This window comes from Amphiprion ocellaris, chromosome 13 (genome assembly GCF_022539595.1).
Source record: "Amphiprion ocellaris isolate individual 3 ecotype Okinawa chromosome 13, ASM2253959v1, whole genome shotgun sequence".
Taxonomy (NCBI): Eukaryota; Metazoa; Chordata; class Actinopteri; family Pomacentridae; genus Amphiprion; species Amphiprion ocellaris.
In genome coordinates this window covers 34762601-34834689 of record NC_072778.1, presented here as the reverse complement: position 1 = coordinate 34834689, position 72089 = coordinate 34762601, and the positions used below count along the sequence as shown (strand labels likewise).

General features: G+C 40.6%; 2 protein-coding genes across 2 annotated transcripts; both read left to right on the top strand.

The window, feature by feature from the left end:
• Positions 1-22167: 22167 nt before the first annotated feature.
• Positions 22168-38281, top strand: LOC111577692 (mucin-2). The gene is made up of 4 exons (XM_023284081.3): positions 22168-22324; positions 25695-26923; positions 31206-33256; positions 35159-38281. Exons 2-4 carry the CDS (start codon positions 26761-26763, stop codon positions 36479-36481), a joined length of 3537 nt encoding a protein of 1178 aa, XP_023139849.2. The 5' UTR covers positions 22168-22324; positions 25695-26760; the 3' UTR covers positions 36482-38281.
• A 3138-nt stretch (positions 38282-41419) lies between these two features.
• tspan17 (tetraspanin 17) lies at positions 41420-60157 on the top strand. The gene is made up of 8 exons (XM_023284090.3): positions 41420-42001; positions 52300-52350; positions 54152-54298; positions 55094-55264; positions 55746-55871; positions 56244-56291; positions 57892-58008; positions 58251-60157. The coding sequence occupies exons 1-8, from the start codon at positions 41915-41917 to the stop codon at positions 58314-58316; spliced, it is 813 nt and encodes a 270-aa protein (XP_023139858.1). The 5' UTR covers positions 41420-41914; the 3' UTR covers positions 58317-60157.
• The last annotated feature ends 11932 nt before the right edge of the window (positions 60158-72089 follow it).

Below are 72089 nucleotides of genomic sequence, written 5' to 3'. Positions count from 1 at the left end.
AATGCAGGAGATAATCACATGATAATTAGAAAAATATGCCTACATTGGAAAATTGTCTCGACAGATGAAATCATTGCCTCTAAATGTAGGTACAAGTGAGAGTTTTTATTTGCTATCATTTGTTTGGACCAGCCATCTAACCCACATGCTGATATGACACTTAAAAATTTACCAAAAATGAATGTTTTAAAGGTTTCTCCTGTGAATGATCAGAAAACACAGGGTACTAATGCTTATTTCTATGATTTGATGTGACAGACATTTAACTGGTGCAGGTTTGCTAATGAAACTATGATGCATCCTATGATATTGGTGCTATGATGATAGAAAAAAATCATGCTAAACAAAAGGACTTTGGCTTTGGATTGTGAATGTGATTTGGTTGCAGTTTTTATAGAATAGAATACAATAGAAATACTTTGTTGATCCCCAGTCAGAAATTCTGTTGTTATAATAGCAAGCAGAAGAGTAAAGTACTAAAGTGAAATATGCACCATAATGTGTCAAAGGTACAAACATACTATAGTAAAAATATACAGTGAAATGAGGAAATCAAAATGTCCTTTAAACAACAGCGCAAGTAGTGCAATGAGTGTACTATTTATGTACTTCAAGGGCCTGTAACTCTGAACAGATTCATCGCATGAATGTAAGATTTTGCACAGCTTTATTAAATATACTAAAGATATTGCAAATAAAAAAAAGTCCTCTAATGCCAAGGAGGTCAGATGGGAACTTTTTTCAGATTTGCTTTGTTTTATATGGAACGAACCCACATAATTGAAATATCATTCAGTTTTTACAACTACCTCCACCAACTTAATACCAACCTAATTCTATCTAACACGTCTGATATATCTGACATCTAACACATCTTTGACATTGCATGGCGCAGATATTGCAGTGAAAGTGTCTCAGTCTGGATGAAAAAGGTCAAAGACAAACAGGAGAAATAATGAAGATTGAGAACAGGGGGTGGGGGGGTAGAGGGAAGAAAATATGTCTTCAAAGGAGGTTGAATGTTTGGTCTGGGACCACTCTGAAGCATCTGTCACTCCTTTCCTGTGCGACATCCTCTGATAATCATTAAGACTTAGCAACGGGAACTCTTCAAAGGAATTTCACTTCTTTAAAATTTCCTTCCATATGGGTCTGTAAACTGTCATCTATGTTCAACCCAAAGTCAGATGGGATTCAATGGGCAACATCTGATCTACAATAATATCAGCATTAGCAGGGCACCAGAGTGGAAAGTCATGACTGGCTGCTATCTGCACGCAGCAGCTCACCCACAGCTGCAGAGATGAGAGTACACTGTGGGCTTTGCTGTAGTAATACATGCCTGACATCTTTCCATTTGCTCGGAGGATGGATGAGCTTGACCCCTGAGTGCTTGACCTTGTTGCCCCTGAAGCAAGAGCAACACATTCCCCCATCCTGGATCAACACCGCTGCTCGGTGTCGGAAAACTTTCTTTTGGCCGACTGTTGAAAACGGGACCACCTTGGAGGTGTAGTTTCATATAGATTAGAGTCACATGGAAAATTTTGTGTAGCTGTTGACATAGTCCTCTAAAAGTATGAGTGAAATAACATGTGGGTGTAGCCTCAGCACTGCAGTGACTTCATGTTTCTGGTGTAGCTTGCACAACATTGTTCGCTGAGACTTGTGCCAGCACAGTCCAACATGATCTGTTATTAAGTTCCTTCTTCCCTTTACTTCACTGAGTTCATAAATATTTTCATGCTGAGGGTTATCATAACACGACCTCAAGAAAAGCTGAGCAAAACATTCCTTCTCCTTCTGCAGAAAATAAAAATCACCCACCTCTCTGCCTCTCAGTCCTCCCTCCCTCCCTCCCTCCCTCCCTCCTATTAACATCTTCCTCATGCTTCCTTTTTCTGTATCTCTTTGACTGTATTTCCATTTGTATAACCCTCTTTCTTTCTCTCAACCCAGCCCCTAATTAGAGGGGAGTAAAAATAAGCTCATGAGTTTCGCAGAGCGGGAGTTGAACAAACCAGGTTTGCCATCAGATGAGAAGCCTTTTTGGCACATTTGCCAGCACGTAGCCCTTAAATGGGTCATGGAGCTGGAACTCATTGCAACTCTTTAGTGCTTAAAACAGCCCTCTGGAGGCAGAGAGCTCCGGGCCCAGAGCAAGACTCCAACACGAAGGTCAAACATGGCCTTATAATCAGGACCCTCAAATCCCAGACACCTCAGGGAATGTGGTGCTGAATTTATTAGTGAGCTTTCACACTGGTTTGATCACCTTTTTGGCTGGAACAGAAGAAGGTGGTTTTCTTCAGAGTCAGCCCAGACAGGAACTTGGTACTGCTAGCTATTTATTTTCTCATTTTCTTATTCAGCACTGTAACTGGATAGGGCCAGATGGTTGCTGCTGGCTAGATTGACAGGCAAGTATTTCAGGCTGTTTATATTTGGCCGTGTCTCCAGGGATACTTTTCGTAACTTTCATGGCTCTTATATCAACGCCTGATGAGTTTACACATACCAGTGTGATGCCAAAGGTGCTTCATAAGGTCAATTTTTACATTCATTTTAAGAATTGGTTTATTTTTTTCAGAAATACTTTGATAGACTAGACCACTGGTGGGAAACTTTTCCAGATTTCAAGCATTTTTTGCAATCCCTGGGATTCCAACAATATCCCTTTAATTTTGCTTGCAAATAACCTGAGATGAACCCATTTCTTTTTGGAATGTGTCCTTCAATCTCCACAACCTATGGGTGTGCAGTTTCTCCAAAAAGAGGCATTTGTCCCATACTTTTTTCTCTACTTGTTTTAATGGCTTCTGTGGTGTTGCCTTTCATTACTGAGGCTTTATGAGGGGAAATATGGGAGAGCCCAAACTGTCAGTTAACCCTGCCTGCAGCCAGTAATTAGACTTGCCATTGGAAAGCACACACTGACTCAGATTTAGGAAGCAGAATGTTGGTCTGGATTAAATCCCAAAAAAATAAAAAAAAACTGGCCCAACTCTTTCTTTGATTCTACAGATAATAATCGCATTGTTTGTGTTGCAGCCACACCACACCGGAAATACACTTTGTTTTCAAATGTGCTTTTATTGCTAAGAGATAATATAAATACCACTCTCACCTGTACGATAAATACCAAGCTACAGTTCAGCTTTGCAGAAAAATTTATGGCTTAAAATAAATCCTGTATTAACAATAACCACATGTTAAAAGGTGAATTTCTCGTTACTTGAGTCACACTGGCAGTGCTAACATTTGGTTACAAACTCGTGGTATTTATTTCTGATGTTCATGGATTTCGATAGGTCTGTCATGCTACTTTGCAAATTTAAAAATTACATTAAAAGGTACCTAGTATGTTCAAATACAATGCCAAAGCAGCAGCCTTCAGGGCTGAGTAATGACGCCAAAGCAGAAAGGCCAAAAACTGCAGTTCCTCCAATGGTCACTAGAGGTTGCTCCAAAAATGAGTCAACCCCCATAGACCCCCTGTGTTAAAATGTCCAACTTTACAGCAGAAATGAACACATTTGCAATCTGGTACAAAAATGGTTTTGGTCTCTACAGCTAATTTTACTGTTCATGACAACTGTACAGGGAGCGAACTTTAATACAACACACCCATTTAAATCATGTTATGCCTTAAAACTATGCATAATTAAGGGTGTGGTTGCTTTGAGTGACAGGCGGGTCTGCATGGCATGCTTCTGCTCCATTCATACTTCACCTCTTTGTACATTTTTGGATCAGCCGGTAGTTAGGAGTTAGGCACTGCCAATATAACAACAGTTGGAGTCACCACAATGGGCTTCAAAATTGCTGTTCAGGAAATCTGTGTGTGACATCAGGGTGGTTTTGTCTACTGACGAACTGGAAGTGAGACTGGTTCGGTAATCACACTTCCAAATATGTCCAACTATTCCTCTAAAGTGCCTAACTGGGGATTTTTGCTTTTCTTTGGCTCTTCTTTGCCTGATAAACCTCCACTTCTTTTTTAGTGACTTGGTCGACATTTCAGCTATTTATGGTTTGAACGGAGTATATCAGGGTTATGAGACACCATGGACTCGGCCAAAAGTCTGAAAATACAGCCCACACATCCTCCAAACCTTGCTCCATTTTTATGGAAATGCTTGGCCGCCTGACTAGTGTGGGTTACTGTTTTTCTCAAATGGAGTCTGTGCGAGATGGAAGGGAGGAGGAGGGAGGAAAGGGAGCTGTGGGAGATGCTAACATGGAGAAGCACAGTACCTTCCTATTCATGCTGGCTGGCAAACAGGTGGTCAGGAAATGACACAGGGAGAGTGCTGCCCTCACATTTAGCACACACCCTTTTTATTCAACCGGCTATCACATCCTCATGTTCCTCTACACACCCAGGCCTGTCATCCTGGTTTTGACCTACATGCTTTCCTGTCAAAGTCAAATTAGTGTGTTCATATCTCACCTCAATTCACCCCTGACAACCCTTTTCTTGGCTCCCGGGTGCAGCTTTTCCTTCGAAGAATTATTTGCTCCTCCAGCTCGTGTATCTGGTGTGATTATACAGTAGTACAGTAGAGGATGCTGTTTTCATTTCTTCATCTTTTAATAGAGTCATGATGTGTCTTGTCTTTCTGAGTTTCCATTTGGCCTTGATCAGTGCAAAAGAAAATTGATTCAAAGAGTATTTGGGGGGCGGGGATGTGTGATTCACCATGACAGAACCGTAACTTATTTTCTTGACTGGAAAAGGAAACAAAGGGGCATTCACATGGCGACGCATACTGCTGACATCTGTTTCAGCATCATGTTGAATAAATCTTTTTGTATTCATCTGCCATAACATAATCTAGATGTACAGCCCTTCATCAAAGACAACTTAGCCTGTCTGCTTTGATGTGCTCCGTATCATTTTCGCCTTAATGGCTGCGATGACTTGTCTGATCGGAGAGATGTTACATTTTTCCAGATTTTCCAGTGGTTTGTTTGATGGCGAAAGCGTGACAATCGCTCACAAGTGGAACTCTGATTCAAAATAAATTACATTCTTCATCAGACCCTCGTCTCGTGGAGCACACTGGGACAGAAACCAAGAAAGACAACATCAGGCCTGATAAGACGCTTGGCTGCCTGCCCTGAACACAACAACAGCAAAAAAAAGAGAAAAGCATCAGGCTCGGATATCCTCACATGCAAATTTTGCCATATCGGTTTTGGAAAAATACCCACCAGGCTCTGGCTGTCTGATTTCATTGTGTTTGTTGGTGTGAGCTTGCTCTGCAGAGAGATGGGAAGCAGACGTGAAAGATTCATCAGGCTCTTGTTGAAAGGCAGATTTAGCACCCTGCGTCCAGTTAGTCAGCCATCCCAGCCCGAGCCAACTCCATGCCCACTTTCTCCACACATCTGTAAAAGCTTTAGACTCAGTGGGCTGGATCACAGAGACAGAGCTGGGCTTTGTCAGACCTCAGATTCTCTGCCAGGACTCAACCTAAATGGATTAGAGACTCTGTTAGAGAGCACCAGAGGAGGACCGAGGTCACTGCCCCCAACCAGCACTTCCAGTCCGTTTTGTTCATCAGAGCACAGAACCAGCAACCGAGGATGCCTCTCCATCCCACATGTTTTTATTTTTTTAAGAGCATTGAAGAGTAGAATCAGTGCAGTCATGGGTGTGAGAAAACTACAAAAGACTAAACAAAAGTGGAGAGGGTGGTCAAAATAGACTACACAAAAACCTCTCTCCATTTGTTGTCATTGTCTTTATGCCTCCTCCTCCTGCCTTTCTCTCTTTGCCACCTTCCCTCTCCTTTCTCCTTGTTTGTCGTCTACAGGCCCAGAGCCATATAATGGCATGTGTTTTGATTGGTGCAGTGGTGGGAAGCGGGGTATTGTCTGGACAGGATCTGGGCCGAGATCAGCAGATAGATTGGATGGTGGTTTAGGGCAGAACTCGGGCAACCAACGTCATCTTTGTTTTAGTTGGACCTTGCAAACACTTAGCTAATCACAGAAACGAGTCAGACATGCAGGAAATAAGGACTTATGAAAACAAGCAGCCAGTCCACCATTATTATTATTAAGTTCAACTCATTCATTAGAAATATGTTACTATTGATTATGTGTTCAGATGTTATCAGATGTCACTTTGAGTACACTGACATGAAATGTAATCAACAGAGCAGATTGATAACTGGGGGAAATAGTATCAAATGTTTTCCTGCTGCTTTCCATCTGTTCCTGTTTTGTTTTGCTTGATCTAGATGGAGAGAGGGTTTTGAACTTCACCTTTACCTCTCTAGTATCTATAATCTGAGCATCCTGAGCGACCGATTTCACGGTTGGTTATGGCCCACCCCAGTGTTATAATTGCCAGGAGTGCACAAGCCAGGCGGCCTCTCGCTGTGCATAAAGGGGCCTGACACTGAGAGGATGCAGTCTACTGATTTATGGTTCCTGGCAAAAAAAAGTAGACAATTAATTCCTGGCCACACGCTCAAATTACAACATGCTTGGGGTGTTGTGGCAGGGGTGCATGACCCGAAATAGCTGGTCTGTCAGTACCATGAATCTGCTATAATATAAAGGGGTTGGTAGCCAATATGAAACAGGGCATGAATGGTAATACGTCCCATATGGAGTTCCAGCCTTTGATCAGACTTCTGGACAGAAGTCAGAATGTTTCAAGACTTCTGTTCAGATTTATTCAATAAATTGTTTCAATTAAGAACAAACACAGATTTATCTCAACACATGCAGAGCTGTAGACATAGTAATTTTAGAAATACTAAAGTTGTCAGTTCAAATCATCTACCATTAGGGAGCTCTGGCACACCATAAAAATATTTTTCATATACTTTTTATATTTTAGTTGCTCAGCTGTAATATGTTTTCTGTAAATTCTATTTCCTTCCATGGCATTTCAGAGCCTTCTTGCAGTGCCAGGAATCAAATTTCAAATTCTTTCTATTCTTCATTCTATTTTTTTGTTGACTGTTTGTTGGCCCCAATTGAAGATATATTGAATCTAACAAGATGATATGGACTCAAAGCCTGGGAAAGTCATAGACTGTTATTCACTGTGAATAGGACCTGACATGACGGGTCATTGCTGGCTACTGAGCTACAGAATCAAAAGGCACCCAGCAGCGTTTCAGGGGAGAGTCGACAAAAGTGCTGTAGATGTCTGATGCAATGTGAGCGACAACAAGGCAAAAGAAGCACTTTTGTTGCAAGCAAGGTTGTTGACTATTCTGCTCCATGAGTGGGGATTGATTCCAGCACAGATACATGACCAGTGTGGTAGGTGGACAGCTTGGGCAGCACCAATATTGTATCAGAACTGCTGAGTGCCTGTGTAGGCTCTCAGTCATACAGGTCAGGGTAATGCTAAGTGCTTCAGTAGAAAGCAATTGGACTTTTCTTTTTGGTTCTCGAAGATGTTTCACTTCTTATTCGAGAGGCTTCTTTAGTTCTGAATGGAAGAAACCTCTAGGATGAGAGGTGACACATCTTCAACAACCAGAAAAAGAAGCCCTGTAGCCTTCTCCAGTGTACACGGCGTTGGAAAGACTGCAAAAAGCGTTTCTGTACCCAAGACAACAAAACGTACTACAAGAAGTGAGCTGCTAAAGTGGTGATAGTCATCCCTAGAGCCTCTGATAGAAGCAAAGGCACTTGTACTGTTGCAGCTCAAGGAGCTGTGCCGGCTGAGTGAACATGCTGTGTCGTCTTCATCTCTTCCAGTCCGTCAGAATTCATCTCATCTTGTATTACACACTGTGCTGCTGTCACAGCTATCTCGCCAGAGGGACAATTACACGGGCATCAGAATATGTGCCCGCTTTGTGAAACAACTTCCTCTCCTTCAGGGGTGGACTCCACATCGCCCGATGTTCTGTGGGATTCAAGGCCTCCGAGGCCGTCCACAGTGTGTCATTTCCTCCTTGGAATCTGTGGATTAGTCATATCACTTCCTATTGTCCTTGCCAGGCTGTGGTCCACATGGCTGCAGCTCATCTTTGTCTACTTTTATGACCAGTTGTGCCACAGTCTGCACATGTCCACACACTGTCAGGAACATTATTTCCTTTGCTTTTCTTTTTCCTTCCCCCATTTAACTGTCGGAAAACTAAATTGTGAAATATGAGTGTATTGGAACTGTCATTCATTTAACATAAGTCCTTTGAAAGGCATTTGGTGGAAGAGTTTATTGTGTGGCCCAGGGCAGACAGCTCTTGTCCAACAATCTTTCACAACCATATATGGTGTTGGTTGAACCATTAAAGCAGCATTATACTTTCTGATTTGATCGGCACGTTCAACTTTGAGTGATAAAAGCCTGGCGTGTGTCACTAAAACTGGAATGTGTTAATGAGAAAACAGTTTCTCCGACACTTTCTTCCAGCAACCCCTAAATCAGACCTTCGCTGTGAGGCAGATACTGCTTTCTTTACCAAATGCTCGAGTTGGCCTTGGGTTGGATGAAAAAAAAGAAAGGGGGGAAGAAGAAAAAAAAACTTCTCCATCCAGCTCCAAAGCAGCCGCTGGATCTGGATGTGGAAGTTTTAATGGGAGTCAGATGTGATCTTAATCAAAGGAATATGGCGGGAAATGTTAGTGAGCCTAAGCAAGGAGACGTGGGACTAAAGGAACTGTGATAAGACTCAAACGATAATAATACACGGCACTTCTTGACTTCAGAGCCAAATTCACTGTAGAATTAGAGCTGATTTAACCTCCTCTGTGAACGTGGTCATACGGTGGTGTTAAATGCCATTTATGAGGTGCTGTACATCATGGGAGTTAAGACAAAGTAGCTTGTAAACCAAGAACAGGCTGTAGATCTTTTTGTAGTGGCTGCATTTGTGTTTGTGCATATTGGCAATAGACATTTATATTCCTGATGTGACAAGGTAATTAAAGCAGCTGTTATAATAATAAAAATCTATAAAATGTATAATGAGCATTTATATCCTTTCAATGTATCAAGTATTTCAAGTTTTTGAGGTGTAGCGCACCTCTGATACTATAGGAGTGCAGCTCAGACTAACATATGCCAATGCTGATTGGAAGTTAAATATGTTTCATATTCCTGGCAACAATTGAAGCTTTAGGCAACATACAGTGGTATTAAAAATGTATTGGGTGTTGTTTCCACAGTTTTTGTGTCATGGTAAAATGTGGTCCTTGAGACACCTACTGTAGCAGAAGCTACCACAAAGGCAGTTTTGAATACTTTTGCAGGCATTTGCATGTCTCTCTGTCTGTAGACAGATTTTGTCAACACAACAGCATCACAACTGTGCAAGTTACAGTCATGAAACTTTACACGTGTACTTGAGATGAAAATGAAGGCCGAGTTTGAAAATAGGTGTGGTTTGCCCCATGAGATAGAATACTGTAGTAATGACTTAGACTGAGTGCTCATGGGTGGAGACATCAACTTACTGGCTGGCATTGCATCTCTAGTCTCTTGTTTTTACAGTAAATAAACAATAATTAATCTACTAGACAGTAGCAGAAATGAGAAATAAACTAGCATTATTAAACACCATGGGTGAACCAATTACAGTCTGAAAAACACAGATTCACACTTTCAGGTTTTCATGTCACAAACCTAAGCAGCCAATCTTATCGATTTGCAGCATGCAACTTCCTGCATTGTTATTCTCTTTAGATTTAGCTTCTGATTTGAACATGCATGGCTGAATTAGCCTGATATTGCAACTTACCATTGTGTGGCACAGAGTGGTGTCACAGTGGTTAAGCAGAGTTATATCTGTAGGAAGTTTAATCAAGCGAGGGACCAAACCGTATTAGGAAATCTTTTCAAAGTCCACCGGCTGCAGGAATCAAGAGTAATATCCACAGGCTAACAAGCTGCCAGGCGAACAAACACCAAGTCTATTTTTGGGCTTGCGAACAAATCTGGTGTGTTGTAAAGTGCCAGCTGCCCTGTTCTGTATTCTTTGGCAAACGGGCTGCAGTTCAGCAGGTAGCATACGAGAAGTGCTGAGGGCAGCGAGTATATACAGTACAAGAAGTCATATAGCAAACTCTGAGGGAAAAATACCTCAGTTACATCTAAGGCATATTTTTTCGCAGTCTTTGAGTGAGTTTTTAACACTGAAGCTGCAATAATTTCGTGTATATGCTGGGAAATTAGTTTGGTAGTTTATGTATGAAAACTGAGTAGAACTTGACAGTGGGAGTATATGTCTGCTTTTTTGGTGGCAGCACATACCAGTGCAAACACGATATGTATCAAACCCACAAAAATGTGTTAATTTTTGACCAGTACTGTTGCTCACTTTAATGTTCTAGTACACTCTCATGGTTCTCGTGACAGTGCTTTAAGCGGCGGCAGACAACAGTCTCAGTTTTCACATTTAATTTGTAGTGCTCAGGCCTTTATGAAGCAATAAAACAAGAGTAAAATAGTATTGAAAATGAAGTGAATGAATGTTTACATTCACAGAATCTGTTTACTATTACCGTGTGTGAGTTATATCTTCAGTCTGGTAATATTCTCCTCACAAAAGCGACCGTCACTGCTGCTCAGCATAATTTTGCGCTGATGTTGCACATGTTGTTAACACTCCGGTATTACCACAGCCGCTTGTGACAATGGCATACCGCCTATCTAATCAGCCACTGCGCCCGACCTTGCTCTGTCTTTTTCACTCTCCCCTCTGTTTTCCAATTGCGCATCCTACTTAATATACTGCATGTATGAGTGCTTGAATGTGCCCCGGAGCACACTGACCACCAGGCAGCCGGCGGCATAGAAATGGAAGTGGTGATGTCATATGCTGATACACGCTCAGCTCACAGGAGAGGAACAAACTCAGCCATTCGTCTTTGTCAAACCACAAGCTCCTTTCCTGTGCTTGTAGACTAAACATGCTCACTCACAGAAAGGCACGATTTGTGAGGGCACACAGTCAAATACCACAACACACAGATATAAAAGTGCACTTTACGCACACGTACAGCTGCCAAACATCCCCTTGAATGTACCGTATATCTGATTTTCTCTCCTCAGCCAGCCGTTGGGGTCCCTCCTCTGTGACTTTTACCGTTTCTGAAGCTTGAACTCTCACAGATAACTCTCACAGACAGACAAACCACAGAGCTCTGGCAGCTGTGACTTCAACTCACATTAACATAAAATAACCCTGGGTCGTGCACAAAGAGCTCATGGGAAAGCAGCACTGAGTCTTCGGCTCCTTTCTAAACTGCTCAAACTTCGGCTCAATTATAAAAGGACATTTCGACCGTGCTCCACTTTCTGAACCAAACTGGCTCGGTCTGCAGATAATATCGGTGGTCTCGAGGGTACTAATAAAGTGGGACTAGGAAAAACCCAAGAAAAGAAGTCAAAATGAAAAAGGGAGAGGCAAAAGAAAGAAGTAGTTTTTAAAATAGGAGACCATGCAGGAAGCCTGTTGAAGCATGTTTTGTCTATTTACAACACACTCACTGCTGCTGTCTGGAATGCCTGCATGCGACTGGAAGAGCAGTAATCAAGAGAGCTGCAGGCTGTGGCATCCACACAAGAGAGCTTATGGGTGTTCAGCAGTTTGCATGAACTATATTTCTCCCTCTGTCGTGCAAGGGGGGCAAAAGCTTGAAAACAAGCTTGTGTGGGATGGTTTACATAAAGAGCCTCTGGTGTCTGCTTTTATTTAGCTGATGCTGCATTTCTCCGTGGTGGTATCATCCAGGTGGGTGGCTGCTAACAGTAGTGGATGAGAGAGTTATCTCGGGGGGTCGATGGGTTTTCCATTACAAATTGTATCAGGTGAAAAAGCATGTTTTCATAATTGGTCATTGTAAAGAGCCTTTTCCTCTAAAACCTCCATATGCGGAGCAGATGGGATTAAACCCAAGCGGTGTTCACAAGCAGTTCTAAACAACGTGATGGCCTGAGGAGCAGCCTCCGCTTTACAATAACAAATGAGTTTACTTTAAATTGGAAAGGACACTTCCTCTGCACGCTGTGAGAATAATTTGGGTATTGATTCCACATTGCCCTGCCTTGCTAAGTGCCTGTCAGGGGTCAGGTGCAGGAGCAGACATAATGGAGGATTTGGTATTTATGGGATGAGACGATTGTCAGTATCTCCTCCAGACATCCGCTTAAGGCCACGTCAGCTGTCAGGAAGAGGGGCAGCAGGCTGGAGACACCTGAGGACAATTTAACAGTTCTGGTAATGTCATGTGTGCATGTACAAGCAAGTACACGTGTATTTAAACACCTACAGGGTGCAGAGTGAGGCTCCAGCCATCTGAATCACCTGACCACAAAGTGAACCAGCTCATATGGGTGTAGTGAAGAGCTGTTTCACCAGTTTCAAAGAGTCAACATTCATTTAGCGTGCTTTCACAAACTGAATCACCCACCTGTGGTATTAAAGAATGTTTTCAGTCCTGTCTGGTATTTGCTTTCGCATGAGAGCAGTTTTAAGAGTTATGCATCATTAACAGCCACAGTTGATGGAGAAGGATGAAGAAAGAGCTTCAGTGGCGTCTTTGCTGTTGCTGTATTTGAAAAAAAGAACATGAAAAAAGTAAAACAAGACTTAAAATCTGTCACCTTGCAAGCGGCCCTCTGAGAACAACGTGATTCTCATTACACACAAGAACAGTTGGAAAGATGCGGTTCTTACATTGTTCCCACTAGTGGAGCATGAAGTGGACATGTGACCTGGTACAGTGGAAGAGTTTCACCTGCAGGTTAAGTTCAATGAGAGTGAGAGACAGGCATTCAGTTCACAAGAAATGTATTTAAAAGAACAAATACCACCAAAAAAAACCTGTAATTTTACATATATTTCAGTGTATTTGTAATATATTTGGAATTTACATTTCTGATGTAAAATAAAGTTAAAAACCTGTGTAATAGCTGAGAATGACTACATTAAAACAGTGTTGAAAGACATTAAGAAGTTAGTGCAGTTTCACATATATTTCCTCTTTATTAGTAGTAAAGGAAGTTTATTACTGTAACTATATTTCTTAAATTAGATATAATTCATGGCAATTAACAGAAAAAGAGGAATATTTTACTACTAGTACTATTATTATTGTTATTCACTATTTTCATTTAAATATCATTTGATAAAGATTAAAAGACAAAAGCATACGTGATTTCATGTTAATTTAGGGCTAGACAATGTATTTTAAGTACGGTAAATTAAAGTAAGATGCTTAAATTAAATTTTTCACAGTATTTTTGGTTCCCAGTTTCTGGAATATCACAATTTTGTTGTTGTTGTTGTTGGGTTTACTTCCACAATAGAAGTGTGTGTATATATATATATATATATATATATATATATATATATATATATATATATATATATATATATATGTGCATTTATATATGTTATAGGATTTATTATATTGTAAACTTTATTATATTAACTGTTTATTTATTTATTTATTGTAAATAATGATAAATAATACAAATATATATTATAGATTATTTACTGCTTTCCTGTATATGTGTGTGTGTGTGTGTGTGTGTGTGTGTGTGTGTGTGCGTGTGCGTGTGCGTGTGCGTGTGCGTGTGCGTGTGCGTGTGCGTGTGCGTGTGCGTGTGCGTGTGTGTGTGTATTTGGCATCCAGACTAAATCAGAGAAATGCATAACTCATTCAGTGGCTTGCTGTGTAGAGATACTATACATAATCTCATAGAGGATTCACCACACATGCTAAAAACACAGAACCACTTTAAAGTTCAATGCACACTTCAAATTCGCAGCAATGCTGGTGACTGTGGCCACAAGTCTTCCCACCCAGTGTGCAGTGAGGACGTCTGGCCTGCACAGGAGCAAAACAGAAAAGAAAAGAACTCATAGCTGCTTGCAATAAGACAGCAGATGTTCAAACAGCTCATTGACACATTCTTTCAAATAAAAAACATCTGAGCTATCAGTTAGAATAAAGACTACACTTTAAATGCTCTTTTAAGAATCAACCAGGCTAATAAAGATAAGAGAAGTCTGAATGCCTCAATGATGAAACAGAAGCAGATCACAAAGCAGCAATAAAGCAGAGCAGCCATCTGGGACGAGATAGGAAGGACGATACAGGTGAGCGCATACAAGTTAAATGAAAACCCATTTGCCTCAGAGGGGACAATTATCTATTTGCAGCTCCACCTGTATTTGACCTACAGTAGGCCAAGGGGCAGAGTCAGTTCTTATTTTCAATGGTAATTTTAAAAACGGATAAAGCAAAATGAATCCATAAATTATAGGGCTTACACTTCACAGCCCTCAGTTTAACATAAACGTGATCTAAGTAGTGAATTCACAAATACGTTTTAGACTGCATATGAATATAGTCACCCTCTCAACAGAAGGATTTAGGAAATTTATCTCAGTGAGGTCTCAAGCGGCTGCCAAACCAAGCCTTCCCAGGCTCAAACAAAGGGAGGCGTGGTTAGCAGCACCTGTCTTTTAAAAAGGAAGTTCTATCTTAGTAATTGGAGAGACATTCAGTGTGTCAGGTTTTTAGACAAAAGACCTGATTATTTATTAAATTAAAGAACATTTAATGCAATACATTGTGGCAGTTATGACACTGTACAAACCAAAGTAAGTGCTTAGATAGTAGGATTTAAAAGTTTCCAGCAGGATCACAACCATGAGGGATCCAGACAGTAGAAGTTAAAGGCAAACTCACAGAATAGGGAGAGAAAAAAGAGGGATAATCAAATTATCTTTAAAACTGTACATTTAAAAACAACAACAACAACAACTTTCTAACACATAGTGTATTGATGAACTCTTAGGTTGAATTTTGACCCATCATACTTACTCTAGATGTTTACAGTAATAGTTTCCCTGTGTAATGTGGGATTATTAGCTGTATTTCAGGTACACTGTCTCTTTCACTTCCAAATAAAGAAATAAGCAAAATATGGCAAAACGATTAGCTGATTATCTTTCTTGTCTCTTGTCTGACAGCTTCTTAACACTTACTGTGGTGAATAAAATGTTGTGTCAGTCAGCTAAAGGTTCTGTATTCAACCTGTCAGAACCACTGGATGTTGCTCGAGCACCACCATTTTGGCCACAACAAATTACCTTTATTCTCTTGTTTTAATTTATAACCAGCAAGACTGTGTACATGAGAGGCAACTAAAAATAATCAAGACACAACAATGCACTTACATTAGCATTTTAAAATACATCAAATGGCTGCAGGGAATTGTTGGCAACTCCAGTAATATTATTTTCATTTCACTTGCCTCTCCTTTTTGGTTTGTCGGTCTGTCAAACTGGAGCAAACCCATGTAGGGAAACTGATACACAAAGACTGGAGCTTAACAGACATGAATGGAGAATGAGAGCCTAAAAACAGCAGCAAGGACTCTCACACTGAGCTCAAATTAAACAAGTGCACATAAATTAGATTATTAACCTCAACCTCCCTAGCTGAACACTGACCTGCACTCTTGCTTTTCCAATCCGGTGTGGGAGGTCATTTTTGGGTTGTTTAAAAATGCAAGGAGGGCCAACAGTTTCAAAGGGAGGGTCTCACATGCACTACCATGCACATGTTCCTGGACCAGCTGCCAAAACACGTAACAAATCCAGAAGCACACAAAGGGAGTACAAATGAACTCTCTCCTTCAGATGTGATTGCTCCGTCTTTACATAGCAGGTAGTTGTTTGCTGCTACGTTGATGCTGTTTCATGTTCATGCTTAATGCTGTATTTATTCAGTTCAATTCAATTTTATTTATATAGCACCAATTACAGTTGAAATTGGCTCAAGATGCTTTATAGAACCCATTTTTGTCAAAACTGCTACGGAAAAACAAGTGGGATTAAACCATATCCTTTTATTGTATGCACAGCGGCCATTTTAGAACACCTCTCAGACTTACCTTGTTGAGTTCAGGACCTCCGCAGCTCATGGACAAGCAAATAAACCTGGAACTGTACCTTTAAGAAACAATTACAATGCCATGCAGTACATGACCAGCGAGCTGTGACTGGCATTGATAGAGGGCCAGAGGACATTGAACACCACAGCAGCTGATCCCCCTCGGCATGAACCGGCAGTAATATCACCTCCCAAAACACTAAGGCGCATAAAGCTGATTAGCCACCTAATAAATCAGATTAGTCAAATAGATATTCTGGGATGAAATAATAAACCATGAGCCAACAGTTACAAACACAGATAATCACTGTAATTTTCATATATCCGCCCTCAGCTGGGGGTGGAACAGTCTGTCTAGCTTTGAAGGACAAACCGAACCCAGTGGAACCAGTTTGCTCTCATTCACATTTACAGCGGCGTATACTAATTTTCTTTACCCGTAATGGAGTTCACTTCAGTAAAATCATTTCATGGTCATGACTGGCAGCCCTCCCTCGCTAATTACTAAAGTCTGTTCAATCAGACGTGTTTTGAGTTTGAGCCAGAACCCACAACGAAGAACGTTATTCTCACACAGACCGATAAAAGTGAAATAAATGAGAGTTTTATGTGGCCACCAGTCTTCAGTCCATCCAAACACACACAGTACTTCCACAAAGAGCTCTATATAGGAGACCCGTAAAACCTGGGAGTCAGTCCTCCTTATTCAGATTGATGTTCACACAGATCTGCTTTGCATGTGAACTCTAATGAATGTGTCAGGACTTTCCCTTACGTACAAGTGTGATCAAGTTGCCTGTAACTTTTACAGAGGAAATTCTTTCCTAAGACTTTCTGGGGTCTGACTTGGGGATTTTTGAATTTCTTTTACTGGCACAAGCCATTATTGAATAAGTCACTGTGGTGAAACGGACTAGTCATTGAGAAGCATAAAAGAGAAAGCTCTCACAGCTTGTGGGTAAGTTCCACGACACTTGCAAGGCTAGTCATCCTATGTGCACCACTTTTCATGTGGTATCATGTTTAATCGACTTACAGCATGAGATGCCTTCGAGAAAAGCTTTCTATTCATCATTGTTCATTAAGGATGTGAGAAGCAGGTGAGAAGGAAAGATGTTGCTGCTCATTATCAGCCCCTGAGTGAGTCTCCCTGGATGCGGGTGAGTTTTCTGTCTGAGCTGCTTTTTGTCCCATCTGTCAGGCGGATGGCGGACAGCTTAGAGGGGTCCTCGTCAGAAACCGTGGTTATCGCCTGTGGTCTATTGAGCCCGGCTAAAGAAGATAAATAACCACGTCCAATCTCCAGCGAAGCCGTTTCACCAAACCTGTCTGTTGGCCGGCTGGCACTTTCTCTTTAATGGAAAAGTTATGTCCTCGCCAGCATCTTCACTCACGGCAGAGTAATAGGATCTACTCGAGGCCGGTGAAAGAGCATTAAACCTGTGGAGTGATGGTGATGAGCAAAGCATACAGCGGAGACTCTGCATACACTCACCGGTTTGGCAAACCTTCTGGCAACTGAAACGACACTGAGCTGCAGCTTTTGCTCTTTGATCACATTTCTCTCTGACCCAGACCTGTGGACTGTGCCCCACTCTTGTTTTTCTTTTTTTGTTTCTCACTAACAACATCATTTAACACGAATGTTTTTGCAGCTACGTGATTTGTACATTAGCTCGGCAAATCTTGTTACAGTAACTTTCTCCCAGGTTACAGATTGAAAGCTTCTCCCGTGGCTTATTTTCACCGAACAAGAAAAAGACTGAACCGACAAAGCTTCTAGTGTACTGAGAATAAATATGAGCCCTCCGAATGGAAAAAGGATTCAGCATAGTCTCTTAATTCAGAGAGTAAAAAAGTGAGAACGCCATTCAGAGCACAGATGGCAGGAGGTATGAAGGCATGAATTTAATTGCTTCCAGACTGGATGCAAGTCAGTGGTGGGTGCATAAGGCTGTAGCTGCAGAAATGCACTCCAGGAGATGGGGATGAATATTATTACAAGTCACCTCAGTGTGTTTGGAGTGAAATTAATTGTGGGCAAAGCATGAGCAGCGTCATCAATCTGAGCACTGACCCATAATCTCTGTTCAAAGTGTTAATTGTTCAAAACCAGGTCAGGTCAAGACAGAAGAGAAACTTGAAAGCTGTTCCTTCAGTGATTTTTTTAGTTTGATCTACAGAAGCGTGGAACTGTGGCAGTGTGATGACAGCTGGCTACTGATGTCACCATAAATGACAAAATCCAGGATTGGCTTGCAACAACTAGTCATAAATCCACCACTAAGTTTGCATAGAAAGTGCTTCCTAAGTTTTTGCTGATTGCTTCATTCGATTTACTGAACTGGGTTGCATCATTTAAACCTTTTAGTTTGTATCCAAAGACGTGGAAACCAGTGTAAGGTAGAAGTCTCGATGGCACAAATGCATTCAGTTATAACTGCATGAAGTCTGAAGTTGCAAACAAAAAAAAAACAAAAAAACCCAACAGATTTTCTTTCATTTCTCTCTCACACTGAGGCCCCTGATTTCCTGGCATTTCACCACATTACATTTCCACAGTGACACTGGCATATATTTTGGGCTAATGTCATTTACAGGTGGGAAGAGGAATAAATATTTTGTCAGGACCTTGCACTGTGTGACACGGATTAAGTCCTCCGCTTGCGTGGTGGCAAACCAGATCAGTGTTTGGCATTTTGTTTTGTTTTTTGTCTCCCGGATAAAATTTTGATTACATTCTGCAGAGCACTGATCCAAACAAAGAGCAAGCCTCTTGTTGGGAGAATAATTCCTGCCTTGTTCCTATACCATCTGCAGAGAGGCCTGGCTAGTAAGCAGAAGGGCATTTAGATGGAAATGGGCTGAACCGAACAGAATCAGACGGGACAGGATGTCACAATTGATCCATAATGTTGCACACAAGCTGGTTTAATGAATGACATGGTGCTATGAATAGCTCGGTTTTCATGTTTTGGTGTGTAAAGCTGATTGAGTGGAAAGATGTGGCATAGAGAAGATAAAATGTGACTGCAGCAGAGTTCCAGTTTGTACGTGTGGAGGGTTGAAATACTTCCCCCTCCCACCCATTTCCCCTAATTCTTTAACACTTAACCCGACAATATAATGAATAAGGAGTAAAAGTGTTGCATGACATTCCATTGAATTAAGTAATGTCCTGTGCAGATTACAACTTGGACTGCATGTGAAAGACTTCTACCTCTTGTACTCACACTCAAACCTCTGACCTGTGACAAAGACTTCCATTACAATTCAATTAAACTCAATAGCAACTCTGTTAGCTTGTAAAATTGGACATCCATGGTCTGTTTAGCAGTGCATTGTCCAAACATGGAAAAAAAGCAATCAGAAGTTCTGTTTGTTCTTCCGCTAACAAACTAAACCAAAGTGACCAATACTTTCCCCCAACATCCGGTGTCTGTTTATTTTGGCTGCCAGATCCATGTGAACACTGATGAGTGTGATTTTACACAGGATAACACCCGAAATTTATTACATTAAAACATTACAAATTAAAACCAGGCGAGCTGGCAGTGGTGAAAACAGTGATTGTGTCCAGGACTAGTCCCTGAGATTCATTTGCAATTATTTCTGATTCCCTCATGTCTGAGCCGCATTGTTGCCAAGAGCCTATTACAGACGAAGTAATGTTGCCATATAGCTGCTTCAGTTTTTTTTTTTTTTGTAATGTGTAAATAGCACCGTTGGCTCTGTGTGATTTCAACATTATCCAGACAGGCAGACGCAGCCAGCTGATTGTGGTTTGGGCTCGGACTGTGTATTAGTGCACCGGGTCTCCCACTATATGCTTATGGTGCTATAGGTCCAAGTCTGAGCACACATATGCTTCATACATGAACACACACACTTCTAGACACACACAAACAACAACAAAACAGCACTCCGGGGTCTACTAGCGACTCAGATGCCCTGCCCAGTCTGTGGAAGCAATTCAAACCACAAAACTATGTCGAAGTGGGACTTGTGCCATTTAGTATGTTTAGTGTACATATTGGATTTGGAAACTTTGTGTGAACTTTAAGGAAGGCGCCAGGCTGGCATCCAAGCTTGCTTACACTTAAATTGTGAAATCAGTGTATTAGGGCCTACAATGGGCTGATACTGCACAAGGAATTGGACTGTCTCTTTCAAAATGTGGCCGTACAGTAGTATACATCATTGAACCGCAAATGGACACACCCTGATTCTACCAGCCTTTTCTCATCTCGGCTTCAGACCACAACACCCTCTGAGGTAGTTCATGAGAAATACAGATGTCTCACTGAGTGAAAATAAACAGAGACGGCACTCAAACATGTGTGTGCTTAACCGAATTAGCCCTACATTCATACCGTACCCTCAATCAGCCAAATTAGCGTAGACGCTCAAGCTCACCGTGAGCTCGTATGAGTTGCACCTCACAATCACTGAAGAACATCTACACATCCAAACAAGCACTGAGTGATCTCTCTTTCCCTCTGCGCCTTTCTCTGTGTTTATACTGAAGCTGTGCCTTTGAACAGCCCTGTGCCTGTATCCTATTACATCCACAGGGATGTACTGAGGGTTGGTATGGCGAGCAAGAAAGCAAAGAGGAGGCCTGTGCATGATTCTAATCAGTTCAGCCCTATAGAGCGAACGCTCCCTAATAACTTCTGTAGATGAGCCCAACTTGAGGGGGAATACAAACCAGATCACTTAGGAAATTCCACAACGCTCGGTTTGCACCAAATGCCCCTCTGCTGAAGGAATGTGCGCTAACATTTCCCCTCGGCTCCCACACACATACAGCTGCCCTTCAGAAGAGCTGAGCCGAGCAGAGGCAAAGAGGGAGAAGAAAGAAAGTCAGACAAAGCAGCTAATGGCTGGTCTCCTCAGCTACATGGGATCTCACACATATAAACATGTCAGGAGAGGCTGGGTCAAAGGAGAGAGCACAACGGAACGGCGATGAAGAAGAGGGGAAAAATGAGAATGAGCTTCCTAAAGTTCGGATTGTAAAGAAAAGAAAAATCAATCTGGGGTGGCAGATCTGCCAGCAAAATGATCTAAAAATACAGAGAAGGAGGACGGAGGCAGGAGGGAAGGAGGTGTTGAAGGAGGAGAAGTGGCAGCACTGAGACGTTACTGAAAGTAGCCTTGGGGTGATGGATTGTCTGGGCCGCCTGACAGGATCGTCCATCAGGTGAGGAAAAGGTGGTGAAAAGTAAAGTTCAGACAAACATGTCACACCAGAATCACCAGCAAAGACACCTTCAGAATCACAAAAGATGTTGGAGCAATTTTATAGTTCAAACTGATCTGGGGAAACTCTGTGTGACCTGTTGTTTTTTTTTTATAAGAGTGGTGAACCACAAAGAGAATAACTGCAACGTTAAATAAAGTTAGTTTGTCTGATGGCTGAAGGATGATTAAGATGTCTCTCCTAAAGCCTGGCAGCTGTTCAAGATACATTTTTCCAGCATATGACTCAGGCATGCAGGCCCCACTGTGCATCCACAACCAGCCACTGAGAGCTTTCAGGTTTCAATACTAAAGATGTTAAATATTAGAGAAAGGAATCCAAATATCCCTAAGATCTATAAATCTAAATATCTAATCATCTTAGGCCCCAGACACTAGAGTGAAGCAGATGTTACTGACATTTTATGGCACCTGTGGGATCTTTTGAGTGTCACTCTTAGAGATATTAGTGAAGACTATGATATTAAGATGAGCATCCCTGCAGGAAAGCTTCTACTGTACTTCAAATGCTCTTGAGTTACCATCCTGAGCAGCCTGCACACATACTAAAAAGCTATGTAGGGTCTTGATATGTAATGCTTCTCAAGAGGAAATCATTCTCTATCTTCAGCTTTATTAATCCAAAACACTGGAGACCTGCACCAACAAATTTTGCAAGTTTAGCAGGAACCTGGTGTTACATTTTTCTCAAATAGTTTCCTCTCTTATTTGGATTTTTTCTGCCCAGTGGCGGGAAAATGGGTCAAGTAGCCGGGGAGAGAACAGAGTGGGGCCTCCACGTCCCTGTGTTGAATATGAAAATATATTATAGCATAATGTGTTCAGTATGCAAGCTTGAAGGAAACCATATGAAAAGATCCCAGACAAAGAGCCTTCTGTGTTCCAACTGACCCCCCTTCCCAACCCCATCCTTCGTCTGAGCGAGAGAGACGGTGAGAGGGAGGGAGGAAGAGAGAGAGAGAGAGGGGAGGTAAAAAGGGGGAGGTGTGTGTGCAGAGTTGTAGGAACTGAAAAGGGACAGTACACACCCTCTCTGCTTCACTCAGCCAGACCCACCGGAGTACAGGTGAGCAGCAAACAAGACAGGAGTCGTGGGATCCCATGTGCCGCTGCAAAACTCTGCAGATTCTTGTCACCTGCAGAGCGTTAGGCTTATCTTTACGGGGTAAGACACAATCTTTGTTTTGCAAAAGAGAAAGAGAGCGAATGGGGATGCAATGAGCAGCAGAGGAGGGAAACTTTGAAAGTCTTTTGTTCGAGCAGATGACAAACATCTGCGGCTGCTGTTTTTCCCTCGGTGCAGGCTGCAGGCTCACAGAAGAGTTTTTCTTTTTTCCATTTTTTTTCTTTCTTTTTTGCTTGACTGCATTAACACTGTGGTCACTGATATCCAGGCCCATTGTCCTAACTGTGTGGAGCCTGCTGTGTAGCCAGGTTGTAGACTTGTTGTGCACTGTGTAACATTAGAAGGTGTATCCAATTAAAGTCCTGGCTGGAGACTGTATTGACTTACATATATAAGTAATTGCTTCCTGTTAACACAACAGGTGAGACCCATTAACTGCTTTACAGGGAAGCAATGGGGGCTTTGTTCTGTATATGTTAGTAAATGATACCCTTTTACTTTTGCCATGACAGAAGATGCTTTGAAACTGCTTTGTAAAATGTCTTCCGGTGCCAAAAAATCAATCCTGTTGTACAAATAATCCCTGCAGTATTGACAATACTTTTTACATTTTTAAAAAAGTGCCTGTGCTCTTTGTCTTTGATGTGTAACAGTTTTCAGATTATGACTCTGATTGTTTCGGAAGGTTCATCCCTCTTGGCGCAGGATCATACACACCTACTTCTAGTATTTATCTCTGCCTCTTGAAGTTCTCTACCTGTGACTAAGAGAGCAGGATGAGCTGCACACGAGGCAGACACTTCATTACGAGGTTTTACACTGCATGATTTATGAGTGCACTCACAGAAATCCCTTTAAAAAAGCAAAGACAAACAGGGGGAGACATTTGTGAGTCTCATTGGAGACGGTGCCTCATGGTGTTTTAGATGTCACTCATCGGCCCACACAAGCTGAGGCATGTCAACTATCACAGCCTCCTGAGGAATTATGAAGCAGGAATGCCCATTTTTGGAGCACTACTCCAAATGATTTTGTAGGGGCAGCAAAGGGCCTTTGAATGGCTCTTTGTCTGAGCAGGGAGCAAAGGACCCTGCTGAAGCCTTTAGCATTTGCAGCTGAATGATTAGTGCATGCCAAACTGTAGAGAATCCAGGCAAAAAAAAAAGACAAAAGATAGCAGACACACAGCACCTCTGCCCCCGAAGGGATTCAATCATAAAGGCTCTCCAGTCAATGTCATGACCAGATGCCTCATTATGAGCTCAGTAACTGATACACCTTTGAGTCCTTACAGTAGGTGGAATGCACGCTCACCCGACATCCACACATCTCACTCACCTCAACACATGTGCGCCCAGGGCAACTGATGTTGTACAGATGTCATACCTGAGGTGAAAACACATGCAGAATATGAGTAATTAGGTGGCTGACATGCTTTCTACAAGCTGTCTGTTGATGCAGATGTGTAATAAATGTACAATGCAATGGCCATGAGGGACAAATGAATGATTACAGTTTGTAAGGCTGCCAAAGTAATTTCTTTCGTGCGTCATCAGCATGCGAGACATGTTGCAGAGAGACTTTGACCATGTACAGGGACTCTAAGGTGACCCAGGGGCCAAATTGTGAATTAGACCCTTGATTGTTATCAAGGTTAAAGAGTGGCACTGGAAAACTAGAGGCCAAGTGTAAAATACTTTATGTACTCCAAGGCGACTGGAGACAGGGTGTTGATGGAAATGACATCAGACCATCAAGTTTGGCAAGTAGATAAGAGTTGGAGTGAAGCTGATATCACAAGTTAGTTTGGAAGAAATACAACACCCAAGCTGCACATTAACAAGCTGGGACAGAAAAAAAGAAGATAAAAACTTGTGGCAGATGCAGATTTGAACACTCCATATGTTGGTGTTTTGTTTTCTGACCCAGAGTCAAATCTGCATCTCCACTGGTGTCAGTTTTGAGTATTCTACATCTGTTCCGTGTCTGGCGCTTAATAAATATTTGCAGATCGGATCAAAGATGGAAATCAAACCATATTTTAATCAATCTGCTACAGCGGCGTTAGGACACGTCCTCAACAAGTGTTCACCTCTGTTCCCACTGATTACAGTAAAGAGGAAATTTTGGCACAACAGAGACAACTGTGAATGAAGAAAATATCATAAAAACCACTGTGGCAAAATGACACGGTGAAGACAAACCTATAAAAGCCGATGTCAGTTTCCAAATGAGACGGATCCAAACCCGGATCGCACATCTGGGGGAATCAAAGAACTATTGTCAGAGTGTCTAAACAATACTAGCCTTCTCTTTGTGTGCAGGATTTTAACCTTTTGTTGGTGCTGAGTTTTGTTTGGGCTGATTGTGTTCAGGGACCAATGAGAAAGTCCTCTTACATGTTGTCATGACTCAGCTGTTGGTTCATCGAGTGTCTCTTCAAGGGATGCAGCTGGCGCTTGCACACCTGAGGAAAAGATGAATGTGAGCGTGGTTTCTATGCCTTTGAGGAATGTCTGAAAAGGCATTTGAAAATAATGATTATGTGTGTAGTTCTCCCACCGCTCAGTGTTTTAGTGGTGACTCACAAGTAAAAACAAATGCAACTTCAGCTTCAATGACAGACAAGTCTGATCAAGGATGAGGAAGTGCAAACACCGGTTTATCATTACAGACTTTGCCAGTGGCTCTTATTGACTTTGAAGAGGGAACATGACACTCTTAATCTAATGAAATACTTTGCGGGATAAGAGGGCGGTCACTGTAGGACATTCATGTTTGTCTCTTCCTTCATGGAAATCTCTCAATCTCTCTTCTGAACATACTGTAATACATCACAGACAGATAAACAGAAATCTTTTGGCAGGTTTCAAACAGATTTCCAACACTCAAACCTTCCTCACTTCACTGGAGACAACGCTGAGTTTATCAGAGTTTTATAAAAACTTCTCATTTCCTTCTCCACCCTTTCAGACTACAGTTCAAAGTGAGAAGTCTGATCTGTATCTTTGTCTCAAAAATGGACATAAGTTGAGATTTATGTTTCCTGGAAGTAAACTGGTGTTCATCCAAAGTGTTAGATGAGCAGGGGAAGAGTATATTAAAACATTCTTCAGGCCACATTCTCAAAACTCTATAAAAACAGCAGACTCTCTGTCGACATAAAAGGTCAGGCCTTTTGTACTACTTTCTTGAAACCATCACAGATAATACTTTAAACCCTGCACAAAGCAGTGGGTTCAAAATCCATTACTCAAAGAGCAATGATGGAGAAGTTACAGGCAGATGGAACATCTTGCTTTTGTCTTTGTAAATGTCAAATTTGCATAACACAATTAAATGAAAGTTCATTCAAACGCTTTTGACTTTTACATAATTGCATTGTAACCTGTGTTTCTTTGTTTTGCAGGTTTTCCTGGGGAGTGAGCGAACATGGAGAGTGATTAAAGTGCAGGCACCAGCAGATCAAGCAGTTTTTTCAACTGACTGTTTGAACAAACACAACTCACTCATCAAATCATTTTCTACATGGATCAGAAGTGAAGCTGTTGACCACAGTATTACTTAATTCATGAAGACTCCATTGCTGTATCGTGCTGATGCATTTCAGTATTATTCAAGGTTACCACTAAAAGAAATAAAAACTTTCCCTCGCCGTCGCAGTTTCCTGAAAAAAACAGAAGAAAGGAATCAATTATCCTGCTTTCAGAGACCGTATCTGGCTTTAATGTATGAGAAATAACACAGGACCTTGGGATAAAGGAACTCTAATTGAATGCTTTTGAACACTGAATACAAACCAGTCGCTGGAATGACCTTTCCAGAGTGAAATGTTATTCCACACATGCATGTAACAGCGGGAAGCTACCATATACACACAGTAAACCTTCACGTCACCATAGAGTTATGATCTCCAAGATAAAGGGCAGATCCTTTTCTCTGAAAGAAAAGTAATCTGCGGGCAGGAGGTTGGGATGCAGACAGAAAGCATGTTTTGGTGACCAAAATAGAAGAGGAGGAAGAGCAACATCTGGGAAAGAAAGAAATATTAGAGAGATGTGCTTAGAAAAAACTGGATTATTTCTCAGCACTCTATGCCAGATTTTCAACAGAGCACAACAAACTTGTGCAATTTTCGTGGCGTTTGTCCATGGGAACTCATCCAAGAAACATTGGAGCTGACCCTCCTGGGAGGTCCTGCTAGACAGAGAGCAACATTTCAGGAAGACCAAAGCAAGAGCACACTTCTTCCGTCAAAATTTCAACCGACTACAGGACAACATTTGGAAGTATTATTGCTGAAAAGGAGCCACGACCGGAAGCAGCAACCTGGAAAGCAGAGCTACGACTTTTCAATTTTTGTGTTTTCTTTTAAGCTTATTCACTGTCTGCCAGTAAGGAATAAAACTTCAGTCTTTCAACCGGACTGACAGCTTCATCTTCGCAGGACAGACTGAGACATTTTGTGAGCAGCAATGGAGAAGGGACACATGTCTGTCAGGAGAGGGGTGAGCTGGAGTCCTGGAGGATTGAGAAAACCTCTCCAGCTCACGGAAGACGTGCACAACCCTGAGACAGACTACAATGCATCATGGGAAAAGACAGGACTCAACAAAGAACATATGAGCCGGAAAACAAGTAAGTGTTTGTTTATTTGGCATTTTTGCTCCTTATTTGGGATGTTTGAGCTGCAGCAAGGAAGTGTTTTGGTGCTTCGTGACACAGATTTGCGGCTGGAATACATTTCCAGAGGCTTGTTTGCTGTACGTTGCTGTGCTGCTACAGTGTGGCTACAGTATATCATTATAGCAGAGAAATCTATTGCTGAGAAGGGCAGACAGCACATAGAGAAAACAGGCAATCCAGACTCATCAGTGCAACCTGACACAGTGACAATGCTCCCTGAAACATCTGTTTCCATGCCATAAAAATACAGTCTGCCGAAGCAGCAGTGGAAATGCAATCATGCATCACTGCTAAGGGGCTGTCTTAATATACAACACAGCCGCTGACTATGACTAACTTGTGGGAAAAGCTGTTTGGAAACTTTTTTTAGGCTCTTCTTTTTTACTTTCACAGATGTCAGCTCCCAAGAACGTACAAAAAAGAGTTCACACATCATAATAACACCAAAACTGTTGTTAAATTACAATGTGGAAAACACTAAAACAGTGCTGGACGGTTTAACTACCTCTGGGTGGCGACAAGTCAGTCAGATGCACTATTCAAAGCAAGTAAAAACACATTGTGCATTGTAATAGAAAGGTCATGTCCACCCAATAATTGTACCTGATAAAGATCTACAGCCTCTGTACTTCCAACACCCTTCCCATCACTCATTACTCACTAATTAGTTTCCTCAAATGGAACACAGATCACCTAAAACAACACCAGGGCTCTGACTGGGGTCGACTACTCCTCGGCTGAGACATTTCGTAAAAGTAACAATATAAGCAGCAGAGCTTGGTTTCCACCTCTGTTGCGGGGCTTTTATTTCTCCCATGGGATCCACCGAGAGCTGAGGTCACATTCAGTCTGGTGAGATCCCAGGACCTCTGTTAATCCTTGTCTTTCCAAACCGCTTCACACATCACCCACGGGGGCCGGTGCTGTCATCCTGCTCACCCCGCAGCCATCACCCGGAGAGAGATAACATCCGACAGGATAATCTGACCTTTGATACACAAATGCAGGGCTGGCCCCCTGACTTAAATCCTGCTGCTGAGGAGGAGTTTTCCTGTCTGCTCTCACCCACGCAGGGTTGAGGGGAGGGACGCAGGGCAGAAAGATGAGGCAGAGAAAGGAGGTGGTAGAGAAAATGATGTAGAGGCTCTTGCATCAGCGTAGAAGATGGAGTTTATGCCTCTGCTAGAGGACAGGAAATTCCTCTCTTGCTCTTACAGGCTGGAGCTCAGGGCCCAGAGAGTTCAAAAAGGGCAGACACTTGGTTGGAGAGAGTGCACAATAAACACACATGGCGATATCCCAGCTGACATGCAGGGCAGCAGGGGTCAGGTGCTCAAGCTCTGGAGTCTCAGTGGTCTAATCCATATAAACATAAGCTGGAGTATCTCTGGGTTACACTTCAAAGGATGTAGCAAGGGTCAAATGCCTCCCTGCCATCGTAAGACATTAGACAGAGATAAGCTGCTCAATACTTACCATTGATTGGACACCACTCCAGAACTGTCAAAACAAAGTGTAGTCTCTTTACAGCTGCTGCTGCTGCATCAATACTTTCTCAAGAGCAGCACTGAGCTTTTGTTCTCAGAGGCATATCTCAGTTTTTATAATTAGTCAAAAGCCTGTGGAGGTTGTGAGAGCAGATTTTTTATTTATTTTTTTTTAAAAAGTGAAAGAAAGCTGGAGGCTGACTGACAGACAGCACAGCCTCCAGCTACAGACCCCCTCCCTCCCTGTTCGTCTGTGTGCTGGACTGTGCAGGAAAAGAAATCTGATCCTGCGTCTCACTCTAGAAAGGGGGTGTGAAGCTATCAGACGCAGTTAAATTGAAACCTCTGGTGGAAGTACAACAAAACAGCGGAGCTCTGAGTTTTGACACGAAAAGAGGTAAGGGACCAGGCAGTAAAATGGATCCAGGGAGATGAGCAAACTTTCAGAAAACTTGAGAACTGATGTTTTATCGTCTGGAATTATAACTGAGAAGCAACTTGTGCTTTTCAACTTTGTTAAGAAATATGACTTAGTGGCACTGTGTTGTTTTTGTAACAGAAGAAGTGACACTGTAACTTTAAATTCATAGCAGATTTATTCCCAATTCCTGGTTGATGATTACCATCTTCATGTAATATAACATTTAACAATTTACTGTTTTCTATGAATTACTAGAAAATTAACTGAAAACTTTATGATATGATGATAATAAGTGAAAAAAAAAATCCAATCAAATGTCCACATTCAACAAGTATCACTTCTGCTTCGGTGATGGGATTTGCACCTGCATGTTATTTGATAACTAATCTGGCTCCAGCTCAGGTTAAATGTTTGTGGTGAGGACATTTCATTTCAAGCTCCACTGCTCTGGTACATTCAGGTAGCATGAATTATTAACAGTAAATAGCTAATAAAAGTCTTCATTTGGGACCGGTGGTGGTGCTTCCACCCATATTGACAACATTGATAAAAAGCACTGACTGTGCAGTAAGTACCTGTGTGATAGGTTGGTTCATTTTTCTGCTCCAGTCTATAAAAGAAGGTGATTTATGCCCATGCCAATAGTGGTGCTTGTTTAAAGGGCTGTGGGATAATGCTTTTATCCTTGTTATACTGCCACAAATATGTGATGTGGCTCATATATCTCTGTTGGGTGTCAGGTTGAGTGATATGACATGTTGATGCATTTCTTTGCAGATAACCAGTGCCATCAACAAAGGCTGTAACACTGTTTATGAAAATATACTACACATTTTAAATAAAAATTGGCTCCAGAATGCATGTTTTATACATATAAACAAAAAGATACAGAAGAGATGTCGTGCTCTTGAACTTCAGCTGCATGTATGTAAAAGGAACTCAATGGTACCTCACAAAGAGTTAATTCAATTACTGTGAAGGCAGACTTAGAAGTCCGTAAAATCAATGACAGATGCATATTATTCCTTCTTGCTGGGGGAATGATTATGTTAGCTTTACATTCCGTGCCAGGAAAAACTGCATGCACAATCAGCTCTACAGGACAGCTTTACAAGTGACTGATTTACACATAATTATTGTGATTGGCACATGATTACATCAAATAATGTAGCTGTCTGGATCCATCACCTTCTGAAATGAATATAGAGTCAGGGCTATGCCAGCTGTCTGAGAAAAATCCTACAGAGACATTAACTATCTTCCATCAGTCAGAGTAGCACGAATTAGATGAATAATCTACCAGATGCGTCACCATAACAACTTATTTTCCTCGAAAATGTCCATCAAAGACTCTCTGACTGCAGGATTTTATTTAGTAAAAAAAAAAAAAAAAAAAAAAAAGGCAAAGAGGCTGGTTTGATTTTCCTCTTTTGAACTTTGAAGTATGATGTAGTTGCTATATTTAAGATGGGAACACTTGATTGTATAGTGTGTTTATAGTCAGCAGTGAAAAAATTTCGCTTTTGGAAACTGTAGATTGTAAAAAATGGTCTATTAAGGGTTTGAGCTTCAGTATTGTACAAAGTAACTACAGAGAGAAACCAAAGGCATGCTGGAAGCACAGGCAGGGAGTTTTCTCAGTGGTGGAGGAATGCTCAGGGAGGGACTACTGCAGATGGCAGAGGAAATAGCTCTGTTGCCTGGAAGGGAGCTCTTAAGCTCAGAAAACAAACTATCAGTTTTACCATAGACATGTTTCATCTCATAATTTCAAAGTAATCTGCAAACCTGCAGAATCAGTGTAATACACAGACTGACAGAGTTTCTTTTCAGTCTGTAGCAGACATTGACTCAGATCTTTTAATTAACTTTTCACAACAAGCTGTGTCTCTTTATTAACATGTTTATTTCAGATGTTTCTCCGCCTATGTCTGTTAGCTCATTGTCTAACTCTTTGGTCTGCTGAGTCAAATGTCCACAAAGCCTTATTTTTCTCGCTAGATTGGTTGGAATAAGAAGTACTGCAAAGAAGAATCAAAACCATATGGTGCACAAACAATTATGTGGCTTTTAAAGTGAATATTCAATCCCAGACTTGTTAAAAATTTGTCCTTACTGGTTCTCCTTACTTGTACATAAAAGCGGTTTGGTAAGCTTTAATTAGATGTTGAGGGAGTTGTCTTTCTAAAGAAGCACGTTGTTGAATCTACCAAAGTTTGAGCCCCTTTTATAATTCATCAGACATCTCAGTGAGATGAAAAGACAAACTCCACTGTTGCTCTCATTAAACTGTCTGTCCCCTGTCTCCCTGTCTGTTTCAATTCAGATCTGACCAGGAGTGCCAGTTTATCAGAGAAAGAGCTTAAGGAGGCTCGTGTCAGGAGTCAGATCATCGCCGCTCAGCTCACCATCCCTTCCAACTCAAGCTCCAGAGGCGTGCAGCTCTTCAACCGCCGCAAGCAGAGAGTCAATGCCTTCACGCTTCAAAGCTGTGGAAAGGGATCAGAGGAAGATAAAGCTGAGGATGTGAACAGCAACGCCTTGTCCAACAAACTAACATGGGCAGAGAAGAGCAGTGAGGAAAAGGACAGAGACTTGAACTTTAAGAATAGTGCTACCAAGCCACTCTTCTCAAGGGTACATACAGTAGATGACATCATGGATGCACCAGGTAGAGATTTCCACAAAGAGGAAGATGTGGAGGGCAATGTGATCCAGGAGAGACATTTCCTCCCTGTCAGGGAAGAGCAGGAGGAAGAGATAAGAGATGAAATCCACGAGGAGCTAGCGGACAATGTCAAGCATGAGACTCCCCCAGGAGGTAATCATGCTGATCCAGTTGTGATGGGACATGCTGAAGGGGAAGCAGAGATAAATGTGAGCCACACAGGGCCAGTTCCCGCTGCACAGTTTCTTAATGGCTTTCACAGTACCTCTGGACCTGAGAGAGCATCTTTAGCCACATCCAAGCAGTCGGCCACCATCATCAACAGAACTGCCAGACCCTTTTTCTCACCACCAACAGTGCGATCTCCAGAGGCAGGCAGCCCTGTCATGGACATCCCCCCTCCTCCTTCATACTCCACTCCTCCTCTACCTGCTTTCACTGTCCCCCAACCAATCGTGGCCTCACCTCCACCTCCGCCTCCCTCATATCCTACACCTCCTCTACCAGCATTCACAAACCAACCCCCTCAGACCTACTACTCCAATCCACCTCCGATGTCTCCTGTCATGTCCCCTTCCTCTCCTCCACCACCACATTTCCCTAGTTCTCAGTACCCACCTATGCCACAATATGGTCCTCCCACAGCCCCAAAGCCCTCCATCTATATTGCTCCTACTACTGGAGAGAGAAAAGCCGTAGCACCAATAAAAACAGGGGTACTGGAGGAGAGTGCTGCCAGGAGGGCAAATAAAAAGTCAATGTTCACATTTAAAGAAAAGCCCGTCGTAGCTCCAAACCCTGAGCTGCTCTCTCTGGTGCAGGGGGCAGATGAAAGGAAGAAACATGGACTCAGGTCTGTGCCTGAGCCACAATCTGAAGAAGAGCTACTGGCTCTGGGTGCAGAGGCATCCAACTTTCTTGCCAAGGAAGAGGTCAAGGCAGAAGGAGCAAGAGCTCCAGAGTGGGCTTCTTCTCTGAAGAGCTCGAGGACCCGACCAAGGGCAGAGCGCCGGCCAGAGCAGACCCTCACCAATGTGTCAGGAAAAGGGGCTGAGCTGTTTGCCAAGCGTCAGTCCAGGATGGAAAAATATGTTGTTGAGAATCAGAATCCGGGACAAATTAGGTCTCCTTCTCCCACAATGTCTCTGCCACCATCCTGGGTCTATCCATCAAACATGCCTGGTAGGGTCAAGGCCATTGCCAAAAACTCTGACATCAGTGCTCAGCTTTCACAGAATCTAAAAGCCCAACAAACAGTCAAACAAAAACCAAGGCCAAAAGCTGTAGTACCAGAGCCAGTTCCAGAGCCGCCTCCTTTAGAGAACGGATGCTCCAAGATTGAGATGGACTTGTCGAGGCACCGCCCATACCAGCTTAACTCTTCCCTTTTCATCCTTAATCCGATCAAGGACCCCATTAGTACACTTCCCAGAGGAGCACCACAGGCCAAGAACCTAATGGGCTCCCAAACTTTCTCCAGACAGACTTCCTTACCTACCAGCCCACCCTCTCGCTTCCAGTGCATGTCTCCTCAGTTGCCTCTCAGTCCCACTGGAGGAACAGAGTATCCATCCAGTCCAATCCCTGGACATCCAAGGATCAGTTCTTCAGTGTCGGCCCTTTCCCCAGAGAGCGTGTCCTCTCCTCGGTCAGGAGTACAAGCACCGAGACCCACATTTTCTGCCAAGAAGGCAGGGATTGCCCCACAGGTGTGGAGACCCTCTCTGTACCATTTTTAGAAAGCTTGTTTACATCAGAGGAATTTTGTAGAGATGAAACACGTGGCGATAAAACTCAAACAGATTTTAGTTGGGCTAAAAGTTAAATTTTTCTGCACTTTTTGTTTTAACTTGGGCCTTCTTTTTCTTATTTTCTTGTGCCTCTTTGTCTCTTACATTGTAGATATTTAAAACAGCAAAATTTAGAAATGCTGTATTCTCGAACATTAAGCAGAAGATAGATTATCTAGTAGTTTTAGCTAGGGCCAGACTTCATTTGCATCTTAGAAGATTTATTAAGGGAATGTATTTTACTGTTCAGAGAATATACAACTATTTTCCCAGTAATTCAGTAATCATCCATAGAAAATGAAAAACTGTGCCTTGGTGTAATCAAAATCAGATGCCATTCCCAAAGCCGCTAAGCACATCAGCACTCTAAAACATCCATTTTCAGTACATTTTTAAAACATGATGAGTACCAACCTCACACTTTTTCCACTGGGCACCAGGGTGGTGCTGCTTCACAAAGCACTTTAACAGATGGTCTAGCATCTGCTTTATGATCTACGATTTGCAATTTAATGCTGCTCACTGACGGGAAAGTTGCAGCAAGAGAACTCCTTTTATGTCTTTATGTCTTCAGGGTAATTTACTCTGCTTTGCAGCATGTTCTACCTAAATATACAGTGTGTTTGGATTCTTTGGTCTCAAATCTGCTGGTTGCATACAAATTTGTATTATGGACCTACATCTGCATTGTTTTCCTAACTGTCAGTCCCTGTTGTTTCACACTGCAAGGCCTGTGTCTGTTTCTTTTCAGAAATCTTGACTCCTTCTCTTTTCTGCTGTTATCGTATCTTGTTTTGTGTAAGACTGAATCTTTCCTTTCCTGATTAAAGCTTTATGCTAACACTCTGCAATGACCTTTTTCTCCTTTTTCTTGTTTTCTGACTCCGCGGGCCTCTTTTAGCCATTAATTTAATTCTTTAGTGTTTGCTATTTCATATTCCTGCCTTTCATGCAATCACTGTGAACACTTAAAAATGCTTATAAATTATATGCCTCCATCAAGTACACAGATAATTTGCAACAGGAGGCAGATCTAATTTGGAACAGAGTATGTGAAATGTCAAGTTGTGAAATAATTATTTAAACTTTCCTTTACAAGAAATTTCACAGTTACAGAAGAATTTTAGGTTTGTGTGGTCATGTTATGACCTGAACTTTGGCCCTGTTGGTCTTGAGGGGCTCAGCCATTTAGACAATCTTATCACCCTTGATAAGGGCCTTGTTTCTTGCAAAGAAACTCTGAACTTTTGAAATATGTCTATCAACATTCATCTTAAGACTATACGAGTTCCTATGAGTTCACCTTGCAACACTACAGACTGTTCTCATATCTTTATTTCAAGCAGGGATAGTTAGTTCTTAATTAGTATAGGCATAAGATGGAATGCAGCCCTCGCTTCAGTCAAGTAATTTCATATCCCTGCGAAGGTTAACCACCTCAGGAAGGCCACATGACAGTAACCTGAGAGAGACACTACAGACTGGGCCTGTGTGTTCTGGTAGCCAGGCTTACTGAAGGAACACACAGAGGAGAAGGGAACACACAGAGATGACCTGAATGCTATGAGGGCCACACTATTTTATCAAACCAGACTTACTTATTAGAATTGTTGAATTGTTCCTATGAATTTGCTTGGCAAAGTTTCACAACAAAATGTGTTATCTTATGAACAAAACATTCTGTCATGGTCAAATTGAAACTTTATGTTAGGATTTATTTATTCTAAAGTTTTGTAGGAGGTATATGAATGTATGTGTTGTGTTTTTGCATGTGTGTATGCATCCAAGAATTAAAAAAAACTATTTTTCATGGTTCAACAGACACCAACGCAGTATTCACCTGCTGAAATTCCCAATGAGACATCAACACCAACCAGGACCCCCACCCTCGCCAGACGTTTTAGCAGCCCAGCAGGCCCATCCACAGGAACCTGGACATCCAGCCGCCAATCCAGCCACCCTTCCACCACCATGTCAAGCTCCATCCGATCAGTCACTTCTCCTGTATCTTCTCCAAGTAGTACCAGATGCCAGTCCCCTATGGCTGGTCAAAATATCCAGTTTTCCACTGTAACCTCCGCCTCCATATCCAGACCCGCTCAAACAGCTGCAGCTACCTCTCCATGTTCTCCTCCATGGGGTTCAAGAAGTCAATCCCCAATGGTTGGCCAGTCCTCCACCATTTCCTCCACTTCTGCTTTTAGACCTTCCCAAACTTCTAAAACTTCCTCTCCTCTTTCTCCTCCTTGGGGTGTAAGAAGCCAGTCCCCAGTGGTGACCCAGAATAACAAGTCCTCCACTTCTGCCTCCTTTTCTACATCCAGACCCTCCCGCACATCTACAACCACGTCCCCATGCTCTCCTCCTTGGGGATCAAGATGCCAGTCCCCAGTGGTGAGCCACAAAACTCAGTCTTCCACCCTTTCTTCCATTCCCACATCCCTACCATCCCAAACTTCTACAGCTACTTCTCCTCCTTGGGGATCAAGATGTCAATCTCCATTGGTGAGCCAAAATACCCGGTCCTCCAGTGCCTTTATTTCCACATCCAGGCCTTCCCAAACATCTATAGCCACATCTCCTGTCTCTCCTCCATGGGGTTCACGTTCCCAGTCTCCCGCCCCCTTTCAAACCAGTTTGTCCTTCCCTGCCACCAAACCTCTGTACACATCCTCTGTCACCTCTCCTGTTCCCCAACCTAAGGACAGTCGCTGCATGTCCCCCATTGTTAATAACCTAGACTCCAAAGCCAACCATCGCCTCCTAGCCAAGAACATCATCAATGCAGCCAAACGTAAAAACAGCCCCTCCCCTGGTGCACTTAGTGGCCACAACCTCCCCATCTCCCCTCTGGGAAATTCCCACCATGGCTATGACTGTCACAAACCACCCATCAGCCCATTCCAGTCACGGGCTCTGGGCTCCCAGTCCCCGACTTTCACCAGCCCTGCTCCCACTCCAACTCAGAGAATCTGCTCACCTGTGAGGCTCTATAACACTCGCTCCCTAACTGACTCTGATGCCTCTGTGGAGTCTGAGGATTCGGGCCTTCGGTCACCCGGCCTGCACTCCTACAACACCTGCCCCCGTGGTTGGGGAGGTAGCCTGAGGGTGAAGAGAAGCACCGTCTCCACTGACCTGTGAGGGTGTCACTGACTGTTAATTAAAGCATTAATTCAGTTTCATGAACTTTTGTGGCATTGGATCGCTCAGTAAAAGACCTTCTGATGAATTTCATCAGACTAATATTACACAAGTTACATTTTTGTGCCTTTGATTGCTGATTCTAGACAACGGTAAATATTGTATCAAGGTAGTTTTAGTATTTTACATAACTCGCATTCATAGTAAGGACTGACAAGAACAAGCTTTTTACATACTGCATTTTGCTGGCTTGTACGCTTCTTACATACCAAGAAAAGCAAAGACTCGAAATAACCAAAGATATTTGAATTCATTTTAAATAAATATTATACTTTTTACACTTTCTTCACCACAAACATACCTTCACAATCACTATTACAGTTAAATGTTGTTCAGTGAAGTATCACTGAATGTTATTAATTAATTTTTATATTTGCTGGTCAGATGCAAGTCAAAATGGGAAGATATTTTACCATTTTAGGGCATACAAGGGACACATGGAATATGTAAATATATAGCTCAATGGACTGTACAGTGCTTTGGCTTATTGTATTGTGTTAGTAAGGGATCAAATGCAACTACACAGTGAATTCAGTACTCATCACACAAACACAGTGGTAGATAGGACACATGCTATTCATGTTATCACGAAAGGTAAAAGTATTTGCCACAGTTTAACCAATGTAGATTAAATCATATGTATTATTATCTCAGTGCAATAATCATTTTACTGCAGTGTACATATGTTGCTCAAAATACTGAATTTGCTCAGATGAATGTAAGCTTTACAGACAGACTGACAAAGGATGACAGAAAAAAGGGAGTGTTGAAGGGGAAGAGTTAAGTGAAGGTGAAGTGGGGCATTGGCATACACGTTCCATCAAACACTGTTTCCATTTTTCAGGAGAAAGACGTCAAACTTGTTGTTGTGCATTTGTGGACCATGAATGGTCTTCTTTCATATCTTTCCAGACAAACTCATTCAAATGTGTTGTACAAAGTGTCTGTGTGGATGAGGTTGTTTGTCACACAAGTAAAGAAGGTGCAAGATGTTGTGGAAAAAAAGGCTGGAAGAATGTTGCATGTTGTAAATTGTCTGTTAGAAGAAGATCGGTGAAGTGATATGTGTTTCAAATACATACAAAACTCTAATGTACATTCTCTTTAACTTCTAAAGTTTCCTTTTATACTTGATTTGCACTTCTGCTCATTCCATTTCAATGGCTAAAACTGCATTGTTTAAAACTTGATTTGCTTAAACAGGTGTCATTCACATTTAATCTGTAAAATACATTGCCTACTGTAAAAAAACATTACATCAGCCCTGTGTAATGCAACATGTTCAAATGATGATGGCAATTAGCTGCAAATGTACGTGCTGCCAGAACTAGCACTCTGTTTGAAGTCAGGAACCATTTAAAACCATTCCCACCTTAGCCCAGTTCTGTTCCAGCACAACAGATCATCCCTTCGCTCCCTGACTCGCTGTCCAAAAGCATCAGCACATTTCTAAATATTTACTCAGTGCATCTGTTGAGTGACAGGGACTCCTGCTACATGGTGACCTGGTTCCTTCTGCAGGATTGCCAATATCACTGTCACGATTCGGTTTCGACCCGGGTTACTTCTGGACAGACTCAAACAGAGAAAAGAATCATTCCATTTTTGAGTTTGCAAGCAAGTGTTTCTGGTTCTGTGATTACATGCTGCCCTCATATCAATACAACTTATGTTGCATTTTGTAACTGTATGATTTTTGAATGAATCAATGCAAAATAAAAGATGACACACCAAATTGGATACCTTTCATTTGCCTATTGTTTTTCCTTCATAGTACCCTGCACAAGAAAATTATATAACTGAAAATAGTGGAAGTATACACTACCAGTCAAGAGTTTGGACACACCTTCTCATTTAATGGTTTTTCTTATTTTTAAGACTATTTACATTGTAGATTCTCACTGAAAGCATCAAAACTATGAATGAACACATATGGAATTATGCAGTAAACAAAAAAGTGTGAAATAAGTCAAAACATGTTTTGTATATCAGATTATTCAAAATACCCACCATTTGCTTTGATTACTGTTTTGCACACTATTGGTATTCTCTAGATAAGCTTCATGAGGTCGTCATCTGAAATGATTTTCACTTCACAGGTGTGCCTTGTCAAGGTTAATTTGTAGAATTTCTGGCCTAAATATTCTGCTGGGGTAGGGATCATCAGTTGTGCTGTGCAGAAGTCAGGTTGGTCCACAGTTAACAGCCCTATTTGACAGCTGTTAGAATCCATATTTTGGCAAGAACCAATCGGCTAAGTAAAGAGATATGACAGTCCATCATTACTTTAAGAACTGAAGGTCAGTCAGTCCAGAAAATTGCAAACATTTTGAATGTATTCCCAAGTGCAGTTGCAAAAACCATCAAGTGCTATGATGAAACTGGCTCACATAAGGACCACTGAGGATAAGTTCATCTGAGTCACCAGCCTCAGAAATTGCCAGTTAAGAGAAACTCAGATTAGAGCCGAGATAAATGCCGCACAGAGTTCTAGTAGCAGACACATCTCTACATCAACTGTTCAGAGGAGACTGACCAATCAGGCCTTAATGGTGGAACAGCTACTAAGAAAGCACGAAAAGATGAACGGATGGTCTCTACATGCTGCAATGGTTCCCACCGTAAAGCATGGAGGAGGAGGTGTGATGGTGTGGGGGTGCTTTGCTGGTGACACTGTTGGGGATTTGTTCAAAACTGAAGGAACCCTGAACCAGCATGGCTACCACAGCATCCTGCAGTGACATGACATCCCATCCGGGTTGCATTTAGTTGGACCATCATATATTTTTCAACAGAACAATGACCCCAAACACTCCTCCAGGCTGTGGAAGGACTATCTGACCAAGAAGGAGAGTAATGGAGCGCTGTGTCCGACGACCCGGCCTCCACAGTCACCTGACCTGAACCCAATGGAGATGGTTTGGGATGAAATAGACCACAGAGTGAAGGCAAAAGGGTCAACAAGTGCTCAGCATCTCTGGGAACTCACTTCAAAACTGTTGGAAAACCATTTCAAGAGACTCATGAAGCTCACTGAGAGAATGCCAAGAGATTGCAAAGCAGTAATCAAAGCAAAGGGTGGCTATTTGGAAGAATCTAATGAATCCAATTTTGATGCTTTTGGTGAGAATCTACAATGTAAATAATCATGAAAATAAATAAAAATCATTAAATGAGAAGGTGTGTCCAAACTTTTGACTGCTAGTGTATATAAACATCTAAATAAAATGTGAAGTTGGTCAAGGGATGCACAATAATTCACATACAAGAAGTTAACATTTATACAGTTAAATTATCGCTTACATTACTTATTTAATTTGCCCTCACTGTGAACTTGGAGCATTAAGGTGAACAACATATGCAAGGCTACAGTAATCCTGTACGGTGCCACTTAAACAGGGATTCATATTTCATCTGACCTCTTAAAGAACATTAACTGCCCCTCCATTAAAATTGTATGACGATGTAGTAAATGTATTCTGATGCAGTTTAATAGCTGTAGTGAGCTTCTGTTTTAAGGCATATTAAGAAACCTCTAATACAAAGTAATAAATCAAAAATAATTAGCTTTGATATATAATTTACATGTACTTACATGCCACTTACAGATGCATTTTGTCACAAGTTGTTTATTGCCTGCTGCAGTTACATATGTAACAGCGACCACCACATTTGCAAGTGTATTCTGTTGGTTTTACAGCCTTCTGTTGTGTTCACTGCCAGTGCTACATATTGCATATTTGTGGCGATAGTTAAGGGACTGGCATGTCCCAAACAGCAACACCCGGGGGGAGAAAAGGAAACTAAGGCCATATTCATCATAGGTTCATAGACTGCCATCTGTAGGACTCCAGACAGAAGTTCAAATAAAGCAGCTCTGTTTGAACAAAGTTTGTACAACTAATCAAAAATACTTCAAAGGATTTCATATATTCTGTGGTGTTATCTATTTCTTTTGAAAGAACTTATCAAAGCATTAAAGTGAGAAAATACAGTTTTAAAAAAAAGTAAATGTAAAATTGCACTTTTGTGTCCCCTATTTGCATATCATGCCATGTCATTTGCATGTCATTCCTATTCACAACTCCACAGGCATTTTCATGTCATAGCAGCAAAGCACTGACGTAAGTAATGATAGTAATAAATTATAACGCCACAGTGTTTAATTTTGCATAACTGTGAATGCTTTGTTAATACTTTTCCATTTTTTAATACAAGAAACGAACAAACAAAAAAACCCCAAAAAACTAATTATTTTTCAAATAATAAATGTTAAGTAGAAAATTCCTTTTTTTGGATTATCTCAGTCTGGGACGTGTCAGATATTTTAAACTAAAAACCTGAGAGGACAAAAAGCCTATGTCATAGCCACTCTCAGTAATATTGTTAGCACTGTGCAGACTCATAACCTGGATGCTGTCCTACATCCTTCTGCACAGCTGTTTCTGTGGGGGAAAAGGTGATATCTCTGTGTCACACATATTTAATTGGAAGGATTTGCAAGAGAGCTGCATACACGGTGTCTCATTCACAACTCTTCTTGTTATATTTTTTTGCATAGCTAAACTTTAACATAGCACATGCTAAGTTGGTAAATACAGCCAGATTGCTGTGGATAGTGACATAAACAACGTGGTTTGCATGCCATGTGAAATAAACACTTCTGCAAATGATTTCCCCACATTTTTTCCTGAATTGAATAATAATCCTTAGCAGTTCCTGTTGCACATGTGCATCAGTTATTCTCTGTGTGATCAAGCTGAAGGGGTACTTTAGTTATTACTCCTTATTTTGCTGTTGATTCAGTGAAAACCTTCATTGAGACACAAGAGGCCGCTCTTGAGGTGAAAAGGGCGAAAGGCAGCGCAGTGGTTTTCTGGTTTGACAGCAGGGGCTTGTTTTACAGCACAAAACAACAAGGATGAAGACCACAAGCGACGGAGCAGTAACACAGACAGCATTAGGGAGGTTTAGCTGAAAAAAGACACCAGTTTAACCTCGATCTTTGGGTGTTTGCAGCGAAACCGACACCCGGCAACTTGGATATCGACTCAACTGCGGATGACTGTCTGTGCCTTTAGTTAAGTGCCCCTGGATTTGTTGTTATTAGCCGCTAATGCTAACTGTAGAAGTTGCGAGCTAGCTGGCCTAGCAAGCTAATGGTTAACGCGAGAAAGAAAGGGATAATTAGCCACACATGTTTGATTTAACCGACTCAGCGCTGTCCGGACAGTAAAGTCGGGATTGTTTATCTAATGGAGCCAGCTAACATTGATTTTAGTCGTTCAAGAAGTGTAGCTTTGGCTGAGCTTTTGAAGTACCAGTCGTAGTAGTTACCTAGCTTGCCAGTTAGCCTCCACTATCCTTGGCAGAATGACTAGGAAACACCATCATTTTAAAGGAGCCGAAGTCAGCTGCTGCGTGAAATACTTCTTATTTGGATTCAACATTATATTCTGGGTAAGTTAACGTAGTCGTTGTGTCTTTTATTTCTCTGTTTTTGTGAAAAAAACAACGCTAATGTTGCTAATTAGAAGTCACATTAAATATTCTGCTGAAGTTAGCTTAACGTTGGGACCGTCGGTGTTGGAAAACTGTCCTTAAATGAACGTTATTCGTAAGTGTTTTTAAGAGAAATAAGATTATTTAAACAATGTATGCTATTATTGTTGTTTTTTATTTGTCAATGTGTTTTTCTTGTTCTTTTAATTCCCTGTCTTTGGTGTCTTGTGTAACATATCAGCATATTACCTTGATTGAACTAGTTGAGAAAGTGTTGAATTATTTTTAAACGTTGGACGTATGTGTGATGTGATTCAGTATGTGACGTATGTGTGGTGTGATGTGATTCAGCCTTTAAATCACTTTTAAAGTTAGTACTCTTTGTATCAATTGACAATATTAACTTTCATTTCTTTTTTCATGCCTCTACTTATTCTTTACTCTGTTGGCAGCTTTTTCTTTCATTTCATTTCAACTGCTTCAAAGTTTCTGGAAGTGTAAACAAACATCTGATGGTGGTTTGTGGCTCCTGCTCTGACATGTGTTGGTACCGTTGAGTCTGAGAAATGACATGATTTGTATTGTTTGGGCCGTGGCAAGTAATCCCACGTCTCCTTTACAACAACCCCCCTCCGTCTTTATCACTCCTCAGTCTGAAAAGTTTCTCTGTTCAGACTCCGTCATCCCTCCCTCCCTCTGCCGTCTGCGTTGCCTCTGTGTGGCTGCTGCAGTTTAATGTCTGTGGGTGAAGGAATGGCGTGTCTGTGCCCCAGAGGGTCTTCCCACACGCAGTTGTAAGGAAAAGGCCACACGGCATGAATGCAGCCCAGCCCTCCTCTTTTCAAGCATCCCTTTCACGACTATAGCGCCCGGGCTCTGCGGGACGGCATTGTTTCTCTCCCTTCACACACCCACAAAGGCACAAAGAGGGATGGTGAGAATAAAGAGGGTGATGGTGGGGAGGGAAGGGGGAGAACGGGTGTGATTCTACGCTTTCGCCCGTCATGTGCTCGGCCTATTGGAGTCGTCAGGTACACGAGATCCACATGCAACTTGTTCCTTTCGTCACCACCTCCTCATTCCTCAACACCCCGTTTCAAAATGTATATGATTACACCATCTGCCGTGGTATTCTTTTAAATCGCAGGTAATAAGAACTGACAAATATGCCACAGGAGCCAGAGTTTACACGCACAAATACGTTTTACAGTTGGTCTCACAAATAAAGTGGGTTGCAACTCAGTTGGACTGAATGATCAACCAGGAAATATTGAGTCATAGGGCATATAGTGTTGTGTCTAACTCATATTGTGTTCTTTCAGACTGTTAGACACTCAGGCCAAGATAACAGTCCTGTGTCTGAGCTCTGTGTGAAACTATGGAACAAGTTCCAGCTCGTTGGCTGTTTCCGTTAATAATCACTAGAAGATGTTCTGCTCTTGTTGTGTGCTGCGGAACTGGATTTGTCAGACAAGCCAGAGCATTGCAGAAATGGAGAGAGATGGGGTTTATTCTCCACAAATCAACCCATTTGTCTTTCCCGTAGTGATTGTGTCAGCCTTAAAAACGCTGCCTAAATTGAGACAAAATGCTTGTAAGGCCATAAATATTGTCAACAAAATGAAGCAATACAAGCTAGTGCCTCTTTTCTGCTAGAATTCCTCCAACACCCGAGCTTGCTGTTGACAGCCAGACATTCTCACCCAAGAACAACACACCTTCTCTCGTCCTTAGAATAGACACATTCCTCACATCCACTTAATTAATCACATTTTCTGCCTGAGCTGCTGAAATGTTTGGAAGCTCTGCATGCTGTAATTAAGAGCTTGTTAAGCTGTAACCCAAGTTGCTGAGTTGGTTGGATGCTGTCTGAGTGTTATTAGCCGGCTACAGTTCTAAGTGTCTGCGCACGTGTGACACTAAAATACACACTGGATGACCACATCACAGGTGGACCGCTGCAAAGAGCCAGGTGGCAATGCAGTTATTTGGGGTCACACCACTCGAGCTGTGCTGAGGGTTAGTCAAGGACTCACCTGTCTGCATACTGTGCGTATGCATCTGGTTTGCATTGAAGAAAAGTGGCATAGCAGAATTCTGCTCTGTCTTTTTTTGAAAATTGATCTCCAGCCACAGCTTGATGAACCTCCCAAATACAATTAATGTCTCTATCTAGGACAAGATACCAAAATAACAGCTCTTTTCCTTCTACTCCTGTGTGTTTTGTGTTCAGCAGTATTTGCCTTTTTTCAGAGATATCAACTAAAATGTGTACAGGGAGGCAGAGTCCACGCACAGGTGGGTTTTTCTCAGTAATGTCTCTGAACAGGACATAAGCTTTCCTTGATTATAGTCCTAGTTTATGGTCTATTAGTAGGCATGTCACAATATCTGTAATTTGGTAGTTGGTGCCAAAACCACAGAAAATCTATGATTATCCATACTGATTTTGATACCACTCCAAAAAAACTGTAATGAAAGTATTTTGACTTGAGTTCTTATTTGAATAACTAACTTTCAGGTAATTGTGACATTACTCTTAATTAAACCATACTGAGAAAAAAAATAAACAAAAAAACCTTTTTTTATGGAGGAATAGCATTTCTACTGCAATGCAGCTGCCCCACACATGAAAAAGGAATGCACATAATAATAAACAGGCTCTGTTTAGTAAACATATGAAAAAAGGGTGGAATGTAACCTTCAAGTATTTATACAAGCAGTACCGTGTTTGGAAAATAATTATGTTGTCTTGTGAGAATATTTTTTGCTACATTTTCTGAGCTGCAGAAAAGTTTCAGATATGCTGCTCAACATCCTCTTCATGCTGATATTGCGAAAAAATCATTGGGGAAACCACAGAGGCTGCTGTATAGAGTATGCTAACACACACACATCGCTGTAAGGTGACAGACTGAACGGAAATGCCTGTAAAGTACTTTTGTTATTAGTAGCACCCAACACACATCATGAGCTACAGCTGCATTGGCCTGAACAAGCAAAGTTTGCCTTTGTGAATGTTGTGTGTGGAACATTGCTACAACGGATGCAGCTGTCTTAGATCACAAACGGCAACATTAACATTTCTGCATGTGAACATTGATAAGATTGTTGCTAATATGAAGTAACAAATGTTTCTGATCTGAAAACTCTGTATCCACATCAGAATGTTCAGCTCTGAGCTACTTAGGTAAGTTAAGGTGTTTTCTCCCTTCGACTTGGTTTGTCTGGTCATCGACTCAAATACTAAATATTTTCCTTCTCAACTTTTGAGGTGTTTTTTTCCACTCGAGTCTTAGCATACCTGTTGCACAACCTCCACCTGCACTTGCTGGCGTCATTCCGTAGATATTGACTGTGGTACTTTCCAAGCAATAGAAAATATGTGCTGTTGTGTTTTGCAAATTTTCGTATGGACTCTTATGACTTTCCTGCTTTCTAGTCTGATGTATTTTAGACCTAAATCTGACCTCAGGTGGAAAGCGCAAAATACCTGCAAGTGCTCCCTTGTTGACGAGTTGGATGAGCTTAACAGTTTATCACCCTGCTGGCGGTGCCGTTGATATCATTCCATCATGAATGACTGCGTTCCCACAGTCAGACACATTAGATATTCCGTTTTTTTTCGGGGGCCATTAAAAGGGCAGTCACGCTTGAGTAAATCTATACCCCGAGCATTTGTGTTTGTGTGTCTGGGAAGTGAGGAGCTTGATTTGCGCTGCTAGTTAGTTGAGGTTAATGGGATCAGCTGGCTTAGGGAGGCATCTTCTCCTGTGTTGATAATCTTTCTGTCCACATAGAGAGGAAAACCTCGCTCTGGGACACGTCTTACAGCAGCGCTTGACAGAGGAAAAACCTTGATTTGAATAAGAAGGCACATATAAGGACATTTAATTCAAGATTTTATTTGCTCTGCGATAAAATATTGAAGTATAGCGATAACTCATATGGATTAGATAGAAAGATAAAAATAATTAGGAGAAAGGGCAGGTGAGATTTAGTTATACAAACCCTAAGTACTTCTGAAAAACCTTGCGCCCAAACAAAGGCAATGGACACAGTTCTTTGCTTTTTAAAATTGAATTGCTTAACTGTTGAGAGATACAGAGAGATAAACTTTTGTATATTGAGCTTATTATTCACTTTGTGTTTACCTAAAACTGCTCTGTGAAAAACAGAGTGCCTCTAGAGCCTTTTGTGTCAGAGTGGTGTTGACAGAGTTTAACGCAAGTAGTGTTTTTCACTACCACACACTTACCTGAATTTGGCCTTGGTTGCCCACATTACACTAAAGTTAGACATAATGGAAGTTATGCGAGCACTGCAAAGGAATGTTCAGCATCAATGTACTCACTGAGTCAAAATCACTTCAGCTCAAACCACATTGTGCCATGAGGGAAGTTTGATCTGCAGATAGGGTTTAAAAAGCATTGAGCAAAAGCATGTAGAATGGGTTATCGCATTTTGGCTTACAAGATTACGTTACATTATGTGTTAGGTTTACATAGTACATGCTTCACAATACTGTCGGTCAAGTCTAGGGCGAAACAAACTTACCTAGTTGATCAGTTGTTGGTGGAGAGTGGGTATTATAGGTAAGCTAACATTGTTTACATACTGCCACATTACAGAGAAATACAAAACTGCAGCTAAAAATGCCCTTAAAATATAGATTTTACAAGTACATGCACAAAATGAGCCACAGCAACACCTGCAAAAGCAGTAATGATTGTGAACGTGTCAGGACATTTTGTTAATAAGTGTAATACTCTAGTGCATCTTGAGTCGACAAAGTGCAGCTGGCGAGCACCTCCTCCTTGGTAATTTATCACAGAAACTATAGGACCCCATCCTAATGCTGCCATCAGTCTGTTGTTGGCCCGTACCAGCCCTCTGTCAAAAAAGACACTTGGCTGCTGCTTCGGTTGTGTGATGGAGCGTCAAAAAATCCATAAAGTTTTTACCGGCCCTGTCTGTTTCTTTACCTGCTCTCTCAGTGTGACTGCTGTTGGGGGTACGCATGAAAGCGTGCTGAATATGTCTTCCAGGACTTGGTCCATGAGCCAGTTCCAGCTGCCGAGCCTAACAACTTTTCTGGCAAAAACCCCAAGTTTGCATGTCACCTTGTTGGGGTCATCCTTTACTCTGAAATTATTCCACACGTTGGATGTCCTTCATAACATGTGGGAGTTGTATTCAGTAACCACAGGCACCAGACACGTAGAGAATAATATGCCACCAACTGACTAATCAAGCCTCTACTAGAACACCTCTTATTGTCCAATGTTGGGTTGAATATTAGTGAGCAGATCTAGTCAAGTGTCTTGATTAATTGTGGTTTTGTTCAACATTCTGTCCTCTTCCGACAGTGACTGAAAGAGAAGTGAGAAACGGTAGAAGAAATAGTAAGCCAAAATGACAGGCCAGCAGGCATGGATACCTCCATGGCTGTCTCACTTAATGCTGCCTTCAAGGTCGCTTCAAGCTGTGTCAGGAGAAAATGCAAGTTGACATGCATTAGAGTACTCTTGACCGGAAGTAATAACAAAATTGACGATACAACACACGTATTTTCCTGGTGTCTGGTGTTTCACTTTTAGAGGCACCAGAGTGAAGAGGCCATGGTTTTTCTTTCTGCTTTATTGGATACTTCACAGTAGAGAAGAAACAGGACAGATGAGAAAAGAGTGTGGGATGTGCCCATGGTGACCCACCAGGATGTCTCATAATTGATGATTTGAGTATTTATGTAGAAAAACTTGTTTGTTTTAGGTGCTTGTAATTTACATAAAATAGCTAGTAAGGTGTGTAATGGCCCCTGAATTCATCCTGAACTGTTTGATATGCAAAGTTCTGTTTGGTATGAAATTGCCTTGGACAGTACACCCTATGAGCCTCACTGTCAGATATCTGTTTTTGCCTTTCACTCTCAAATAAAATATCGACAGTGTGAGTTCCACTTGGAACATTTTGATGATGTACCATTTTTTTGTCCTTCAGCTTTATGATGTTGCAGAGTTAGCCTTGAAAGTAGCAATATGCAAGCACTAGGGCTGCATGATGCTGAAAACCCCTGACATTACAATATTTGTACTTTTTTTTTGCAACACACACACACACACACACACACACACACACACACACACACACACACACACACACACACACACACACACACACACACACACACACACACATATATGTTGCAAAAAAGTACAAATATTGTAATTATATACATATATACACACACACAAGTCTAGGGCGAAACAAACTTACCTAGTTGATCAGTTGTTGGTGGAGAGTACATACATCCAGTGTTTCCTCTAGGATTCCTGTAGGGTTTGTTTCAGCAGTGGCGGCAGGCTCTCCGGGGAGCACCCACCCCACCCACACACCCCCCTAGCCACCACACACACACACAAAAACAGAGTAGATACTGAGCAAGGTAGTTATCTGTAGTTTACCTTAGTACTTGTGAATACCCGACACAGTGCAAGACTGCTGTGAAGGTGGAGACAAGCGGCAGTGGAGTATTTGCGACAATTAAAAAGAAAAAATTAATTCGAAGGAGCGGCGGCTGGGATTCAGCAGCTGCAGGCCACCGCTGCTGAATGAATGCAGAGGAACCCCTGTATATGTATATATAAATATATGTATACATGTGTGTATATATGTGTATGTATATATATCAGTATGAAACACATACAGAAATTTCCACAAGATGACTTCAATAACTTTATTTGGAAAGAAGTACTTATAGAATGATTGAGACAATTTTATAGGGGACTCTTCCAATATGGTGTGACATTTACAAAGCAATCTGAAATACTTTTTTGCTTTGGATGGAGTTCAGATCTGGCTTTGTGCACATCATAGAGCACTGATTTAAATGATTAAACAAATTATGTTATTGCACAATTGAAATGCACAGCTGATAGAGTAGCTGTTTTTGGTTAACATTATCCCTCCTACAGCTGAAATATTGCTGTACAACTATGTAGGGCTGCACAATTATGGTGAAATGATAATCATAGTTATTTTGAGTAGTATTTAGATCACAATTGTTTAGTAATTGTCGAGACTAAATATTTTTATTGCACTTTCACATTTACGTAAATGGAGTACTGCATCTGGGCCTACATCCCTGCTAATATACAAATTTTGCATCAATATGAGACTGAAAATTGGGTTCCTCTTCACATGAATTCAGTGCACTAAAAAATGGTACCCAAAAACACATCAGTTGCTAAATATCTGCTTATCAACGTACATTCCAACTTACTGATGCTTTCTAAATGCCTCACATGCAGGTAAGATTGAAGCTGACTTAGATGGTTTTGCACAGAGAAGCCTCTAGTATCCACTCAGTTACTGCAACGCAGCAACTTGGACATCTGTGATCAAGAATGACTTTGAAAACAATAAAGTAAGGACTTTTGAAAATGGGTGTTTTGTCTAAGTTGAAACCAAGTGATTTTATATACAGTGGCTGTTTTCTGTGAGTGGAGCATTTTAAATTTCAATATCACAGTTGATCAAATTCATTTAATTGTGTGAAGCCAAAATCATGATGAGCATGTATATACATATTCCATTAATTGTGCAGCCTGACAACTGATGTTGCTTTTCATTTTTGCAACTAAATCTTTCTTTTCAGTGTTTCCCTCCTGTTCCTCGCTCACATAATTGTGTACATATGTAGCTTGCATATCAACAAATTGTGTCTTCAAAATGAAGAAAAACTCTCAGTTTATCCAAGAACCCCTAAATCGTAGTAATTTATGTTCTTTCAAACAGACTTCTCTTGTAGATTAGTCATGGAAAATGAGAACCATGTTTTCTTTTTGTATCGAGCAGTAAAAAAATGTTGTAACATGATATGCTTGAGTTAATTTGAGGCACTTCTCATTTGTCTATTGCATCTGTTGTGCATACACACATTGCAGTGTCGATGCTGAAACTACATATTATGCAGCCCCAGCAGACAGTTGGACAGTTTAGAAACATGGTTAACTCACACTTCACGTTTAGTTTGAGCAAATTGTCTGAATGTGACTTGGATTGGTCATTTTGCAATGGAAAGCACACAACACTTTAACACAAAGCATTAACATTTGCTTCTTTTTATAAAGTAGCATTTGCTTCTTTTTCCTTTCTTTTATGAAGTCCTGGTGGTAATACTGACAAAGTTAAAATTTTAACTAAAGTTTGTATTGACATTTCAGTGTAATGGAAAATCAAGTAACCATCATACAAACATGCATAGATTCCAGCAATAACACTGTATGATTGAGGTCAATCTTGACCGAGGTGCATCTAGTTATAGTTATTCAAGCCCAACTGATTTATTGATTGGCTGATATAATTGACTAATACTTAGTATATCTGTATTTCTGTATTGCCCGCCCAACTTTCTCGTTTGGTAGCACCTCCCACCTTGATACAGGCAAAACACATCACTTTCTGAACATTTGCTTATCGATAGACACGACAATTTACCAGTGTTCTCTAAACGCCCCACACTGCAGACTGCGGCGGCTGCTTCTTGGTAGCTGCAGTGCTTAGAGAGGTGTGTGACCAAAAATGACATTGAAAAGAGTTAAATTAGGGCGTTCTAATGTCATATTTGTCCAATATGTAACCGAGTGACTTTTTTTCTACATGCGGTCTTTTCTATGAGTGGAAAAACCAGCGCATGTAGGTGCGCTCCGCATTTCACCAGTAGAGTGTATTTTTCAGTGTGCAAAGCACGATGCATCAAAGTTATGGAAGTACTACTTCTGGTTTCTAGACTAGCTTCCTGTGCCTGTGTGTGGCAGAATGTGACCACTTGAAATTTTAACTCGTACACTCTGCAATCATTTTGGTAGCTGTCTGGTGCTCTGCTATTGCCTTGAGCGTGACTTTGTAACATTATACATTAAATGGTGCTGTAATTGCAGTTTCATGCTGCAAAATGAGAGTTGTTTTCTTTGTGACAGTTTTTTGTTTTCTAGAATCTCCATGGATTACTCGGAGTCAGAGACTGAATGCCGAAACACTCTTGATCTTTCAGTCTAATCTCCTTAACGTGATGTCCACCTGCTTACCTGGATGCTGCCTGCACGCCACTTCTCAGTTAAAACCACCACAGCCTCCACTACAGCCGCTTATGTAACCATCAGGGTGACCCAACAGCACCCCACCACTGCTGTTGTTGTTTGGCTTTCTGTCACGCTGCTGGTCTTGTTATGTGTTTGTTAATGGGTTGCCATCAGTTTACCTGCTTACCCAGATTTAATCAGCTTCCCAAGAAAATGATATAACACAATTTCAATGGCGCTATTATATTTCAGTGTCTGCCATAAGAGTGTGTCTCAGTTAAGTTCATTACAACTCTAAATCTGTTATGAATGACATGTTGTGGCAGCTAAGCAGTTGATTAGACAACAACATTGTATGGGTAAACCCACACTACCAGAAACTGATGAAGATTCTGGCATCCAGGCTGATATGTATTATCCTTAAGTCTGCTGTTGTTTTTGTCTAATTTAGTATCTCTGCATAGGACGGTCTAATAATGTGTGTGTTTCTAGCAGTCACCTATTGCTTTTTTGGCATGTTTAAACCCTGAGTCCTGCATTCATCCTTCGCTAGGATGGGAGGCTAAAACCGGAGGGATTTTCCTTAACTCTCAATGTATCAGATCCTCCAACCTCTTAAGCTGCCCAATGCAATGTCTCTAACCTGCAGTAACCTGCAGATGCAATGATTCACTTTGTCCACATCAAGTTAAAAGACTTCCTCTGAACACTCAGTTTTACTAAAAGACTCTAAAAGCCAGTTTCCTCAGTTAGCTTCTTTCCATAGGTGGTTGGGCCTGAAGAGGAATGCTGGCAGTTTGAAATAAGAAGTGTCTGTATTTGTTTGTCTGTGCTCCTCTCTGCATAACTGTGTAGGGAAAAGGTGATGTCATGGATTACTGTGGAGTCAACAAAATAAAGACATGGCTGTGAAGATAGCTGTGCTGTTTGCATATGTTGCCAGGGAGACATCTCTGTAAATCATACCACACCCACAACAGTCCCGATAAAAGAAACTTTTGTTAATCCAATGTAAATTTACAGCTGCAGATGTTTCCTCTGTCGTTAACATTGTTTGATGCTCTTCAGTCACAACTCTTTCATGCTATTTCATGAATTTAAATGTGTCTAAGTGGTGGGTACTGTTGCTTTCTATCTCACAGCGCAGCCTCTTCTGTGTGCTTTGTCTTACAGTTACTAGGAGCAGCATTCTTGGCCATAGGCCTGTGGGCATGGGCAGAGAAGGTATGTATAAACACACGCACACAAACAGCAGCATAGCTAAAATTCTTCCAAATATTCTGGCCGTAATAAGCAGGCGGTATGATTTGCAGCAGAGTTTAGATGTGGACAGCACCTTTGAGAAAAGTGGTGTGAAAAATAGAAGCACCATTCCTGTAACACTTTGTTGCACTTAAAGGCATATGACCTGATAATGGCACTGGTAAAAACATCCTGGTCATATTAGGAAATGTATTATGCTGTTGCAGCTCCAGCATGATGTTTAACTAAGTTTTGTTGTGCCAGTGTCTAGCTAATGGTCAAATTGTTTTTCCAGTAGGTGAATTAGAGAAACAAATAGCTGTGGCTACTAATAAGAAGCCACAAGGCCGAAATTACAAACTCATTTGACTTACAGCCATCAGAAATTGAATGTCTTGTGTTGTATGAGAGCCTATCAGTAGATGAATTGGACCTCATGTGTGCATGGAAACTGGCCACTGTTTATTGTCCAAACTGTACAGGCTGCACAGGTCAGGCTTTGCCATTAACCTCCCATGTGCAGTGAATCAGAGCAGCATTCAAAAAGTTCTTCCAATCGAGTTAACACTCAATTTGTTCTTTAATTAGCAAGATATTGTACCAGTCGGTTCGGTAAATGCTGCACCAGCGTGGAGGCATGTACTGATTAGTAACGTCTGGTCATGAACTCTGTGCAAATAGGCCTGCACTCGAGTACCTTTGTGGAACAGCGTGAATAATTTAAAAGGATTAGGCCGAATGATGAATAGCGGTTGCTGGAAAGGCGTAATGGTGAGTTTGGGTCTCAGTGACTAAGATGATTAGTTTCAAGCCTACTGCGCGCAGCCAGACTACATTATTGTTTCAGGGCCTCATGCTAAAATTCAAGTGAAGGCAGTTTATTTTGCACCAGTGCCATAAAAACACAAGAATGCAGTATTGCCCTGTTCCTATAGTTTTCTCCTTGGTCGAGGCAGAGGGAGATTAACTTAAGCGGTATGAGAGTTCAGCTTTCTCGGCTTTAGCTGCGAGTGTCTGACATGTGCTTTATATATGAGAAGCAAACAGGATGTCAAATCTGTGAGCTGGTGCTCACTTTTTTAGGGCACAGCCTTTGATGATGGGTGAGGAATTTAGAAAAGGCCATACATGAACCAGAACACATTATTTTTGAAAAAGCTTTTACAAACTCTACCTCCTTGTAATGTACTGCTCTGTGACATCACCTGAGCCCATTGTGTGGCAACAAGGTGTAATATACGATATATTTGAGAAATGGGAAACGGCTGCAGATGAAGTGTCTCTCATTGTAAGGCACGTTGCACACCAGAGATTGACAGGAAAACACGTTGGACTTACTGTGGCTTTGGGGCTGTAGGGCAGGATGTGCAGTGAGGAAAGACAGATGTCTGTTTGTGAATGTTTTCATGAAGCTCTGAACTTTGCCTCTACAGATAAAGTTACTCATTTTATGGTGTTGGTGCAGAACTGTCATAGTCAAACGGTTGTTCTGAAATGTATGCAAAATACCCCCTGGGGTTTTGTTATTCCATTCATTTGATAGATACCAATCTAATGATAATAATGTTTCTGCTGCATATCCTCGTCTCTGAGCAGAGCAACCCCAGTTGGCCTCTTAGCTGTGACATTATTCAAATTCTCACTATTTCTCTTTGATATCAGAGGCTGTTTTCAAGGTCAGCCTTGTGTTTTTGCTGAGACCTTGTAATAGGGATGTGAAAGATTGATTTTGGAAGTATTATAGGCTGAATTTTAACTACTCTTTTGTCGTCCTTTCCCTCAGGGTGTGCTGTCCAATCTGTCATCCATCACAGATCTAGGGGGCTTCGACCCCGTGTGGCTCTTCATCGTCGTAGGAGGGGTCATGTTCGTCCTGGGCTTTGCTGGCTGCATCGGAGCTCTCCGAGAGAACACTTTCCTGCTTAAATTTGTAAGCCAGCTCCCGATTTTCATCCCCAATTTTAACCACTTCACACCCTTGGCTCTGCAGTTCACACCAGAGCTGAGACTGTCAAGTGTTGTGGTGTCACTTTGACTCACCCGAGCTAAATGCTATGAATGGTTACATGGCGTGAATGTGTTATCTCATAACTAAACCTGTTTCATCAGACAGCAATGAGCACAGACACCTACCCTTTAATTCACTGAAGCATTTTTTTCTGTGTCAAGTGATGTTATCTGCAGCTACACTTTTTTGCCTTTGATCTAAGAAAGTAGCAAATGATTCCAAAGCCCAAAGCCACAACACCACCATTTTAGAAAGTTTATCTAGGATCAGCTGTATCGATAACAACATGTGATTTACAGAGACAAATTTGCCTCGTTGCTGGCTGCGATTCTGAGTAGCTATTAACTCGAGCCGATGTCCATTAGCAGCAGAAAGTCAGGCGTCAGAGCCGAGGAGCTAATGTGGCTTTTGTGCATTTATGATTAACCTCGTCTCCTCCTACATTTACCGTAAAGGGATAATATAATGGTACCTGTGGGACTGCGGCTTTTGTTGGCACTCTCCCACTTACAGTAGCAAATCAGGACAGGCCCTACAAGCAGACGTGCACAGAAGCATTACATCAGAGCTGTCCTTTGAATTCTGTAAATAACAGTAGCAGAAAAAAAAAGTTAAGCATTTTTTGGGCGCACCCGGTTTCTCGATTGAAATGACAGATTGTATTGTTTTTTGTTTGTATGTGTGTATAACCTTGTGTGCGTCGTGTACTTTTTCTAGTTTTCCGTGTTCCTGGGTTTGATCTTCTTCTTGGAGCTGACTGCGGGGATCCTCGCCTTCGTCTTTAAAGACTGGATCAAAGACCAGCTTAACTTTTTCATCAACAATAATGTCAAGGCCTACCGCGATGATATCGACTTGCAAAATCTCATCGACTTTGCCCAGGAATATGTGAGTCAACACCTACTGACTGAAACTCTTGTGTCACTAGCAGATATGTACATTTTTGGTGTAAAAGACACTCCCTTCTTATGAAACATTGTTCATCTGAATTTACAAATGCTGAAGTGTGATGCTGATTCAGCCTAGTTCTGGGCAGAGTGGAGAATGAGTCAACCCCCGCAACTGTGAAGTAAATCTCACGATTAATGTGATTGTATTCCCTTCAAATGATTATCTAGGTATATGAATGAAGCAGTTTAGATAATTGGCTTCTGTGTGTAAACACCAGGCTCTGTCATGACGTACTCTAAAGGCGATTAGATCCGCTGTTGTCCGATGATTTTAGTCTCACTATCTTAAGTCGCTCCCCGCCACAGTAAGCTGGCTAAGCACCCAAGCTGACCTGAGCCAGACTCTAAAGAGCTGTTTCAAGACCAGATCAGAGAAAGTAAATCTGTGTAATCTCGGCCTGTTGTTGCTGCCGTCTCAGTGGTCATGCTGTGGAGCACATGGGCCCGACGACTGGAATCTGAACATCTACTTCAACTGCACTGACAAGAATCCCAGTAGGGAACGCTGTGGAGTCCCTTTCTCCTGCTGCGTCAAAGACCCTGCAGTGAGTGTCTCATTATCAGTATGAAAAACTGCATTTGAATTTACTGTCTAGGAGACATGCAACATCAGAATTGGAGTCAGCATTTCAGGGTATTTTGCATTCAGGTACAATTCAGATTGTTGATGAAACTTGTCAAAATGAGGACAAAAGGTTTAAAAAATGCTCTGGAATAGCTCAACTTTTTTGACAGATATTTGTAGCCATGGCTATTGATATTATCTGTATATTTTGCATATTTTTACCGTTCCAAAGCAGTTAGTTCATTTTACTTCTAAATTAACTTGTTAGTTCAACGAGTCAGTATTTCAAAACCTAAACTATATTTATAAAACTATATTTTACTGCTTACAAACTATTCTTCTTTTTTTGCAGGAGGATGTCATCAACACGCAATGTGGTTATGATGTTCGGCTTCAAGGGGTTGGTATTTCTAGACTCTACCACTTGCCTCTTTATTCTTAACTCTGTATTATTTTACTTCAATCTCCATTTTTAAACTTTTTTTAACCTTCAGAGCCTACTAAGAAAATAAGATTTTCAAATAACACAACTCTAACAGAATTTTAATATCGCCTTAAACCAGTTTTCATACACTTGAGTCATCGGCAGAAGTGGAGCATAGCAGGGATTGCCAGCCTCTTTGGTTAAGATGATGCAAAGCTACAGAGTGGAATTTCACCTGAGGGTGAATTGATTGACAACCTGAAAACCAGTTTGATTGAGACAATCTAAGTGATCTGAGTTGCTGAGGGTGGAGTAACAATTGGGTTCATTTGTACTGAGCTTGATTACTTCTATCAGTCCCTCAATAAAATGGGTTCACATTGAAATACCAATCAACTCCAATCAAATTGGAGATTTTTTGTATCTTTACTCGCATTCACAATGAGAAAAAAAATGTCGAAAACGGATGGGCCGCACAGAGAACATATGGGGTTAAGAAACACACAGACTACTCTGCGTGCTTCTTGCCTTAATAACAGATTGTTCTTCTAACAGGGATAATTAGGCTCCAGTTATAGCCTAGAGAGCAGCCTTACTACACTCTGTAATTGGTGACTCAGTGGGTTATGCCAGTCCGTTCCTTTTCCTCTGTGTGTGGGTGTGGTGGTTACAACTCACTGCACTGCAGTCAGAAAGATTGCTGTTGCTAGGCGAACTGCAATACAGTGAACCACCTGCCACAGGGATGGTATGAATTAATTTTCTGCGTGCTCTTGTGCTCACGCTCCAACCACTGACATTTTGCTGAAACTATCACTGATGTGCGGTAAGTTCCCACGAAGCTTGTTTATGGAGTGCATGGTGGGAAAGAGGAAGAGCAGGAGACATGGGGAGGACAGAAGCACAACAAAGGCAGAGGGCTGAAATAGCTTCAGAGGAAGTTCACAGCCAGAACAACATTGTGTTTCCTGCTTTTTTATTGGCTACCAAGGGGCTCTCTTTACCTCTCATTGGCGGAAAGCTAGCTTTCAGGGTTTTGCAAGAGAACAAAGGGTTTGCCTGGTTGACTTGTCTTGAAGAGTAACAAAGAAAGCATTGTTTAGAACCCCCCCCCCCATTCTTCCCCCTTTTTGGTGTCATTGCAGCAGTAAAATACACCTTTTTATTTTCTCCTCTGAATAGAGCGTGTACATCATCAGCTGAATCTGACAACACAAACAGCCGTCTGTCCGGTGACAGGAAATAGGTTCTGCCTGCTTGTTCAGTTCAGACTCTGTCCTCAGTGGAACTCAATACTCTGCCTTAATATTCTCTATAATGTCCCAACACTGACATGTTGTGACTCAGCTATCACACAGTCTTCGTGCCTTCTTCAGTGGTGAAAGAGTCAGTGGGCAAAACACTGCGTTGTTTGCTTTGTCCAGCATTAGTCAGAGGCCAGAGTTCAGTAGTTGGTTTATATGATACAAAAGGCCAGTGTTCTTCCTGTTAGAGTTGATTACTTAATGTTGTTAAGAAAAATATGTCTTTCATCCAAATATTAATCTACTTCTGATGTGTCTTTCTTTGTGGAAAGGAGCTGAACCGGCAGAAATACATCTATACTAAGGGCTGTGTGGGGCAGTTTGAGAAGTGGCTTCAAGACAACCTGATAATTGTAGCTGGAATCTTTGTTGGAATTGCACTTTTACAGGTAATAGGTTATTTTTTGGAAATATTTCTTTTGCAAACAGCCTGCTCTGTCTGAAAATAGTTGTTTGTATATGTCTGTTCTAGATTTTGTGCAGTCATTGCCATCTAGTGGTGGGAGTATCAAACATCATGCAGCCCCCTGCAATACAGCAGTTTTTAATTTTTTTGACACTAACATCCTCAGTGATCTTTCCATTAGCATAACGCACTAATGACCCGATGTCCTGTGTGGCTCTTGTCCAGATTTTTGGTATCTGCCTTGCTCAAAACCTGGTGAGTGATGTCAAAGCTGTCAAAGCCAACTGGTGACAGGAAAAGTGAAGTGGGGCAGCCCCACCCACCGAGCCTCGCCAAGTCAACACAGCACACGAACAGACCCGTCCGGCTGAGGACGGAGAGCCAGCGTCTCCTGTCTACTTTGCCACTGAGCTAAGCAGCACATACACACTCTCACACTTGCATATGTGCAGACGTTTGTCAGTGACACTTGAAAGGGGGGAAGAAGTGATTCCACCCAAACCAGTCAAAACTTTGTTTACCACTCAGCTGGGACTTTAACCCAAATATGCAGAGGACAGTCCTGCCTACTTCAGTTAGATTCTTTTTTTTTTTCGCCCCGTTTCCACTGAGTTTTGTTGTTTGGACAAATATATTTATGGCACGCAGTTGCACAACGACTCCTGTCAACTGGGAGATTGGAAGCCATGGATGAAAGGAAGAGACAACAACAGCAAGACTAAACAAAACAAAGGAAAAGTGACAGTAAATCTCTTTTTTTTTTTTTAGGTCAGATGACATGCTGTCACAGAGCCTTGTCCCTCTCCTCCTAAAAACAGCCTGTTTTTAATGCGCTTATTCCCACTTCCAGCTCCAGAGGACTGTAGCTAGCTGGCCGGCCGGCTAATAAACACATGGATTCCTCTGCATCATTTTTCTCCATCGTGACCTTTTACGACCACTGAAAAAAAACCTCACAACACTGGCTGGTCATGTCTGCAACTTCGAGTCATTACAGGAGATTTACATTATAATTTTAAATGTTTAAACAAAAAGTGCCATTAATTTCCAGTGATATTTCTGACTTCTCTCTGTTCTCTATATGTCATTTCTGCCCCCCGCCCCCCCTCAATACCTCAGGGCCTGGCCAAAAATATGTGCTTTCTGCCATTGGTTAGAAGCATGTCTGTTTTTTTCCATCCATGTCTGTTGAATTTAGATGGACTAACTTAATGCAGAAAAACAGTGACAGCTCCTTGAAAGTCATCCTGTTTTCCCTGTGGTGATTGTATTATCTCCTGATTCACTGAAGGATGTTGTTGTATTACATGGAATGGCCTGGTGTGGCTGGGGTGGTAGATCTGTGCTACACAGGGGAAAGAGTTTAATGATAGAGATTGTTGCTTATCTCTAAGCATCCCTTCAGGCACACGGGATTGCTGGTTTGGGGCCTTTTTACTTGACTTATGCTACCACATTTGTCTTATATTTTTGTCGTCCACTTAAGAGAAATATCTGTTGTTGAAGATGTCCTGTATTCATCCATTATTTCTTTTCCTCTTATAGACTCATATATTCTTGGTTTATTGTTTGACCACCAGGCACCTGTTTTACCTCTAACTCATCAGTCAGCTGCAAAATAGCTCCTTATTGTTGATGTTGTTAGCAGTCCTAATGGAGACCAAATAATATCAGCTGGCCATGAGCTGACTGCCAAGGTTTTGTCTTGCTACAATTCTGATTTTATTAGGAATGCCAACAATAGCAATTAGCATTTCTAGATAGCCAAAATGTGAATTTATTGTCCCTTTATGTGGGAAGTGCCAGTTGAACTGAGAAATCAAACAATAATTAAAAATGTTACAGTATCGCTTTTATCTTTATTTCAATGCTGTGTCTTTTTGTTTGGAACGGTTTTTTAAATAGAATAGCAAATACATTCTGTTACCTTTTTGATATTAGCAACAATCTCAATATAACATGAATGCTGCTTTAACTTTGTCTAGATATTGATATGTAGTACAGTAATCGAGCTGAACAAAAAGTCTCACACGATGGCATTTGAAAAAAAAACTGCAGTGTTTTTCTTGTTTTGCAGGCTGAGGAAATATCCTGATTACTTGTTAATTTTAAAGTGTACACATTGTACTCGGCTCATGTTGCCCTTTATTTTTCATCATAAAATAACTGTTGGCTCTCATTATAGGTTGCCCTCAAAGCTTTCCATCTTGTCGTGAATGTAGTTTCAGATACAGCTGGGTTCACTTGATAATTTTGTGCATTATTCACAGCATTGAAACAGTGCATACTATATTTATACATATATATATACACACATATATATGTATGTACATATATATATATATATGTATATATATATACACACACATATATATATATATATATATATATATATATATATATATATATATATATATATATATAAATAAACGAAGCCAATAAAAACGAACATGCAAACATGTTTTGAATTGCAACACACACAAGATGAAAAAAAGAGTAGCATTAATATTCTGTGAACACTACAGCAAACTTTTCCTGCTTCACCGAGTCCATCTGTGAAATATGTGTAGAGGAGTTCATTCAGTAACGGCACCTTATGATCGTCGGCTGTGTGTACATGTCACATGTTGCTTTCGCCCACACGCTCCCTCTTCAAACCTCTACCTGATCTGAGTGCATCTGTTTCAGAGCCTGCCATTTTGATGTATTTTTAAACACTGGGCTCTTTTGAAAAAGGAAAAGAAAAAGAAAAGAGAGATGTGAGACAAAACAACAGCCATTTGAATTTAGGTGTCACAAATGCACAAGTAGAATATCGCCAGTGGAGCACAATACATCTGTACCGCAGCGACGGAGCCTTAATGGCTTCTCTGTTCAAATGGATGTTTCTATAGGAGATGCTCATTTATTTCAGCACTTCAGGTGTAATCAATGAGTGAGAGCTTCCAGTAATCTGAGAAAACTGATTTCTTTTAGACCAAATACAGAATCATTTACAGGATAAAACGCAGTCTGCGCTTCTTATGAATCCTCTCCCAAAGATCCATTTGCCTGATATGACAGGTTTGTTTCTTCATCCTCGTCCCCTAAACGTGTGTGTGGGCTTCTTTGATTTCACTAACTGTTGTAAATCAATCCGTCCCACTCGAGTCTAGAATTGGATAAAACCTGTATTTTTTTTTCTCCTCCACGTGTTTCAAGTTTAATCTCTTGACATGTGGGTTGGAGCAGATAGTGTGCGATTAATTAGCAAATGACAGATTAACAAAACTGAAAAATGTTTGTAGAAATCACTCTTAATTGGAAGTGTTTGCTCAGAGTCTTAAACACACCTTTCCCTAAAGAGAAAGAATAACCCAACACTGCTTACGCATGCAAGGAAACCCTGTGTTGCACATGATGAGATGGAGAGGCGCTACCTTTTGTGTGATGCTGGGGATCTGGTTGAAGGCGGATGGAGGCCACGAGTGTCAGTTGTGCTGCACTACAGAGCTCTTAAACAAAAAGCACCGCTGCTGCTCTCTCTCTGCAGCCACCACCGCATTTGGATGGATGTGCCAATGATCACACAGTCACCTTGGTAATAAGGATAATAATGCCATAATAATTTGCAGTAGCAGCCTGGCAGGACTTTAATATGCAGACTCTACAGAGGTGACTTACTGGAGTGTGTTTGTTTTAACAGCTTTGGGTAATTCTGCTTTTGTATTCCTTTTAATGTAGGGCAAAGCGGAAGGGAGAGAACCATGCTAATTATGCTTTGTCCTTTATCTTAATGGCCTTGCATCCTGAAACACCTTCTTAATTTCTCCGCTTTCCCTGTGGGTACTTAAATCATTCTCGAGGAGGAGCCTTATGCATACCATGAATGTATAAGTCTGTATCAGCATGGACCTACTGCTCCACATCCACTATTGAATTCCCTTTACCCTTTATGCAGCGCAGTGCACAACACAAATGAAGTTAAGGAATGTGAATTAAAAGCTGTATTTAGCGATGTTTTAGATGTTTTTCTGTTCTTTTGCATTTTTAAATGTGTTTTAGTGGGCATGAAAAGCAGATGAGCATTCCATTTCTTCTGTTTCCAGGTGTGTGTGTGTGTGTGTGTGCGTGTGCGTGTGCGTGTGCGTGTGTGTGTAGGTGTGTGTGTAGGTGTGTGTGTGTGTGCAGACCGACATTTAATAATCACAAAACATTTCAATTACAACCACTTAAACAATGTCTTGGTTTTTAATCTTTCTTCAGCAGCTGTAAATGTGGATGGTTTCTAAAGATCATTAAAAATCATCACTTCTGTCCAGGCTTGGATTATTGATTGTTTGAATGATTTGACATTTCTTTTATGCAAGTGGCTGTCGTCGTGCCTGATAATGTGTCTCATGAGCCCTTTCAAGGTTTCGAGGTGGCTAATGGTGTTTGTTTTCATGTTATATTTTGCCAAGGTGAGCAGTACGCAGACGGTGGCCACATCAGAGAAGAGGCATAATGGACTTGTCTGTGAGGCTATTAACAGCAATACCACACTTATTAGTACAGACAACTCCATGCCAGGTTGAGACATTTGATTAAAACACAAGCGTGATTGGACTCGAATGAAAACATTTCGTTAAGTTGATGGCTTTTTACAGATTTACTCAAAGATGAAGAACAGGGACACAGTTAATGATGATTTAACCAAACATAAACCACTACAAATATGTCTTTATTCAACAGGGCAGTGAAAACGGCTTGTTATTCTAAATGAAAGTTTATTTTTTAGTTGCAGCAAACAGAACCATATAATCTATCGTGGACTTTATATACTCTGAGGGGCAGCCTTGTCAAGAAATATTGTAAATGAAAACTGTGGGACATGGTCTGTTACACTGTATATTCTATTAAAACATGCCTCTTTCATATATTAAAGGATTAATGATTACAACATTGTTGTCCTTTTTGGATTTTTTAAGAAACTCATGGAGGCTGTTGTCTACTTCGCATTTTAGGGTGATATTGTACTTTTCCGCTCCACTTTATTTGACAGCTGATTGTTTTGCAGATTAAGATTTTAAATGGATGTGAGCAGCTCATATAATATCATTATTCACTATGGATCAAAAATAGGCAGAAGCATATATAAAGAGCATATAAAATAGCTCAAATTTGCTCCATTTCAACCAGCCGTTACATTAAAATGCAGTTTGTATGATAAAGCATTGCTGATAATAACCTAATAATGACATATTTATAATTTGAGAATAGCAGAACTCTTAGAGGGAGTACTTGTACTTGAGTACTTTTTCCAGATAACAAATCTGACTTGTATTTTATATGGAGTGTTAGTTGTTACTACAGAATTTATTTTCACTGATAATCACTTTAGATATAAATATTTTCTCTTAGGAAGAGTGAAGCAGCTGTCAGAAATAACTAAAATGTAAAAGTATAGCAGCTACACTAGTTATTCCACTTACACTGGGATGTTTTAAAGATTTCTGCTTAAATTAACCATATTATAGATGAGCGTGCCAATAGAGGGAGACAGTGACAAAGAGCTCAGATACCGACACACTGCAGCTGTGACTTCATCTTCTAATCCTATAAAAAAAAAGCTGTGTTTATGTTCTGTTAGTCCTGTTAGTGTCTTTTGAAGAGTAGAAGTCCATTAAAAAGTGAATCAACACAATCCAAAAACCTCAAACTATGAAACTCTCCAGTACAATGCACAAAGTGGAGCTTCCTTAACCCTCCTGTTGTTCTCATTTACAGGCACCAAAAAATATTGTTTCGTCTGAAAAAAAATCAAAAAATTCAGCAAAAAATTCCACAAATTTGCTTTTGTGGTCTTGTATGTTACAGTTCCTGGCCACCAAGAAGAGCAGTGACTAACTAATTGTAAACCCAAATCATCGTTGAAAATCCGTCAATCTGGCGTCGTAGCTGTTTACACAAAGCATGCAGCTTTGTGGCAGGAAGAACATCTTGTGCCGCCTAGATTCCTCCTTTGTGATTTGATTTAAAACATCTGCTGCCATGAGCATCATCTCTCCAGTAACTATCACTGGCCTTGTGTTTTTATCAGCACAGGAAACGTCACGCACAGCAAGCACCGACAATCAGGAGTTCATCATTCAAAACCAGATCATTTAATATCATTTAAAGGGCAAATCAAAGAGATATCACTGCTCCATTTCCGACCTTACTGTAAACAAAGGAGTTGTTGTTCCTCATGTCACACTGGTACTTTGTCATTTACTTTAAAGATGGCTGACACTCCAGAAAGTCATATCAGTGTTGGTGGTTTGTTGATCTGCCAGATTGTTGTAAATCCTAAGACAAGTTTTCCTTCTTGCTTTGGGGTGTAATTTTATGTTTCAGCACTTGATCATCATTTCTGTATTGTGGTTGATGGTTATACAAGCTAAGTGAAGACTTCACTCTCAGCATTTGGCATTTAAAAGTGTTTTAGTGACATGAAAAATCCATGATATCCAGTGATCTTTTCCTTTGGTTTTCTTTTCAGTTTCTTTAGTTTTTTACCCCCCTCTAACACACTTCAACAGAAATACCACACTGGATCAATAATAGATGAATAACATTGAAAAAAAAAACCCATGAAGACACTTTTCCTCTTTTCCACCTCTACCAGATGCTCACCTCAAGAAAACTTCACCTCAACACCGCTGCTCAAATAAATGTATTCATTCAACATCTTATTTGTAAAACAGCTTATAAAAATAAAAATTCAGATGTGTATGAGCTTATTTTTATATATCTAAAAATGCTTCTTAGCTGCTAACTGCAGGCTAGTTGATGGTAAAATGTTGATGTATAATAATAATGAATAACCTAGAATCAGCCTCCGACACCAAATTATCATTCAGCTAAATCTCCAGAACTCCAGGGTTGTCTAATCTGTTCTCCTGTTTGCAAGGAAATAAGAGCATTAATTGTCTTTTCTTTATTATAGCAGCTGTTTGTCTGTGTCTGGATCACATTTTAAATTTTAAAACTATCAAAATAAGCTTTCTTACCTGGTACAGGATCTTCTGCAGGGAAAAATACAGATTTAATTCTATTTGTTTGTTCTCTATATATCTGCCCATTGTTGCTAAATATTATAAGTATGGAAGTTATGTTGGTGTCTGGAAGGAAATATGTAGTATAATTGTTCATGTATAACTACTGCTTTATACCTTAGAGTTGAGCCTTTGAAGAAATAAATTAAGCCATGCATTAAATAATGAGATAGATAATAAGGTAATAATTGTGTCGCTCCTCGTCATTCAGCCAAATCAGCTCTTGTTGAACAGAGAACACAAGACTTCAGGGGGCTTCCTGTGGAGTCTGGCACTGGGACACTGGCAGCAGATCCTTTGTGTCCTGTCAGTTGTGGAGTGGAGTCTGAACAGTGTTCCTGTGCATCCCATGGATGCTCTATGGGATTTGGATGAAAGATGGAGGCTGGGTCAGTGCCTTGGGCTCTTGGTCGTGTTCCTTGAGCCACTCCAGAGCAGTTTTTAAAGTGTGCCAGGAGGCATTATCCTGCTGGTGGACTGGAAAAATGTTTAAGTAGGTGGTATGAGCAAGTTACATTCACATGAACGCTGGACCCAAGTTTTCCAGGCACAACGTTGAACAATGATGATATGGTTAATGTTATATATATATACACACACTACTGTTCAAAAGTTTGGGGTCACTTAGAAATGTCCTTATTTTTGAAAGAAAAACATTTTTTTTCAATGAAGATAGCATTGAATTAATCAGAAATCCAGTCTAGACATTGTTAACGTGGTAAATGACTATTGTAGCTGGAAACAGCTGATTTTTAATGGAATATCTCCATAGGGGTACAGAGGAACATTTCCAGCAACCATCACTCCTGTGTTCTAATGCTACATTGTGTTAGCTAATCATATTGAAAGGCTAAGTGATGATTAGAAAACCCTTGTGCAATTATGAATAAAAGCATGACTTTTCATGGAAAACCTGAACATATGAACATGAATTGCATACACACACACATATATAGTGCACAATGAAATCAAGCAACATTTCTGCCAGTGCATTCACATAATCAAACAGTTTTTTGAAAGTACAGTAAGAAGTGTGCACAAATAAAACAGAAAAACATAGTAAAAAAAAACAAAAACGAGTGTAATCTATGAAAACAGTGTGATAACTTCTTGTTGTAAAAATAGCTTGTTTGGTTTATTAAGGTCACTATGAAAACAGTAGCCTAACTAGTGTTGCACCTCTGGATATTGCATATTGTTGAACATTCACAAAAATGCAGTGGCATAAAGTAGTGCAAAAAGTACAATGTGCAGTTATATGTAAGCATATGTAGAGGTTCAATATATAAATAGAGGGTTCTGCATATAAGACATGCCAGTATGTGTGTGTGTGTGTGTGTATATATATATATATATATATATATATATATATATATATATATATATATATATATATATATATATATATATATATATATAATGTGTGTGTGTGTAGGTGTGTGTGTGTTTCTTCAGAGTACAATAATCATGAAAAATAAACATTTAAAAGTCCTGTTCTTTCCCAGTTGCTTTACTGTCAAAGAATAAAAGCACCAGCAAACAAAAACAGCAGCTGTACTGCTGTTCAGGCGTATGGGTTCTGTACAGTGTCTTGAGACAATATGACCTTTAACTGGCACTATATTAATAAAATTGAATTGAATTGTTTGCCTGCAGATGCGGCAACACTAAAAATTGCAACGATTGATGTATCCTCCCAAAAAAGACAGCCAGCAGGGGGCGACTCTGCTGGCTCCAAAAGAAATCCAATTGTAGAGAAGTCTATGAGAAAATGAATCTACTTCTCACTTGATTTGTTTCCTCAGCAATGTTCCTTGTAATTTTTCCTGAGTCTGAGCAAACACACAAACTCCCTGAGCGTCCCTTGGACCACTGTGAGCAACATCAGACGTGTGCACTGTGGTCACACCAGCATCACATCCATTCAAATTACATGGTTCATTAAAAGAATCAAATTACAGCATTTACATTTCTGTTAAAACACTTTGTCAACAGGAGCCAGTTGAAGGCTGCAGTGATTTTAGTGACACTACAATGTATAAGAGTGAAGTTATTGAATATTTGTCTCTCTTTACTGTTGCAGTGGTTTTGCAAATTGCAGACGGACCCTGTTCACTCCATAGACACCAATGTTATTCCTGTAGCTTGAAAGACAGCTACTTTTGATAAAACTGGGCTTGTAGCACATTGTCTGCCATGCAACAATGGGAAAGAGGCACCGTTTATGTTTTGACAACCTATATCTAACGAGTTATTGATGCTGGAAGTCCCAATCTGTGAATATCTTTCCAACTTTACTGAACTTGGGGCCACTACCACCTAAGGAGTGATATATTTAACTTTGAAAAAAGCATTTAGCCATACTTAAAGCTTTAAGTGCTTTATTAACACGGAACTAAAAATTTTGTATTGTTTTATTATCACAGGTTCTGTCTGAAAAGAGGTGGCATCATTTTAAACAGTGAAATCAAACTAATAAAATGTAATGACCAACCAGTGAGCAATACTGGATTCTGCAAAAACATAAACAACTTTTTTAAAATCTTATCTTAACACAGTTAATTTATTAACTTATTTATGTGTGTATGCATGTATTTATTGATTTATTTAGTGCTGTTAACATATCAGAGTTCTGAGTGAATTTTTCTTAAGATAGGCATTTAGTGATTACATATAGGCTGTTAAATGTTTATTGAAAACTAAAAAGCATTTTTAAAAAAACAACTAAGGCATTTATTGAGTCACTAAAATACTGTAGAGTACAGACCACATCAGCATGATTATAAGCATCCTCTGGTAAATGAACAACCAGATACTGATGTCTCTCACCATATGGACTTCAGGAGATGATTAGATGATGATAAACTGTGACCTACTGGTTGGATTCTCTCTGTTCTCATGTTTCTTACATGTTTGTCCCCTGACAGCCGGGTCCTAATGTTTTTTGAGCAACACACCATACTATGACGTTTTTACAATGATGGTTCTACTATGGAACCAGTTTGACATGTTCAGGTGTTCTTTGTGTGAAAACTCAGAGATTTCAGGTATCAGAAGGTGGTTTTCAACTTTCTTTGTTAACTTTCTGCTTCTACTTTAACCTAAATTTCCTTGACTAAGCCAGCCCTCTGGACTTCCAGTAAGCTGTGTTCCTATTGGCTGTCCAGGTGGCTGCTAGGTGTTATCAGGAACACCTGAGCAGCTCAGTGTCTTCCTGCTTTATTTAGCTGCAGACAAACATTTCTTCTGCTTCTCCACCACTGAACCAGGTTTGGCTCCATTGCTTTAGTTTATTCTTTAGGTGTTGGCTTGCAGCTTCCAGCAGTAAAATCATCTTTAATGTGTTTCTTGGTGTGTTTTAGGGCTTTGTACTGGATAGTTGTCTTGGTAAATGTGGTTCTTTACCCACATGGTGCTAATGTTTGCAGTGATTAGTGGATTTGCTGCAGCTGAGTTGTGTCTTTATCTTGGCTGTAGTGAGTCTTTAGAGGTTTCTGGTCAAACACATTCTGTATTCTTGTTTGTGAACCAGCGTTGGTTGTCTAGAAGGTAAGAGTTCCTGTCCTGATTCTCTGTTCTCAGAGCTTCTCTGGTAGGCTGCAGGAGACTTTAGAGTTTGGGTTGTACTAGTTTGGTTTTTGTATGGTTTCATTTGGACGACTATCTTGAGGCCCCTCCATGTGGTTTAGTGAGGTTTTCTGGAACAGTTCTACAAAGCAACCTGCAGCAGAAGAGACTTTGAGAGTTTTTAGGAAGTTCTGGAGACCAGACTTTAGAGCAGCAGAAACATTTGTCAGCAGTTTGAGCAGGAGAAGGTGAGCTTCAGAGTAGAAATGAGACAGAAACCTTCTTGATCCGTGTGGTGAGGTCCTGTACCAAGAGTTTGAGCAGGTTGTGAAGAGTCTGTAGTTCTTTGGTCTGAAAGCACAAGAAGATTCGACTCATTAAAGGAGAAAACAGGAGATATTGTTGCTTCTTCTGTCGCTCTGCAGTTTCCAGTTTCCTTGGACTGAATATCAAGTTTATGTTTTAAATGATTTCCCATGTGAGCCCAAGAAGACTTCAATAAACTCCCTCCATCCCCTGGACACAACAGATTTTATTACCATGTTAAATCTTTTTTTAAAGAATGTTTTTGAGTTTTAATCATAGTTTTAGCATAGTTTTTCCTCTTTGCTTGTTTAGTTTTGTCATCTGTGTAAAAGGTGCTAAACAAATAAAGTTGAATTGATAAACTGAATAATTGACTAACTCATGATTGTGACAACAGAAGTATTTTCATTGTGGTTTAAGGGTTTATTTCATTTTTAAGGTTGGGGTTAAAATCTTGACAGAAAAAGAAGATTAAAGAAATAAACTACATAACAAAAAGCAATTAAATCAAAGGAAAAAACATTTAATACAATGAAACTTTTAAAAAGTTTTGTTATTAAAAAGATTTAAGACATTTAAGATGTAATTTTCTAATTAAACATTTAATTTTTTAACGTTTTGTCTTTTTAAAGGTTTAAAAATCTACTTAAATGTTCTGCATTTTTAAAAATGTTTAATATTCTTCTTGTTTAATTGTATTTTTTAAATGTTTATGGGAAATATTTTATCTGTAATTTTTAATATTTGTATTTTTAAAATTTTGTTTAATTTCATAATGACATGTATGTTGTTGAATTATCTCATTCAATATTTTGTCTGTTTAATATAATTTAATTGTATTTAATGTTTAACTCTATTAAAGTTACTACACTTTTACTTGTGCAATGAAATTATTCTATGGCATTTTTTAGATGACATATTATACTCTGATGTTTTCTTGAATAACATACTATTTTGACAATATACTGCACTATGACATTTTTTGAACCACATATCATACATGACAATTTTAGGCAACATCCTATCGTTTTGCGCTTTTTGAACCACATAATAGTCTATGTTTTGTTTTTTTTTCTTGCCAACATGCTGTACTATGAACTACAGGCCATACTATGTTATTCTTGAGTAAAGTATACTATACTTTGGCATTTTATGAACTACATCCTATACTATGGTGTTATACACAGAGTGCTTTGGTTACATGTTGATTTATAATCTAGATTTTTTTCTGTTTTGTTTTTTGATGGGATTACCACAGACCTGACCATGAACACTGTTGACATCCACCTCAGGGAGACGCTGCCTAAGATCTCAAGGCTGCTTGGTCGTGGTCTTTCTGGCACGTACTCTTCCAAGATGAACCGGGAAGTTTAACACTGATGGAATGACACCAGGTCTAAGCCAACAACCTTCCACTTCCTCCTAAACCCATAGTCTCTGGGAAACCTACATGGAGTAAGAAAAGCAGACAGAGAAGTAAGTAAGTCTGTACACAACATATTAAAAAGAAATCATGCTAATAAATTAAGTACAAAGAACCGAATTCGCCAATATACTGGAGACCAGAGCTATTTAATTTGATAAGTTAAACCTTGTTTAGTAACATTTGTATTATTTGAGAGCAGTCCTAAAGAACTGCCTGTAATCCCAATCATAAAATGGGTTTGGAGGAAGAACATAGACGTTAATCTGGATATACATGAGTTAGGCTTTATAACTACTATTGGTAGTACTGGTGGTAGTAATAGCAATGTGACTAGTACTAGTAGTAGTGGTAGTACAGTAACTACTGCTGCTGATACTGGCACAACTACTACAACTTGTAATACTATTACAAATGCTGACACTACTTCTACGACTCTAACAGCTGTTTATACTACTACTGCTGCTTGTACTTTTAGTATTACTACTACTGCTTGTACAACTATACTACAGCTACTATTAATCGTCTGGTATTTGCTTGTCAAGCTGCTAGCTTGCCTTAGCGTTTTGCTAGTGGCTAACTAGTTATCTCTCATAGACTGGAAGCTCTCAACAAGACTTCATAATGAAAAAAGAGCCAAAAACTATTCTTGCCTATGAAAAGTCATTCCAAGTTTCCTTGTCTCAATCGTACGACGTAGTGTGTAATTGTATGCAGCACAGTGAGCCGGCATACTTGTTGTTTCCGTTTTCACGCCGTCTACATCAACGGAATGCACTGAAACTTTGCCCCCACTAGCTTAGCCTCGCTGTAGCATGCAGCTCAAAGGGGCGTGTCCTATCTACTCATTCATATCTATGACAACAACGATGGCTGTACATAAGGACGCCTGACGTTGATTAGCTGCGTAAATACCATTATATACAGTCTATGGTAAATACGTATGTGAATCGCATCATTGGCTGCAGCAGCCAGTCACCGGTCACTCACTGACTCACATTGAAAAATAGCACAGAATGAATTGTTACGTGTTTATTTTATTTACAATTTAGGTTGGATTTTTCTTTTTTTTTTTTTTGTGGAGACCGTGTCAGCAGTGCGCAATTGTGCATGCGTGCAGCTTAGAGGGAACAGAGTTCCTCAGTTCCTCAAATCTGAATTGTGAGTTTATGGTCTTATTTGCGCTCCTTCAATGCAGAATGATGTTTATTTTGTAAATTATGGTTCCATTTAGAGTAAAATAGATGATAAAACAGGGTATGCTTCGGGCGTGACAACTTTTTGATTGACAGGTTGGCACTGGATGTTCATGGCATTCTAAACATTATTGCAAATATACGCAGTGATACTTTACATTAACTGTAATATTTATTATAGTTTAAATATCAATTGATTTCCTACACTGCAGCAAACCCTAAATAAACCTCCTATCTTTTACAGTCTTCATTATGCTGTCCAGTAGAATAACAACAGCTTCGTCGGTTGTTTTGTTAAATCTGTACATAAATTCTGGTGAGTTTTTTGTACTTTGTGGCATTAGGAATTAGATTCCCCACACGCCATTGCTCTATAAGAGGATATAGTATAATGTAGGCCACAATTTTACATTCCATCAGTCTAAAAGTGCCCAAATTTGTGCTTAAGTTGGCTTTGTCCTTGTCTAAGCAGCTAAGTTGGATCCATACAGTCTGTAATTAGCCTCTTAAAGAG

What these genes read in the sequence shown, in the direction of transcription:
- tspan17 (XM_023284090.3), top strand. Translation starts at nt 41,915, where the DNA reads ATGACTAGGAAACACCATCATTTTAAAGGAGCCGAAGTCAGCTGCTGC. An exon ending in TCGACTTTGCCCAGGAATAT is followed by an intron (nt 55,265 to 55,745) that starts GTGAGTCAACAC and finishes CTGCCGTCTCAG; the next exon opens with TGGTCATGCTGTGGAGCACA. An exon ending in GCTGCGTCAAAGACCCTGCA is followed by an intron (nt 55,872 to 56,243) that starts GTGAGTGTCTCA and finishes CTTTTTTTGCAG; the next exon opens with GAGGATGTCATCAACACGCA.
- LOC111577692 (XM_023284081.3), top strand. Translation starts at nt 26,761, where the DNA reads ATGGAGAAGGGACACATGTCTGTCAGGAGAGGGGTGAGCTGGAGTCCT. An exon ending in ACATATGAGCCGGAAAACAA is followed by an intron (nt 26,924 to 31,205) that starts GTAAGTGTTTGT and finishes GTTTCAATTCAG; the next exon opens with ATCTGACCAGGAGTGCCAGT. An exon ending in AGGCAGGGATTGCCCCACAG is followed by an intron (nt 33,257 to 35,158) that starts GTGTGGAGACCC and finishes ATGGTTCAACAG; the next exon opens with ACACCAACGCAGTATTCACC.